The sequence below is a fragment of the Oncorhynchus gorbuscha genome, linkage group LG12 (assembly GCF_021184085.1).
Source record: "Oncorhynchus gorbuscha isolate QuinsamMale2020 ecotype Even-year linkage group LG12, OgorEven_v1.0, whole genome shotgun sequence".
NCBI classification, from domain to species: domain Eukaryota; kingdom Metazoa; phylum Chordata; class Actinopteri; order Salmoniformes; family Salmonidae; genus Oncorhynchus; species Oncorhynchus gorbuscha.
In genome coordinates this window covers 67,158,167-67,216,365 of record NC_060184.1, presented here as the reverse complement: position 1 = coordinate 67,216,365, position 58,199 = coordinate 67,158,167, and the positions used below count along the sequence as shown (strand labels likewise).

The 58,199-nt window shown below is 44.1% G+C and overlaps 1 protein-coding gene across 3 annotated transcripts; it reads left to right on the top strand.

The window, feature by feature from the left end:
* Positions 1 to 17,212: 17,212 nt before the first annotated feature.
* Positions 17,213 to 54,117, top strand: LOC123991271 (phospholipase D1-like). Of its 3 annotated transcripts, none has more exons than XM_046292701.1 (27): positions 17,213 to 17,395; positions 31,198 to 31,372; positions 31,845 to 32,008; positions 32,100 to 32,242; positions 32,777 to 32,888; positions 32,976 to 33,041; positions 33,126 to 33,184; positions 33,286 to 33,378; positions 34,324 to 34,476; positions 34,630 to 34,779; positions 35,328 to 35,411; positions 35,881 to 35,962; positions 36,095 to 36,205; positions 36,511 to 36,696; positions 36,830 to 37,049; positions 40,472 to 40,564; positions 43,609 to 43,740; positions 43,824 to 43,942; positions 44,106 to 44,219; positions 44,323 to 44,433; positions 44,520 to 44,608; positions 46,294 to 46,407; positions 46,786 to 46,835; positions 47,737 to 47,871; positions 51,834 to 51,987; positions 52,128 to 52,245; positions 52,403 to 54,117. In XM_046292701.1, the coding sequence occupies exons 2-27, from the start codon at positions 31,234 to 31,236 to the stop codon at positions 52,625 to 52,627; spliced, it is 3,216 nt and encodes a 1,071-aa protein (XP_046148657.1). In that variant the 5' UTR covers positions 17,213 to 17,395; positions 31,198 to 31,233; the 3' UTR covers positions 52,628 to 54,117. The 3 variants fall into 3 exon arrangements, with proteins under 3 accessions (XP_046148657.1, XP_046148659.1, XP_046148658.1); XM_046292702.1 differs by lacking the exon at positions 17,213 to 17,395 and adding an exon at positions 24,277 to 24,403; XM_046292703.1 differs by lacking the exon at positions 40,472 to 40,564 and having other exon boundaries at positions 17,224 to 17,395.
* Positions 54,118 to 58,199: the final 4,082 nt, after the last annotated feature.

Sequence of the window (58,199 nt, the reverse complement as noted above, 5' to 3'; positions counted from 1 at the left end):
AGATAGTTTGGTCACCTTAGCTATTCGGGTAGATAATAGAGTCCGAGAGAGAAGGAGGGAGAAGCAGTGGTGTCCATCTAATCAATCTGAGACTCGGTTACCATTTGGGTCAGGAAGTGGACCAGAACGGGTTGATCATTTTCCCTCACACGGGATTAGTGGAGGAGTCCTGCCGCCAGAACCTGAACTTATGCAAGTGGGGCGGCACGGGTTAACTAAGGACGAGCGCCAACGTAGACGTGAGACCAACAGCTGCCTCTACTGTGGTAGCTCGGGACATTACATCTCCGTTTGTCCTCAGAGCCCGTTAAACTGCTCGGCTCGTTAAGTTTGGGAGGTTTGTTAGCGAGCCAGTTTCAACCTCTCAAGAGCCCTGTCAGACCTCGTTTTCCTGCTACCCTCATAAATAAGAATCAGAGTTTAGCGATTAACGCTTTCATCGATTCAGGTGCCGATGACAGCCTCATTGATGCCGACTTAGTGGAACAGCTGGGGCTTTCCAAGGAGCAATTACCGGAAGCCATTGAAGCAACCACTCTGAACAGCAGTAGTCTGGCACGGATCACTATGAGCACTGAACCGGTTAAGATGTTGTTGTCGGGGAATCATTCAGAGGTTTTTCTTTTTTCATTTTGCCTTCCCCCCATGTTCCTCTGGTTCTTGGATACCCCTGGCTAAGAGAACACAATCCTTTGTTCGATTGGGTGACTGGTAAGGTAACTAGTTGGAGCATTGAGTGCCATGCTAACTGCCTCAGGACTGCCTGTTCTCATGCTGTCCCCAGTCGGGTCAGTGAGTCTGCTCCTCCTGATTTGTCCCTGGTTCCTGAAACATATCACGAGTTGGGTGAGGTGTTCAGTAAGCAGAAAGCTCAGTCACTTCCTCCCCACCGACCTTATGATTGTACAATTAAGCTGTTCCCTGGAGCTGCCTTTCCCAAGGGACGGTTATACAGTATTTCTCGACCTGAGCGGGAAGCCCTGGAGACCTACATAAAGGAGTCTCTTGCTGCAGGTCTCATTCATCCCTCGTCATCACCCCTGGGAGCTGGATTTTATTTAGTGAGTAAGAAGGATGGCTCTCTTCGACCGTGTATTGATTATCGGGGGTTGAATGATATTACGGTCAAGAACAAGTACCCCTTGCCCTTGATGAGCTCCGCTTTCGATTCTTTACAGGGTGCTACTGTGTTTACGAAGCTCGATCTACGCAATGCGTATCATCTGGTTCGGATCAAAGAGGGGGACGAGTGGTTGACTGGATTCAATACACCTATGGGACTTTTTGAGTACCAGGTGATGCCGTTTGGGCTTTCCAACGCTCCAGCAGTGTTCCAAAGTTTGGTGAATGAGGTGCTGAGGGATATGATCGGTCTGTTTGTGTTCGTTTACCTGGATGACATCCTGATTTTCTCCAAGGAGCTTTCCAGCCACATCCAGCATGTTAAGCAGGTCCTGCAGCGGTTATTGGAGAACCGTCTGTTTGTGAAGGCAGAGAAGTGTGATTTGGGTAACCGGGAGCTTCTCGCTGTGAAGCTTGCCTTGAAGGAGTGGCGTCACTGGTTGGAGGGAGCGGAGCAACCGTTTGTGGTCTGGACTGACCACAAGAATCTGGCTTACGTGCAATCGGCTAAACGTCTCAACTCCCGTCAGGCCAGGTGGACTTTGTTTTTTGGACGCTTCAATTTTTCCCTGACGTTCCGACCTGGGTCGAAGAACGGCAAAGCGGACGCCTTGTCCCGGATGTTCTCCATGATGGATGAGAGTGGGGCCAAGACTGAGACGATTCTTCCCCAGAACCTTGTCGTGGGAGCCGTTACATGGAGGATTGAGGAGGATGTGATGGCGGCCCTTCGGACGCAGCCCGGCCCCGGTAACGGTCCACCCAGTCGGTTGTTCATGCCTGAGTCGGTCCGTTCTGCTGTTCTTCAGTGGTCCCACGCCAACTATGGCGCTACTGTGCAGACGATTTTGGTGGCCTGCCATGGGAGAAGATACCCGGAGGTTTGTTGCCGCATGTCCTGTTTGTGCTCAGAACAAAAGTACCAATCGGCCCAGCTCTGGGCTTCTTCACCCCCTACCTATTCCTTGGCGACCTTGGTCGCATCTGGCCCTGGATTTTGTCACGGGATTGCCCCCTTCTGTTGGGAACACGGTCATTCTGACCATTGTGGACAGATTCAGCAAGTTTGCTCATTTTGTCCCTCTCTCCAAGCTTCCATCTGCCACGGAGACGTCCGAGATCCTGGTTAGGGAGGTTTTCAGGGTCCACGGATTGCCCAGTGACATTGTTTCTGACCGTGGTCCTCAGTTTACCTCTGCTGTCTGGAGATCCTTCTGTTTGGCCATTGGAGCTACAGTCAGTCTCACTTCTGGATTTCACCCACAATCTAATGGTCAGGCGGAGAGAGCCAACCAGAAGATGGAGTCCACGCTGCGTTGTCTTGTCTCCTCTGATCCCACCTCTTGGTCATCTCAATTACCCTGGGTCGAGTATGCCCATAATACCCTTCCTTCATCTGCCACTGGGATGTCCCCCTTCCAATGCCTGTACGGATACCAACCTCCCTTGTTTCCTTCTCAGGAGAGGGATCTTTCGGTTCCTTCTGTCCAGGCCCACATTCGTCGTTGCCACCGGACCTGACATCGGGCCAGGAAGGTCCTCCTTAGAGTTTCTGACCGGTATCAGATCCAGGCGAATCGTCGCCGTATTCCTGCTCCCGCTTATACCATTGGAGATAAGGTTTGGTTGGCTACACGGGATCTTCCTCTACGGACTGAGTCGAGGAAACTGTCACCAAAGTTCATTGGTCCGTTTGTGGTGGAGAGAATCATTAACCCTGTTGTGGTCCGACTCAAATTGCCGGCAACGCTTCGAGTACACCCCACCTTTCATGTCTCCTGCCTCATACCGGTTCCCCTCAGTCCTCTGTTGCCCCCTCCTCCTCGTCCTCCTCCTCCTCGGATGATCGGAGGTGGTCCTGCCTACACGGTGCGCCGCATAATGGATTCCAGACGGCGGGGTCGAGGTTTCCAATATCTCGTGGATTGGGAAGGATATGGTCCAGACGAGAGGAGTTGGATTCCTCGGTGTCAGATCCTTGATGACGACCTGCTTTGTGACTTCTACCGCCTCCACCCTGGCGCTCCAGGTAGTCCGTCCGGTGGCGTTCGTCGGAGGGGGGGTACTGTCACGAATCCCGCTTCCTGAGTCTGTTTTTGCCTGTGTTTCTGTCCTGGAGTGTGTTTCCGGTGTCCTGGAACGCACCCTGTCTGGTTGACATCAACAGCGATTACAGCATTGAGTCTTCTTGTGTATGACGCTACAACCAAATACATTTACATTTACATTTAAGTCATTTAGCAGACACTCTTATCCAGAGCGACTACAATGCTTTTATTTTTTATATTTTTGTTTATATTTAGGAATAACTTGTTCCTTGCCACACATTCTTAAACTAACTGCAGCTCTTTAAGTGTTGCAGTGATTTCACTCACTGTAGTAGGTGACGTGCATAGTGTTGAGTCATCCGCATACATAGACACACTGGCTTTACTCAAGGCCAGTGGCATGTCATTAGTAAAGATTGAAAAAAGTAAGGGGCCTAGACAGCTGTCCTGGATAATTCCTGATTCTACCTGGATTATGTTGTAGAGGCTTCCATTAAAGAACACCTTCTGTGTTCTGTTAGACAGGTAACTCCTTGTCCACAATATAGCAGGGGGTATAAAGCCATAACACATATGTTTTTCCATCAGCAGACCATTGATCGATAATGTCAAAAGCCGCACTGAATTCTAACATAGCAGTTGCCAGAATCTTTTTATCATCAATTTTTCTCAGCCAATCATCAGTCACTGGTGCATACTAAGGGTCGGTAACAGGCTGATTGGTCAGCTATTTGAGCCAGTAAAGGGGGCTATCCTATTCTTGGGTAGCGTAATTACTTTTGCTTCCCTCCAGGCCTGAGGGCACATACTTTCTAGTAGGCTTAGATTGAAGATGTGGCAAATAGGAGTGGCAATATTGTCCGCTATTATCCTCAGTAATTTTCCAGCGTTTGCTGGCATGTCATGCCTAAATTTGATAATCTTGCCATGGCAATATCAATGGGTTTTGTGATGAATGAGCCATCTGACTCAATGAATGATGGAGCTGAGTTTGCCTTTTTGCCCAAAATTTCATTTAAAGTGCTCCAAAGCTTTTTTACCATCATTCTTTATGTAATTTATCTTTGTTTCATAGTGTATGTCCATCTGCTTTTTATTGAGTTTAGTCTCATGATTTCTCCATTTGCAGTACATTTGCCAATCAGTTGTGCAGCCAGACTTATTTGCCATTTTGCCTCATCCCTCGCAACCATACAATTTTTTAATTCCTCATCAATCTACGAGGATTTAACAATTTGCAGTCATTTTCTTAATGTAACTGGTATAAGCAATTTCATAAATGTGTCAAGTGCAGCGTCTGTTTGCTCCTCATTAAACACCACAGACCAACACATATTCTTTACATCAACAACATAGGAATAGCTACAAAACTTGTTGTATGACCTCTTATAAACTATATTAGGCCCAGTTTTTGGGACTTCGGTTTTCCTAGATATGGCTACTATATTGTGGTCACTACATCCGATGGATTTGGATACTCCTTTAAAGCACATTTCTGCAGCATTAATAAAGATGTGATCAATACATGTTGATAATTTCATTCCTGTTTGCAACTACCCTGGTAGGTTGACTGATTCAGGAACTAGATACAGTTTGAAGATTTCTCTTGAATATACCTCTCTGTTGATATCACATACATTTTCAAGCATTTCACACTGTTATCCAGATACTGACTGTTAACACTTTGTAGTCTATAGCAGCTTTCCACCAGAATGACCTTTAGGTGAGGCAGATGAACCTGTAGCCATTTTACTTCAGCAGCATAAAAAATGAGATCCTCGCTAAACTTTAAAGGAATGTGGTTCTGAATATAATCGGCAACACCTCCACCTTTGGCATTTCTGTCTTTTCTGTAGATGTTATAACCATGTATTGTTCCCACTGTATCATCAAAGGTATTATCTAAGTGAGTTTCAGAGATGATCAGAATATGAATGTCATCTGTTACTTGCAAATTATTGATTTCATGAACCTTGTTTCTTAAGCTACATATGTTAACGTGAGCTATTTTAGTACTTTTCTGGGATGCTTGATTGCTTTCATTGCAAGAGAAGCTTAGCAGAAGATAAGCTTTGCAGAAGTAGACATGCTCATGTTATTTATGATAGTGCAGGTTCAGCTTCACACAGTGGACTTCCTACTTGGGCACAACACCTCAGTGCTAACAGTGTAACTTAATAGGCACATGATATCTGCATACAATAGCTGTAGGATCAGGTTACTTACATTGTGACTTCCAACACACCTGGGATAATGTACATTTGCTGAAGCATTATGACAACTCACTGACAAAATGGTAGGGATTAACCGAGCTGGCCTTGGGTCATTGATAAGTCATTGTCTCAACGCAGCCTTATAATGCTGTGAAAGGATCCAGGAACACAAATTATTTGGATGGATCCCATCCTCCTTATAAAACAAGCTTTGTTTCCAGAATGTATCAAAATTGTCAATACACGTTACACCGACAGAGCTGCAATAGTCCCGTAGCCAGTTATGGAGGGCTAAAAGCCTGCTGAACCGTTCAATGCCACGAATTAGGGAGGGCAAAGGACCCAATAAGTTGTAAAAAAAATCAATCTTCTGTCGTTCCGAGTTGCCCTTCATAATGTCATTGAATCTCACATGAACTATGATATACTAAATTTCATGATGCAGGTTTAAAATGTTTGGGAGCAGCTTATTGATGTCCTGTACTTGTGCTCCTAGATAGCACAACGTTTTTGCTCCAGAGACATTTCTCACCATTGAACTGCCCAATACAATGGCCGGACAAAGGGATGGAGATATCCGCCCATTACTACCCCTCATACAATTCGTTGAACCTTTTACAGGCCCACAAGAAGCAGGATAGCATACGCCCACTGCTCCTGGTGATAGGTCCAGACCTCCCACAGCAGGCAGTGCCCTGTCAGATCCAGAGAGAGGGAAAGGAGCCGAACTCAACAACAAAGTCTCTGCTGGAGTCAGCATAGTTGGAGTCAGCACAGCCGTTGCAGACACAAGCAATCCCGGCGATGAAGCCACAGGTAGATCAGGCACCAGAACGAGAAGCTATTCCTTATGTCAATCTGCTCCGAACCTCTCGCAGACACTCCTGTCCTCTTAGCAGCATGCCACTGCCTTCGGTTTCCACGACTTGTGACATGGGACCAACACTAATTGGAACAATCCTCTTGCTGTTCTCCATCCACTCCACTACAAGATGGAGGGACAAGAAGATGGAGACAACTTCCTCTGAAGGCAAGTTCCAGGTAGCAAAGGCCATTCGGGTAGGGACAGATGACAAGGCGGGTATACGTCCATCAGTCCGGAACGGCGTCCAGTCACAGGAGTTAAGAATGAGAAAGTTCCAATTTGCGTTTTCCCCATAAATTCATGCAGAATTTAAATGTGCTTGATAAGGATAGCTACCTCATTCCTGTAAACCTCTGCATGCAAACAATTGCTGCATTGTCAATATTGTTCCGGATAAGAATGTAATAAACACAGCTTCTACATCGCTGGAAACGTTAGTTTGCTATTCCTGTCACGACTTCTACCGAAGTCGATGCCTCTCCTTGTTCGGGTGGTGCTCGGCGATCGACGTCACCGGTCTTCTAGCCATCATTGATCTATGTTTCATTTTCCATTGGTTTTGTCTGGTCTTCTTACACACCTGGTTCCAATCCCATTCATTATATGTTGTGTATTTAACCCTCTGTTTCCCCTCATGTCCTTGTCAGAGATTGTTTATTGTTATGTTCATGTTTTATGGATTGGTGTGCAACGGGTTTCTTGTACCCACATTTTATTATGGACTTTGGTTTTGGAGTTTTTGTTTTGAGTTATTAAAATACTCCAGTTATACCAAGTTTGATTCTCCTGCGCTTGACTTCCCTGCCACCTACATACACGACGTGGCAATTCCAGGCGATGTGGGCTCCATTGCAACCTAGATAGCTAGCTGGTAGCTGGTGTTGGCATATAGCCAAAAATAAAAACAAAATAAACATCAGAAACAACAGCGCGGAACAATAGGTCGAGGTGCGTTGAATTGTGTTTGGGAAATAAAGATAGACATGGTTTTATAAAGGTACTGGTCATATTTAATTCAAGACTTAACTTACCCTGTCCTGGGACTAAACTTGTGTGCCAAGAGACCACTCTTTTTGGGAAAGCTATATTACATTTACATTTAAGTCATTTAGCAGACGCTCTTATCCAGAGCGACTTCAGAACTGCAATATGTACATGAATTCAGATTATGTCCGGGGATACACAACATCCTGAAATATACAGCACCAGTCAAAAGATTGTGTGCAAAGCTGTCACCAAGGCAAAGGGTGGCTACTTTGAAGAATCTCAAATATACAATATATTTTGATTTGTTGAACACTTTTTTGGTTACAACATGATTCCATATGTGTTATTTCATAGTTTTGATGTCTTCACTATTATTCTACAATGTAGACAATAGTACAATTATAGAAAAACCCTTGAATGAGTAGTCCAAACTTTTGACTGGTACTGTGTATATACAGTTGAAGTCGGAAGTTTACATACACCTTAGCCAAATACATTTAAACTCCGTTTTTCACAATTTCTGACATTTAATTCTAGTAAAAATCCCCTGTCTTAGGTCAGTTAGGATCATCAATATATTTTAAGAATGTGAAATGTCAGAACAATAGTATAGAAAATAATATATTTCAGCTTTCATTTCTTTCATCACATTCTCAGTGGGACAGAAGTTTACATACACTCAATTAGTATTTGGTATTATTGCCTTTAAATTGTTTAACTTGGGTCAAATGTTTTGGGTAGCCTTCCACAAGCTTCCCACAATAAGTTGGGTGAATTTTGGCCCATTCCTCCTGACAGAGCTGGTGTAACTGAGTCAGGTTTGTAGGCCTCCTTGCTCGCACATGCTTTTGGTTCTGGTTCTGCCCGCAAATTTTCTATAGGATGGAGGTCAGGGCATTTTGATGGCCACTCCAATACCTTGACTTTGTTGTCCTTAAGCCATTTTGCCACAACTTTGGAAGTAGGCTTGGGGTCATTGTCCATTTGGAAGATCCATTGGCGACCAAGTTTTAACTTCCTGTCGATGTCTTGAGATGTTGCTTCAATATATACACATAATTTTACTACCTCATGATGCCATCTATTTTGTGAAGTGCACCAGCCCCTCCTGCAGCAAAGCACCCACACAACATGATGATGCCACCCCCGTGCTTCACGGTTGGGAGGGTGTTCTTCAGCTTGCAAGCCTCCCCCTTTTCCCTCCAAACATAACAATGGTCATTATGGCCAAACAGTTATATTTTTGTTTCATCAGACCAGAGGACATCTTTGTCCCAATTTGCAGTTGCAAACCATAGTCTGACTTTCTTATGGCGGTTTTGGAGCAGTGGCTTTTTTTTGCTGAACGGCCTTTCAGGATATGTCGATATCAGACTCATTTTACTGTGGATGTAGATACTTTTGTACCTGTTTCTTCCAGCATCTTCACAAGGCCCTTTGCTGTTGTTCTGGTATTGATTTGCACTTTTCACACCAAAGTACGTTCATCTCTAGGAGACAGAACGCGTCTCCTTCCTGAGAGGTATGACGGCTGTGTGGTCCCATGGTGTTTATACTTGCGTACTATTGTTTGTACAGATGAACGTGGTACCTTCAGGCATTTGGAAATTGTTCCCAAGGATGAACCAGACTTGTGGAGGTCTACAATTTTTTTTCTGAGGTCTTGGCCGATTTCTTTTCATTTTACCATGATGTCAAACAAAGAGGCACTGAGTTTGAAGGTAGGCCTTGAAATACATCCAGAGGTACACCTCCAATTGACTCAAATGATGTCAATTAGCCTATCAGAAGCTTCTAAAGCCATGACATAATTTTCTGGAATTTTACAAGCTGTTTAAAGGCACAGTAAACTGAGTGTATGTAAACTTCTGACCCAGTGATACAGTGAATTATAAGTGAAATAATCTGTAAACAATTGTTGGAAAAATGACTTGTGTCATGCACAAAGTAGATGTCCTAACCGACTTGCCAAAACTATAGTTTGTTAACAAGGAATTTGTGGAGTGGTTGAAAAACTAGTTTTAATGACTCCAACCTAACTGTATGTAAACTTCCGACTTCAACTGTATATATGTATATACTACCATTCAAAAGTTTGGGGTCACTTAGAAGTGTCCTTGTTTAAAAAAGGAAAGCAAGAAATATCTCCATTAAAATAACATCAAATTGATCAGACATACAGTGGAGACATTGTTAATGTTGTCAATGACTGTTATAGCTGGAAACGGCAGATTTTTTTAATGGAATATCTATATAGGCGTACAGAGGCCCATTATCAGCAACCATCACTCCTATCTTCCAATGGCATGTTGTGTTAGCTAATCCAAGTTCATCGTTTTAAAAGGTTAATTAATCATTAGAAAACCCTTTTGCAATTATGTTAGCACAGCTGAAAACTGTTGTCCTGATTAAAGAAGCAATAAAACTGGCCTTCTTTAGACTAGTTGAGTATCTGGAGCATCAGCATTTGTGGGTTTGATTACAGGCTCAAATTGGCCAGAAACAAAGACCTTTATTCTGGAACTCATCAATCTATTCTTGTTCTGAGAAATGTAGGCTATTCCAATGCGAGAAATTGCCAAGAAACTGAAGATCTCCTACAACACTGTGTACTACTCCCTTCACTGAACAGCGCAAACTGGCTCTAACCAGAATAGAAAGAGGGGTGTCTAGAGTGTCTAGTTTGAGAAACAGACCCTTCAGAAGCCCTCAACTGGTAGCGTAAGGGTTTTCCTGTGGTGAAGTAGAGGAGGACCAAAACGCAGCATGGTTATATTGATTCATGTTTAATAAAAACAGATAAACATGAACACTACAAAACAATAAACGTGGAAAACCAAAAACAGCCCTATCTGGTGCAAAACACAGAGAAGGGAACAATCACCCACAAACACACAGTGAAACCCAGGCTACCTAAGTATGATTCTCAATCAGAGACAACTAATGACACCTGCCTCTGATTGAGAACCATAATAGACGAGGTGTGGTACTAAGCCAGGTAGCAGGCCTGAGCTCACTCCTTGTGCTTATTATAAGCAGAGCATTACTGGTCAGGCACCGTGTTATGCGGTTAAGCGCACGGTGTCGCCAGTACGTGCCCATAGCCCGGTGCGCTATAGGGCAGCCCCCCGAAAGTGCCATGCGAGTGTGGGCATCGAGCCAGGGCGTATGGTGCCTGCTCAGCGTGTCTGGTCGCCGGTGCGCAGTTTTGGTCCAGGGTATCCTCGTACTGTGTCTCCGGGCGCTGGGACGGTGCAGTGCGTCCTCTGCCTGCGTTTCGCTCGTGCCGGGCAAATGTGGGAGTGGAGCCTAAGGGAAAGGTGGGTGTAGTAAGCACCAGATCTCCCGTGCTTACCCACAGCCCGGTTCAACCTGTGCCTGCACTCTGGAGGGTCCGGGCTAGAGTAGTTGTCCAGCCTGGGGAAGTGGTGCCAAGGTTGCGCACCAGAGCTCCAGTGCTCCCCCACAGCCCGGTCCTTCAGGTGCCTCCTAACACCAAGCCTCCTGAAGGTCTCCCCAGCCTGGTGGTTCCTGTGGCAGCCCCACGCACCAGGCTGTCTCTCTGTCTCCTCCCTGCAGGTGGTCCCGCCTGTCCGGCGCTGCTGCCCCTCAGCCCAGAGGCGCCAGAGCCCCTGCCCCTCTGTCCAGAGCTTCCGCCCCTCTGTCCAGAGCTTCCGCCCCTCTGTCCAGAGCTTCCGCCCCTCTGTCCAGAGCTTCCGCCCCTCTGTCCAGAGCTTCCGCCCCTCTGTCCAGTGGGGTCATTGAGAAGGGTGGCCATGGTTAGAAAGCCACGGAGGCGGACAATAAAGCGGACTAAGACAATGGTGAAGTGGGGTCCGCATCCCGCGCCAGAGCCGCCACCGCGGACAGACGCCCACCCAGACCCTCCCCTATAGGTCAAGGTTTTGCGGCCGGAGTCTGCACCTTTGGGGGGGGGGGGTACTGTCACATTCTGACCTTTATTTCCTTTGTTTTGTATTTATTTAGTATGGTCAGGGCGTGAGTTGGGTGGGCAGTCTGTTTGTTTTTCTATGTTTTGGGGTATTTTTATGTTTCGGCCTAGTATGGTTCTCAATCAGAGGCAGGTGTCATTAGTTGTCTCTGATTGAGAATCATACTTAGGTAGCCTGGGTTGCACTGTTTGTTTGTGGGTGATTGTCTATGTTGATGGCTTGTTTCAGCGCAGCTCACATTAGCTTCACGGTTGTTATTTTGTGTGAGCGTACCAAGTAATTAGGCGTCACTCTAAAGCGGGAAGGTGGAATAAACGAGTCAGGAGTAGGTTTTTCTGATTGAACACGGTTCTCTATTGAGGGTATTTTGTCAACAAAAACATTCTAACATAAATCAATGAAAAATCTTCCAAGGAAAAAAACACACATCTTCTCCAGATGAAACAAGAACACAATAGGATAATCTTTAAACTACAACAAACATAAATCACAGGTTTGACACCGTCTTCGTGGCTCTTTCAGCACAGCTTCTCTTTCAGCACAGCTCTTTTCAGCACAGCTTCGCTCTTTCAGCACAGCTTCGCTCTTTCAGCACAGCTTCGCTCTTTCAGCACAGCTTCTCTCTTTCAGCACAGCTTCTCTCTTTCAGCACAGCTTCTCTCTTTCAGCACAGCCATCTTCTCTCTCTCGGTGGCCATCTTCCAGAGATCGTTTCCCCCTCCTCTGCTGGTTCCATTCTCTCTCTTATAGGGGAAGGAGAGTATCTCATTAGTACCGTCAGCTGTGCTTAATTGACTCTGGTTACCTTGTCTCCCATGCTTTGTTGGGCTACTATCCATGAGCCCAGCCTGCCCTCTAGTGGTCCTTCCACATTTTTTTACTGTTTTTATATAGTGTTTCAGTGTTCAGTTCTTTCTTTAATTAAAAATTCAACATGAACACATATCACGCTGCATATTGGTCCTCCGATCCTTCTCGCCTCTCCTCTTCAGATGAAGAGGAGGACGACCGTGACAGGTAGCTTCATTAAAAAACACCAGTCTCAACATCAACAGTGAAGAGGCGACTCCAGGATGCTGGCCAATTAGGCAGAGTTGCAAAGAAAAAGACATATCTCAGACTGGTCAATAAAAATGAAAGATTAAGATGGGCAAAAGAGCACAGACCCTGGACAGAGGAAGATTGGGGAAAAAAAAGGGTTATGGACAGACTAATCTAAGTTTGAGGTGTTCGGATCACAAAGAAGAACATTCGTGAGATGCAGAAAAATGAAAAGATGCCATCTGTCAAGCATGGTGGAGGCAATGTGATGGTCTGGGGGTGCTTTGGTGGTGGTAAAGTGGGAGATTTGTACAGGGTAAAAGAGATCTTGAAGAAGGAAGGCTAATACTCCATTTTGCAACGTCATGCCATACCCCGTGGACTGAGCTTAATTGGAGCCAATTTCCTCCTACAATAGGATAATGACAACAAACTATGCAAGAACTATTTAGGGAAGAAGCAGTCAGCTGGTATTATGTCTATAATGGAGTGGCCATCACAGTCACTGGATCTCAACCCAATTTTTTATTTAGCTAGATAAGTAATTTAAGAACAAATACTTATTTACAATGACAGCCTACCAGGGAACAGTGGGTTAACTGCCTTGTTCATGGACAGAACAACAGATTTTGACTTTGTCTGCTTTGATCTAGAAACCTTTCAGTTACTGGCCCAACACTCTAACCACTAGGCTACCTATTGAGCTGTTGTGGGAGCAGCTTGAGCATACTGTACGTAAGAAGTGCCCATCAAGCCAATCCAACTTGTGAGAGGTGCTTCAGGAAGCATGGGGTGAAATCTCTTCAGGTTACCTCAACAAATTGACAACTAGAATGCCAAAGGTCTGCATATGTGTTATTTCATTGTTTTGATGTCTTCACTATTATTCTACAATGTAGAAAATAGTAAAAAAAAAAGAAAAACCCTTGAATGAGTAGGTTTGTCCATACCTTTGACTGGTACTGTAAGAAGATATCTGTGTTAGAAAGAGTACTATATTTCCTTTTGACAGAGTGATGCAGAAGGTTAAAAAAACATACCACACTCTCACCTACTGCCTCCTATCCTTCACAAACAGACAGACTGACATAGAGAGGGAAAGGGAGTGTGGAGAGAGAGATAATTGAAAGTAACAATTAACCCATTGGAATGATTTAATTGCATTGCCTTGACAACAGTCGTACCCAATACCCATTTATGCCAATAAAGCTCATTTCAATTTATTTGAGTTGAAAGAGAGAAAGAGGGAGGCTGAATTCCCTATCAATTGTCCTCCACCTAATCTTCCCACCTAACTGTCCTGACGTGTTCGAGCAGGAGGGTCACAATAGCATGGAGCTTAGACTAGAAAGGATTGTAAAGCAGTGCTGTAGACTGCTGGAGTAATATCATAACAGCACACTAGAATCATGTCCTGACAGGCAGGAAGGTCCATTATGTCATTATCAGATTGAAATAGAGCCAAAGTCTTCTGCTAGAGAATGTTACATTGGCACTATGGCACTCAGTCTAGCTGTAGCAACCCTCAATGTGAGGGCACTACAGCCTCCACCCAGAGGTCTGGACCTCGTGAGCTTGTCCTATAGTAGCAAGGTTGTCAGTTCAAGCCCTGTGTTGGCTGTTCTTGCTCTATCACCACAACACCATGATTTCTTAGCAGTTGGTTGCATCATGCTCACACCATCTCGATTTTTTTTCAACTGCTTGTATTGTAACAGGAACAGGTAGGAGAGGAAATGTGGTCATTAGAGCAGACATTCTGTTGTGGGTGATTACTTTCTCCCTTCCTCCCACTCTCCCCCTCTCTGGGCTGCCTGCATTGACCCTTTTTTTTAAATAACTCTCTTGCTCTGACTTTATGCAGACACACTGGACTCTACCCCTACAGTCGCACATAGACTGACACCCCTACACACATATACACCCACACACACATAACATGCACACACATGCATACTGATGCCACACATACATACACACGCACGCACACACACACACGCACGCACACACACACACACACACACACACACACACACACACTTCAGACTCACCGCATATGTTGCTGCAACTGTCTTTTATCTATCCTGTAGCCTAGTCACTTTAGCCCTACCTACAGTGCCTTCGGAAAGTATTCAGACTCCTTGACTTGTTCCACATTTTATTACGTTACAGCCTTATTCTAAAATGTATTAAATAAAATAAAAATCTCAGCAATCTACACACAATACCCCATAATGACAAAACAAAAACAGGTTTTTAGACATTTTTGCAAAAAATAAATATATGAATAACATAAAAAATGTATTTACATAAGTATTCAGACTCTTTGCTATGAGGTGCATCCTGTTTCCATTGATCATCCTTGTCTATATTAGGTCCCACAGTTGACAGTGCATGTCAGAGCAAAAACCAAGCTATGAGGTCAAAGGAATTGTCCATAGAGCTCCGAGACAGGATTGTGTCGAGGCACAGATCTGAGGAAGGGTACCAAAACATTTCTGCAGCATTGAAGGTCCCCAAGAACACAGTGGTCTCCATCATTCTTAAATGGAAGAAGTTTGGAACAACCAAGACTCGTCCTAGAGCTGGCCGCCCAGCCAAGCAATCGGGGGAGAAGGGCCTTGGTCTGGGAGGTGACCAAGAACCCGATGGTCACTCTGACAGAGCTCTAGAGTGCCTCTGTGGAGATGGGAGAACCTTCCAGAAGGACAACCATCTATGCAGCACTCCACCAATCAGGCCTTTATGGTAGAGTAGCCAGACGGAAGCCACTCCTCAGTAAAAGGCACATGACAGCCCGCTTGGAGTTTGACAAAGGACACCCAGTAAGGGAAAAAAATGGTTTAATCCATTTTAGCACAAGGGGCGGCAGCGTAGCCTAGTGGTTAGAGCATTGGACTAGTAACCGGAAGGTTGCAAGTTCAAATCCCCGAGCTGACAAGGTACAAAATCTGTCATTCTGCCCTTGAACAGGCAGTTAACCCACTGTTCCTAGGCCGTCATTGAAAATAAGAATTTGTTCTTAACTGACTTGCCTAGTAAAATAAAGGTTAAATAAATAAATAAATAAATAAAAGGCTGTAACCTAACAAAATGTGAAACGTCAAGGGGTCTGAATACTTTCTGAAGGCACTGTATATGTACAGTACATAGCTATCTCAATTACCTCATACCCTGCACATCGACTTGGTACTGGCTCTATATACGGCTCCCGAGTAGCGCGGCGGTCTAAGGCACTGCATCCCAGTGCTAAAGGTGTCACTACAGACCTTTGTTCGATTCCTGGCTGTATCACAAACGGCTGTGATTGGGAGTCCCATTGGGCGGTGCAAAATTGGCCCAGCGTTGTTTGGGTTTGGCAGGGGTAGGCCGTCATTGTAAGTAAGAATTTGTTCTTAACTGACTTGCCTAGTTAAACATTTTTATGCAAGTTTAGTGAAATTAAGGTTAAATAAAAATAAATATTGCCATGTTATTTTCTACTCCTCTATATATAGCCATGTTATTTTATAATCCCTATATATAGTCATGTTATTTTATAATCCCTATATATAGCCATGTTATTTCCTACTCCTCTATATATAGCCATGTTATTTCCTACTCCTCTATATATAGCCATGTTATTTTCTACTCCTCTATATATAGCCATGTTATTTCCTACTCCTCTATATATAGCCATGTTATTTTCTACACCCTCTATATATAGCCATGTTATTTCCTACTCCTCTATATATAGCCATGTTATTTTCTACTCCCTGTATACAACCATGTTATTTTCTACTCCCTGTATACAACCATGTTATATCTACTCCCTGTATATTGCCATGTTATTTTTACTCTTTATTTTTATTCGTTTTTCACTGTGTATTTATTCATCATGTCACTATTTAATAAAATACAAAAATTGTTATCTTAACATTAACTCTGCATTGTTGGAAAGGACCCATAAGTAATCATTTCACTGTTAGTCTACACCTGTTGTCTTCCATTCATGTGGCAAATACACATTTATTTGACATTTCTCTTGCTCTCTCTCTCTCTCTTTCTCCCTCTCTCTTTCTCCCTCTCTCTCTCTCTCTCTCTCTCTCTCTCTCTCTCTCTCTCTCTCTCTCTCTCTCTCTCTCTCTCTCTCTCTCTCTTTCTCTTTCTCCCTCTCTCTCTCTCTCTCTCTCTCTCTCTTTCTCCCTCTCTCGGAATGCAAGGCTCCTCTGGACTGTATTGGTACCCACTGCGCAAAATTACTCATCTGAAAAAAAAGTGTGTGTATGTAGAGACTGGGTTGCTTTCAGAGTCCAGCTTTTGTTTATGGTTGCATAATTTCTGGTAGTATTAGTCGGCTGAACCAATGAACCACCTTGCTGCAGTGGTTTTAACAGCAGCAGGGGAATAAATAAGGGTGCGTTCCAGATACACACATTGTGCACTGCAGACCTGCAGAAATCAGTGACGTGGTTGCTGAGACGCTTCCCCAGACATCGTAAAGATTTGATATTCTGTGCAAGTCAACTTGCCTAATGTGCGTTATCTGGAACGCACCCACAACCTTCCGCTTATCTCCGCTCCCTTCCCAGAACAGACCTCACAACCATCCCCGGGTGAGACAGTGCTTTGGCAATGTAAACATGTTTCCCATGCCAAAATATTGCTCTTGAATTGAGAGGAGAGAGAGAGTGCGATAAAGGCAGTATGTGGGAGATTCAATCCGCCTCTGTGTGGAAGGTTAATGGCTGTCATTTATTGGTGAATTTTCAACACAACTGCTTTCTGATTACCAGAGGAGATAGAGAGGGGGAGGGAAGGAGAGCGAGAGAGGTTGCCGCAATCAATATTTTATTCACTGCACGTCTGGGCAGCTGAATACACACAACAGCATTGACTCCCTTTCTTTCTTCATCTCTCTCTCTCTCTGACTGGGAGACATAAACCTATTGCGATTGACAGGTTAGTTGCATAATTTATTTTCACCAGCTGAGAGGCAGAGCGAAAGAGAGAGAGAGGCAGAGCGAAAGAGAGAGAGCGGAGGGGGGCGTGGCGTGGTGTGGTTGGGCAGATGGTTCCTTCTGGCTCCCTTGCACTCGACGTTTACTCCTCAAACCGATCACCGGGAACCCCTACTTTACCAGCCTTCAACCGTGTGTAATTAATTACCCGATTCTACTTAATGAGGTAGCTATGTTTTCATTTTCACAACCTTTATGTAGGGTATTTGCCTATGTTGTGTATATTGTCATAAACTCCGGTTAAATTCTTTCCTTGATGACGAAGATTAATGTCTAGAAAAAGTTGAGGGAGTCTGTCCCACTTCATGGTTAATGTGTATTCGAAATCAAACAAGCAAACAAACTCTTATCCTCCAACCGTAGAAAAACATCTGACTGGTCGACTCCCTTGTCAGATCGAAGCAATGGGTATGGTCAGGGTTGGCTAGGTTACCTTCTAATTGTAACAATTTACAGTTACTAGTTACCTGTCCAAAATTGTAATAATTTACAGTTACTAGTTACCTGTCCAAAATTGTAATCAGTAACGTCATTTTTGGATTAACCAAACTCAGTAACATCATATAAGTACTTGATGCTACTTTTTGAGTACTTTCCGTAAAAGGCATTAGAAGAAGACACGACATCTGTAAATACCCCACCGAACTACCTCTTCCCCATGTTATTTATTTTTGCTGGTTTGCACCCCAGTATCTCCACCAGCATCTGCACATCTATCACTCCAGTGTTACTGCTGAATTGTAATTATTTCGCCTCTGGCCTATTTATTGCCCACCTTCCTACTCTTCGACATTTGCACACACTGTGCATAGATCTTTCTATTTTTATTTTATTTTGTGTTATTGACTGTACATTTGTTCATGTGTAACTCTGTTGTTTTTGTCACACTGCTTTGCTTTATCTTGGCCAGGTCCCGGTTGTAAATGAGAAATTGTTCTCAACTGGCCAACCTGGTTAAATAAAGGTTAAATAAAAAAAAGTGCATTTGGTGTGTCATCATATTGGTCTCTGGCTGCTATGACGACACACCATCATAGAGTCTGATGAAACTTAAACTTGCTCCTTTTTTCAATGCTGAATTGAAAGTAATTGAAAAACAGAAAGGTATCATGTATTTTTTTCCACAAAATTCCTTTCTGAATGTAAAAGAAATTCAAGAAGTAACATCTAATTTTTCAAAAGTATCTGTAATCTGATTACAATACTTTTGGCTGGTAACGTAACTGATTTCAGTTAGTGTTTTTGAAATCCAATGACGTATAACTGGTTGTGCAGGGGCGACCGGGATGCTGCAGTACAGTAGCCCGCTGCAGTTGGCCAGCTTCTTGGGTGTGCTGATTTGAAATCCGGGACACAGCACCAATGTAGGTGTAACGGATGTGAAATAGCTAGCTCGTTAGCGGTGGTGCGCGCTAAATAGCGTTTGAATCGGTGACATCACTTGCTCTGAGACCTTGAAGTAGTGGTTCCTCTTGCTCTGCAAGGGCTGCGGCTTTTGTGGAGCGATGGGTAACGATGCTTCGTGGGTGACTGTTATTGATGTGTGCAGAGGGTCCCTGGTTCGCGCCCGGGTATGGGCGAGGGGACGGTCTAAAGTTATACTGTTACATAGGCAACTGGGTATTGAACCTGGGTTGTCGCCCCTGTTTTATCCCACTGATCTAAGGCCAAGTAAGGCACTTGAACCAGAATCTGTAGCACACTTAGGCTTTAGCAGAAGTAGTGTTTAGCCATCACCCCACCACTCTGGGGTGGGAGAGAGGAAGTTACGAAACAGACAGTCCTGAAAAAGTCTTATTTTACAAACGACAAACCTAGCTCCTATTAAGGCACTTGTGGAGATCAGAGAGGATCTGATGAAATAATATGCAGATATTACAATACCAACCAAAGGGGGGGAAGGAAAGAGAGAGTTGATGAGATGGGGAGAAAGCGAGAGGGATGGAGAGAGTGTATTGTGGTGTTAACTTATCTCTCTCCTCTCTGGAATGGCATTCTTTATAACTTGTGTGTGTGTTTTTAAAGAAAATACCTGCTTTTTCAGCGTGGTTGAGTGTTCCCTATATGTAATTTAGGGTGAAGATAATTCACTTGGAACCACTTGTCTTTTCTCTTCAGGAAAGACACCCAGGCAAACACTGTATAGGTGTGTTTGGTTGACTTTATGGGTGTGGGCAAAAGACATCCACATACACACCTCGTGGCCCAACATTGATTGCGAATACAGTGAGCTCAAGGAGCAGTAGGTGTGGGGGACAGGTCCAACCTTAGAACAACATTCTCAGTTATATGTAATGACATGGACACACACACACACACAGTAAGGGAGTGTTGCGTGTTGGTGCACACAGTTCACTGTTTGTGTCCAATATTGGAATGTGAGCGAGTTGGTCATGAGATGGGCATCAGGGAACCTAGTCTACCAACAACCATCAGCTGATCCTATTTCAAACCCCACCTGACAGGATCTGAAATGATGGTTTTACCAATCTTCCAAGATATAAAGTGGCTGGTGATGGGCTATAGGGTCTATCTCTCTCGATCCTTCCTTCTCTCTTTCCTTCTCTCTCTCTCTCCACATTGAAAGGGGAAGTGGTGTCTGTCTGGTCAGAAGTGTCATAGGGTTGCAGGAAGTGAAGTGAGGCTTGTGATTCTGCATCACTGTATCATCAGATTGTTTTCTACTCAGATATGACCTAATCTACCAGCTGCAAAAACATAAACACTGTGTATTTAACACATACACACACACATGGCCCTGTGCAAAGATAGTGTTTGTGTGTGTGTCGTTCCTCTCTTGCAGGACAGGGGAAGTTTTTAATTCCAGGTGCATGTAGCTCAGTCTACCAGAAGATGGCAATGGTACCATAGACATGCATGTAAGCAAACACTAGTGTTGTGTGCAAAATAGTGGGTTGTGGCCAGTTCCTCGTGGATTACAGCCAAACACCGTTAAACAGAGTTGTAGTTATTTGGTGGTAAGTCTTTTTAGGGGCTGCAATGGAAAAACATTTGGGAACCTATCAACATGGCAGAAAGTAAATTCTGTATCGTCACAAACCCATGCTAGGTCTAATATGTTTAGCAGTTAGTTGGGTGTGTATCTTACGAGTGTAGGAGGATTTGGAAATAGGCAGATGAATGTGATTCTGTAGCAGGGTGATAACATGGGATATTGCTCATTTGGAAAGTAAATAACAAAACATGTTTGAGCACTTAGAAGTTTCGGAAAACTGAGGGAGGGGGAGTGCATCTGATGATTAGCCATATGCTGGGATATCATAACAAGAGCTGATCATGCAAGACCTTTAAATATTCTACAGTGTGCATGTTCCCGTGTGTGCTGTAGAGACAGAGATAAGAAAACAGCCTGCTAGCCATGTCTAAACAGATTATTACAAAGCAACTGAACTCCAGTGTTTGAAGTGGCTTCCTCTCTTCTCCTCTCCTCCTACCCTTCATCTGACCTGATATGAAAGGACTGTATAGGAGTTAGCAGATTTCCATTGTGCATCCTCCTCCTTATAGGGCCTTTTACTTATGCAGTTCTTTCACGTAAGTGCAGATGAAGGATGGAGACTGTACTATTGACATGCACTCAGGAGTAATACAACAATACTCTGGCAGGCAAATCAATGACCATCCAGATCAGGTGACTAACCTGACCAATGACCAGCCATACTCAACTGGCGGATGTTGCCCATATATAAATATTCTGTTGGGATTTTAACTTGCTACTGTTGAGAGTTGTAATAGTTGTAATAGTAGAATTGAAATTGGGTAGGGCATGGTCAGTTTTCCTCTTATGTCATTCACTGGCAGACCTTGCTTAGGGAGATATAACCTGTCAGAAATGTCCAGTTGATCCAACTACTGAACATGTTAGATAACGGGTTAGCCTAATTTACCCATCTATCTAAATCTTGTAATTATCATTGCCAGATTACTCTACCCCCCAGGGGGTCCACATTGATTTTGTTGAGTCACTCGGGTGTCATAACACACGGTCCTGGGCAAAATGTGTAGATTTGCAGGAAATTATCTTTAAAACTACAAAAGAACACAGATACTGGACAGAGGAACTCTGCTTAGAAGGCCAGCATCCCGGAGTCGCCTCTTCACTGTTAACTTTGAGACTAGAGGTCGACCGATTATGATTTTTCAACGCCGATACCAATTATTGGAGGACCAAAAAAAAGCCATTACCGATTAATCGGCCGATTTTATTTATTTATTTGTAATAATGACAATTACAACAATACTGAATGAACACTTATTTTAACTCGATATAATACATCAATAAAAATCCATTTAGCCTCAAATAAATAATGAAACATGTTCAATTTGGTTTAAATAATGCAAAAACAACGTGTTGGAGAAGTAAAAGTGCAATATGTGCCATGTAAAAAAGCTCATGTTTGAGTTCCTTGCTCAGAACATGAGAACATATGAAAGCTGGTGGTTCCTTTTAACAGGAGTCTTCAATATTCCAAGGTAAGAGGTTTTAGGTTGTAGTTAATATAGTTTTATAGGACTATTTCTCTCTATACCATTTGTATTTCATATACCTTTGACTATTGGATGTTCTTATAGGCACTATAGTATTGCCAGTGTAACAGTATAGCTTCTGTCCCTCTCCTCGCCCCTACCTGGGCTCGAACCAGGAACACATCAACAACAGCCACACTCGAAGCAGCGTTACCCATCGCTCCACAAAAGCCTTGCAGAGCAAGGGGAACAACCACTCCAAGTCTCAGAGCGAGTGACGTTTGAAACGCTATTAGCGCACACCCCGCTAACTAGCTAGCCGTTTCACATCGGGTTACACCAGCCATTAGGCTGATAGGCTTGAAGTCATAAACAGCGCTGTGCTTGCGAAGAGCTGCTGGCAAAATGCACGAAAGTGCTGTTTGAATGAATGCTTACGAGCGTGCTGCTGCCTACCATCGCTCAGTCAGACTGCTCTATCAAATCATAGACTTAATTATAACATAACACACAGAAATACGAGCCTTTGGTCATTAATATGGTCGAATCTGGAAACTATAATTTCGAAAACAAAATGTTTATTATTTCAGTGAAATACGGAACCGTTCGGTATTTTATCTAACGGGTGACATCCCTAAGTCTCAATATTTGTTACATTGCACAACCTTCAATGTTATGTCCTAATTACATAACATTCTGGCAAATTAGTTCACAATGAGCCAGGCTGCCCAAACTGTTGCATATACCCTGACTCTGCGTGCAATGAACGCAAGAGAAGTGACACAATTTCACCTGGTTAATATTGCCTGCTAACTTGGATTTCTTTTAGCTAAATATGCAGGTTTAAAAATATGTGCCTCTGTGTATTGATTTTAAGAAAGGCATTAGTGTTTATGGTTAGGTACAGTCGTACAACGATTGTGCTTTTTTCGCAAATGCGCTTTTGTTAAATCATCCTCCAGCGTTGCATCGATTATATGCAACGCAGGACACGTGAGATAAAACTAGTAATATCATCAACCACGTGTAGTTATAACTAGTGATTATGATTGATTGATTGTTTTTTATAAGATAAGTTTAATGCTAGCTAGCAACTTACCTTGGCTTCTACTGCATTCGCGTAACAGGCAGGCTCCTCATGGAGTGCAATGAGAGGCAGGCGGTTAGAGCGTTGGACTAGTTAAATGTAAGGTTGCAAGATTGGATCCCCCAAGCTGACAAGGTGAAAATCTGTCGTTCTGCCCCTGAACAAGGCAGTTAACCCACCGTTCCTAGGCCATCATTGAAAGTAAGAATGTGTTCTTAACTGACTTCCCTAGTTCAATAAAGGTATTAAAAAATATATTATTATTATTTTTCGTAATTGTTAAAATTGGCGCCCCAAAATACCATTCCGATTAATCGGCCGACCTCTAGTTGAGACTGGTGTTTTGCGGATACTATTTAATAAAGCTGCTAGTTGAGGACTTGTGAGGCATCTGTTTCTCAAACTAGACACTAATGTACTTGTCCTTTTGCTCAGTTGTGCACTGGGGCCTCCCACTCCTCTTTCTATTCTGGTTAGAGCCCGTTTGCGCTGTTCTGTGAAGGGAGTAGTACACAGCGTTGTATGGGATCTTCAGTTTCTTGGTAATTTCTCACATGGAATAGCCTTCATTTCTCAAAACAAGAATAGACTGACGAGTTCCAGAAGAAAGTTATTTGTTTCTGGCCATTTTGAGCCTGTAATTGAACCCACAAATGCTGATGCTCCAGATACTCAACTAGTCTAAAGAAGGCCAGTTTTATTGCTTCTTTAATCAGGACAACAGTTTTCAGCTGTGCCAACATAATTGCAAAAGGGTTTTCTAATGAGTAATTAGCCATTTAAAACGATAAACTTCGATTAGCTAACCCAACTTGCCATTGGAACACAGGAGTGATGGTTGCTGATAATGGGCCTATGTACACCTATGTAGATATTCTATTAAAAGTCAGCTGTTTCCAGCTACAATAGTCATTTACAACAGTATCAATGTCTACACTGATCAATTTCATGTTATTTTAATGGACAAAAAATGTGCTCTTTCAAAAACAAGGACATTTCTAAGTGACCCCAAACTTTTGAACATTAGTGTATATATATTTTTTCTTTCTGTACAAATTGATACTTGGAGTCAAATATTGATATAATATCGTCCAAAAATAATGTTGCTATAGTGACTGTATTGACCCCCCCCCCCCCCCCCCCTCATCCAAAGACGTCATCCGGACTTCTTTGGAAAGTCATCAATGAGTCACATGATCTTGTGAGCTAAGGCTAGGATGGATTCCATTGTCAATACCACAAAGGCACATACACACACTTACACATGGGTGGTGTGTAGACAGACAGTTCCCAGGGATAGGAGATCCCAGACATGAATCGCTCCCCATTGGCCGTCTGTCAGTGATTGACATGTCTTTGTCCAATAGTTCTACCCTAGGCCCCACCTCATCCTCCCTCCCTCTATTCCTTCTCACATTCAGTCCAACTCGCAGCTAGAGTACATTTTGATCTTCCGACAGAGAGAGAGAGAGAGAGAGAGAGAGAGAGAGAGAGAGAGAGAGAGAGAGAGAGAGAGAGAGAGAGAGAGTGTGTTATCTGACGTGAGAGAATAGGACAGGCTTGGAAATCATGGGGTTCCCACGCCGTGAGTGGGTACAGGTCAGTGAAACACTGTCACTGTGTGGGTCTCACTCTGTCTCTTTCTATTCATCTTTCTCTCTCTCTGTCTGTCTTTTCATAGCTCAGGAAAAGGTGTGTTTTGTTACTGTTGGCTTTCTTTTATAATTGAAGTTGCTGTGGGTGGGTGTGTGTGTGTGTGTCTTGCATGACTTTGTCTGAGCGTGTGTGTGAGAGAACTCTGCATGCTGCCACCTGGCTGGTGAGAGATCCAGAGTGGTCAGCCTTGGCCCCCTCAATTAGAGTGAGTGCTGGCTGTACATCTAGTGTTGTCCCGTGGACTCAAGCATGCAACACAATTTCATAAGAAACTGTATCGGTCAAGTCCTATTGACCCACAGTAGACTACTAGCCCTTGTTTCTTTGTCAGAAATATAAACTCATATATGATTTTTAAATGTTTTAAAATTTATTTTTTAATCTTTCATTTGCCACCCTCCTTTCTCTCCTCCTAATCTTCCTCCTTTCTCAGTGGCTACTCCCTGCAGCACCGGTCTAACCGGACCCATTGTTAAATGTTTGTCACAGTGAATATCGCAGCTGCACACACCTCACACTTCTCTCTCAATAGAGAAAGAAATACTTTTTATTTTTAAATGAAGAGTTGGGGGAATTTCTCTTCTACTTTCTAAAACAATTCTGCAAGTTCATAAAGACACACAGACATATGTCCAGAGGTGTGTGTGTGTTTAGGAGGTATGGTATTAGTTGTAGGTGGCTTTCCTGCTGTCGTGTCCTTATTTACAGAAAACAACATTTATAGAGCACAGTGTGTGTATGTTTGTAATACCTACATGAAAGTGTGTGTGTGTAGGGTAATATAATACGGTACATGCAGGTAACGGAAGCATGAGTATTTGCATGAAGTGAGTGTTATTTCCATACGGAGTGAATGAGTGAAAGCAGAGGGAGTGAATGGAAGTGTGTGTAGACTCTCTCTGTTTCTCCAGGAACCATTTTAGGAAATTAATGCCATGATAAAGGGGAGACCTTGCCAGGAAGGCGCACCCACACTCACATACATGCTTGCACATGCAAGCATACACACACACACACACACACACACACACACACACACACACACACACACACACACACACACACACACACACACACACACACACACACACACACACACACACACACACACACACACACACACACACACACACACACACACACACACACACACACACATTGCAGCTCTGTTGGTAGGACACCAGGTTGCTGATCTTGCCATGCTCTTTTTCTGGGCCAGTCTGTTTGGCGCCATCTCTCTAATCTCTCACTTGTTTCACCATGTCTGAGCAGCTCACCTGCCTCAATGTTTCTGTCAATACACACTTACTCTCAGATAGTCATAAACTTGTTCAGGAGCGCATGTCTGACCTGTTTTAGATGATTTGAATCTGCTGTTTAGGTTTTAAAGAACACGCACAAATACACACACACAAATAATGCTGGATTAAACATCACACTGCTGTGTCATACCTCCACCATTGTCCTGTTTCTCTCTGATAATCCTATTGTTTAGTGCCTCCTCTGTGACCAGAGAGGGAGAAAGGGATGTAGAGAGATGAGATATAATTAACTTTATCTTTAAATAAAGCTGGAATCCGTAGCTGTGAAACTCCCAAGTCCATTTGCAATATTAAAACGAAGACGTTACTTCAAACCAAGAACATCGTTTTTTTCCATTAGACATCAGTGCACACGCAAATAGAACAGCAGAGTATTTTTTGACAACGATGCTCCATTTCCTAAACTAAATAAAAACAAATGCGCCTGGGGTGACTTTCATCTCATGCAGATCTCAAATCAAATTGTGTTTGTCAGATGCTTCATAAACAACAGGTGTAGATGTAACCGGTGTGAAATGGCTAGCGGGATGCGCCCTTCGTACATCAGCTGATATCTCAAAGTGCTGTACAGAAACCCAGCCTAAAACCCCAAACAGCAAGCAATGCAGGTGTAGAAGCACGGTGGCTAGGAAAAACTCCCTAGAAAGGCCAAAACTTAGGAAGAAACCTAGAGAGGAACCAGGCTATGTGGGGTGGCCAGTCCTCTTCTGGCTGTGCCGGGTGGAGATTATAACAGAACATGGCCAAGATGTTAAAATGTTCATAAATGACCAGCATGGTTGAATAATAATAATAAGGCAGAACAGTTGAACCTGGAGCTGCAGCACGACCAGGTGGACTGGGGACAGCAAGTAGTCATCATGTCAGGTAGTCCTGGGGCATGGTCCTAGGGCTCAGGTCCTCTGAGAGAGAGAAAGAAAGAGAGAAGGAGAGAATTAGAGAACGCACACTTAGATTCACACAGGACACCGAATAGGACAGGAGAAGTACTCCAGATATAACAAACTGACCCTAGCCCCCCGACACATAAACTACTGCAGCATAAATACTGGAGGCTGAGACAGGAGGGGTCAGGAGACACTGGCCCCATTCGAGGACACCCCCGGACAGGGCCAAACAGGAAGGATATAACCCCACCCACTTTGCCAAAGCACAGCCCCCACACCACTAGAGGGATATCTTCAACCACCAACTTACCATCCTGAGACAAGGCTGAGTATAGCCCACAAAGATCTCCGCCATGGCACAACCCAAGGGGAGGCGCCAACCCAGACAGGATGACCACATCAGTGAATCAACCCACTCAGGTGATGCACCCCTCCCAGGGACAGCATGAGAGAACCCCAGTAAGCCAGTGACTCAGCCCCTGTAATAGGGTTAGAGGCAGAGAATCCCAGTGGAAAGAGGGGAACCGGCCAGGCAGAGACAGCAAGGGCGGTTCGTTGCTCCAGAGCCTTTCCGTTCACCTTCCCACTCCTGGGCCAGACTACACTCAATCATATGACCCACTGAAGAGATGAGTCTTCAGTAAAGACTTAAAGTTTGAGACCGAGTTTGCGTCTCTGACATGGGTAGGCAGACCGTTCCATAAAAATGGAGCTCTATAGGAGAAAGCCCTGCCTCCTGCTGTTTGCTTAGAAATTCTAGGGACAATTAGGAGGCCTGCGTCTTGTGACCGTAGCGTACGTGTAGGTATGTACGGCAGGACCAAATCAGAGAGATGGGTAGGAGCAAGCCCATGTAATGCTTTGTAGGTTAGCAGTAAAACCTTGAAATCAGCCCTTGCTTTGACAGGAAGCCAGTGTAGAGAGGCTAGCACTGGAGTAATATGATCACATTTTTTGGTTCTAGTCAGGATTCTAGCAGCCGTATTTAGCACCAACTGAAGTTTATTTAGTGTTTTATCCAGGTAGCCGGAAAGTAGAGCATTGCAGTAGTCTATCCTAGAAGTGACAAAAGCATGGATTAATTTTTCTTCATAATTTTTGGACAGAAAGTTTCTGATTTTTGCAATGTTACGTAGATGGAAAAAAGCTGTCCTTGAAATGGTCTTGATATGTTCTTCAAAAGAGAGATCAGGGTCCAGAGTAACGCCGAGGTCCTTCACAGTTTTATTTGAGACGACTGTACAACCATTAAGATTAATTGTCAGATTCAACAGAAGATCTCTTTGTTTCTTGGGACCTAGAACAAGCATCTCTGTTTTGTCAGAGTTTAAAAGTAGAAATTTTGCAGCCATCCACTTCCTTATGTCTGAAACACATGCTTCTAGCAAAGGCAATTTTGGGGCTTCACCATGTTTCATTGAAATGTACAGCTGTGTGTCATCCGCATCGCAGTGAAAGTTAACATCATGTTTTCGAATAACATCCCCAAGAGGTAAAATATATAGTGAAAACAATAGTGGTCCTAAAATGGAACCTTGAGGAACACCGAAATTTACAGTTGATTTGTCAGAGGACAAACCATTCACAGAGACAAACTGATATCTTTCCGACAGATAAGATCTAAACCAGGCCAGAACTTGTCCGTGTAGACCAATTTGGGTTTCCAGTCTCTCCAAAAGAATGTGGTGATCGATGGTATCAAAAGCCGCACTAAGGTCTAGGAGCACGAGGACAGATGCAGAGCCTCGGTCCGATGCCATTAAAATGTAATTTACCACCTTCACAAGTGCCGTCTCAGTGTTATTATGGGGTTTAAAACCAGACTGAAGCATTTCGTATACATTGTTTGTCTTCAGGAAGGCAGTACGTTGCTGCGCAACAGCCTTTTCTAAAATTTTTGAGAGGAATGGAAGATTCGATATAGGCCGATTTAGTTTTTTAAATATTTTCTGGGTCAAGGTTTGGCTTTTTCAAGAGAGGCTTTATTACTGCCACTTTTAGTGAGTTTGGTACACATCCGGTAGATAGAGCTGTTTATTATGTTCAACATAGGAGGGCCAAGCACAGGAAGCAGCTCTTTCAGTAGTTTAGTTGGAATAGGGTCCAGTATGCAGCTTGAAGGTTGAGGCCATGATTATTTTCATCATTGTGTCGAGATATAGTACTAAAACACTTGAGTGTCTCCCTTGAGCCTAGGTCCTGGCAGAGTTGTGCAGACTCAGGACAACTGAGCTTTGAAGGAATACGCAGATTGAAATAGGAGTCCGTAATTTGCTTTCTAATAATCATCATCTTTTCCTCAAAGAAGTTCATGAATTTTTCACTGCTAAAGTGAAAGTCATCCTCTCTTGGGGAATGCTGCTTTTTAGTTAGCTTTGCGACAGTATCAAAAAGGAATTTCGGATTGTTATTATTTTCCTCAATTAAGTTAGAAAAATAGGATGATCGAGCAGCAGTAAGGGCTCTTCGGTACTGTCCTTCCAAGCTAGTCGGAAGACTTCCAGTTTGGTGTGGCGCCATTTCCGTTCCAATTTTCTGGAAGCTTGCTTCAGAGCTCGGGTATTTTCTGTGTACCAGGGAGCTAGTTTCTTATGAGAAATGTTTTTAGGTTTTAGGGGTGCAACTGCATCTAGGGTATTGCGCAAGGTTAAATTGAGTTCCTCAGTTAGGTGGTTAACTGATTTTTGTCCTCTGGCGTCCTTGGGTAGACAGAGGGAATCTGGAAGGACATCAAGGAATCTTTGTGTTGTCTGTGAATTTATAGCACGACTTTTGATGTTCCTTGGTTGGGGTCTGAGCAGATTATTTGTTGCAATTGCAAACGTAATAAAATAGTGGTCCGATAGTCCAGGATTATGAGGAAAAACATTAAGATCCACAACATTTATTCCATGGGACAAAACTAGGTCCGGCGTATGACTGTGACAGTGAGTGGGTCCAGAGATATGTTGGACAAAACCCACTGAGCCGATGATGGCTCCGAAAGCCTTTTGGAGTGGGTCTGTGGACTTTTCCATGTGAATATTAAAGTCACCAAAGATTAGAATATTATCTGCTATGACTACAAGGTCCAATAGGAATTCAGGGAACTCAGTGAGGAACGCTGTATATGGCCCAGGAGACCTGTAAACAGTAGCTATAAAAAGTGATTGAGTAGACTGCATAGATTTCATGACTAGAAGCTCAAAAGACGAAAACGTCTTTTTTTTTTGTAAATTGAAATTTGCTATCGTAAATGTTAGCAACACCTCCGCCTTTGCGGGATGCACGAGGGATATGGTCACTAGTGTAGCCAGGAGGTGAGGCCTCATTTAACACAGTAAATTCATCAGGCTTAAGCCATGTTTCAGTCAGGCCAATCACATCAAGATTATGATCAGTGATTAGTTCATTTACTATAATCGCCTTTGAAGTAAGGGATCTAACATTAAGTAGCCCTATTTTGAGATGTGAGGTATCATGATCTCTTTCAATAATGACAGGAATGGAGGTGGTCTTTATCCTAGTGAGATTGCTAAGGCGAACACCGCCATGTTTAGTTTTGCCCAACCTAGGTCGAGGCACAGACACGGTCTCAATGGTGATAGCTGAGCTGACTACACTGACTGTGCTAGTGGCAGACTCCACTATGCTGGCAGGCTGGCTAACAGCCTGCTGCCTGGCCTGCACCCTATTTCATTGTGGAGCTAGAGGAGTTAGAGCCCTGTCTATGTTGGTAGATAAGATGAGAGCACCCCTCCAGCTAGGATGGAGTCCGTCACTCCTCAGCAGGTCAGGCTTGGTCCTGTTTGTGGGTGAGTCCCAGAAAGAGGGCCAATTATCTACAAATTCTATCTTTTGGGAGGGGCAGAAAACAGTTTTCAACCAGCGATTGAGTTGTGAGACTCTGCTGTAGAGCTCATTACTCCCCCTAACTGGGAGGGGGCCAGAGACAATTACTCGATGCCGACACATCTTTCTAGCTGATTTACACGCAGAAGCTATGTTGCGCTTGGTGATCTCTGACTGTTTCATCCTAACATCGTTGGTGCCGACGTGGATAACAAAATGATCCTATTTATTCAAAATGATCCTATTTACACTTTAGTCAATTTTGACACTATAATATTTTTGTTGATGCCACATAAGCAATTTTCAAAAGGAGAAGTTTATTTTTTGTTTGAGTTGGACTTTAAGGAGAGTGGAAGCAGCCTTGTTATATTTTAGCACTAAGCCGTGGCTTACGGAGAAGACAGCCTATGGCAACAGTGTGTGAATTCCATTGTGTTTCCTCCTCTCCTCGTTGTCTTTAGCCTGCTACTACAGGCCATCCCTGATGTGTTGCTATTCACCAGTTCCCATTCAAACACTCTTACCAGCCTTTATCTGCATATTTACACACACATACAACCTACTGCCATGGGGGTAACAGTAACACGAATGTTGCAGTCAGACTCCATAAACTTGGCATTGACGTCATGTTGTCTACCTGGTCTCTCTGTCTGTCCCTGTCTCTCCCTACCTCCCTCCCCCTCTGCCTGTCCACCAGGTGAGCCCTGGGCACCGAGCGTGCTAGCCAATAACCATGCTGCGCCAATCTGAGCCTACCAATAGCACGTTGCACCTTGTTGCTACGGATATGAGTGAAATTATGGAGAATTTGGACACTCGTGAGCTGTACCTAGGAGACGGGGAATATAACACTACGGACTTTAAACTCCCAGGTAGGGTGTGTGTGTGCGCAAATGTTTTATTCATTGATTGATGGATTAGTTTATAAGAAGACAGTTTTACCCATCTAACTATTTATAACCTATTCATGAGCAACAAAGTGTGTGTAGTGTGGGCAGGTAAGTTTTGCTCAAGATGTTGTGTGGGGAATGTTATGTCTTGCAGATGTGTGTGTAGTGTAGTTTCTGATGTGTGTGTGTGTGTGTAGTGTAGTTTCTGATGTGTGTGTGTGTGTAGTGTAGTTTCTGATGTGTGTGTGTGTGTAGTGTAGTTTCTGATGTGTGTGTGTGTGTAGTGTAGTTTCTGATGTGTGTGTGTGTAGTGTAGTTTCTGATGTGTGTGTGTGTAGTGTAGTTTCTGATGTGTGTGTGTGTGTAGTGTAGTTTCTGATGTGTGTGTGTGTGTAGTGTAGTTTCTGATGTGTGTGTGTGTGTAGTGTAGTTTCTGATGTGTGTGTTCCCCCAGAGGAGCGTCGGGGCTTTGCGTCTGTCTACAATACTGTGGGGTTTAAGGAGGCAGAGGTCAAGGTGTTTCTCTCCTCTCCCATCACCGCTAAGATACTAGAAGTGGAGAGATTCACCTCTGCACAGGACCGCTTCAATATCACATCACAGCGCAGTGTCAACAAGGTACACACGCACATACCTTAGCAAAGCACCACAACACACACACACACTCACTCACTCAGCCATACCTTTTATATTTTTCCTGTCTGTGTAGAGTCTGCCTGCGGTATTTAAGATTGAAATGAGACATGGAGAGTTCAGCTGGGTGGTCAAGAGGAAGGAGAAACACTTCCTGGACCTCCATAGAGAACTGCTCCGATACAAGACTTTCATGAGAATACCACTACCCTCCCGCAGGTACACACACACACCTGTTTGTTTTACTACCCATGTGGGGACCAAAAAATGGATTCCTATTTAATATCACATTTTTACTAACCCCTAACCCTTAACCCCTCACCCTAATCCTAACTCTAATTGGAACTCTAAACCTAACCCCTAAGCCTAAAATAGCCTTTTTCCTTCTGGGGACTGGCAAAATATCCCCACTTGTCCAAGTGTTCCTTATTTGTACTACTAGGATAGTAAAACCACACACACACACACACACACACACACACACACACACACACACACACACACACACACACACACACACACACACACACACACACACACACACACACACACACACACACACACACACACACACACACACACACACACACACACACACACACACACACACACACACACACACACACACACACACACACACACACACACACACAGGTAGTATCAAAGATGTTGAAACTGAAAAGACACTAACAATTTCCTATTGACTCCCTCTTTCTCTCCATCCTCTCTCTCTCCCCCCTCTCTCTCTTCCAGCCACACAGTGAGAAGGCATAGTGTTCGGAGGTCAGAGGTCAGGGCCATGCCCACTCTGCCACGGGGGAGCGGGGATGAGCTGGCCCGGGAGGAACAGGTGTCCAGCAGGAGGGTACGCCATTCGGCAAACACATTTGTCATTCACCTGTTAATCACCTGCTTTACTCTTCCTAACACGGTATGTCTTTATTGATTACAGAAAGCATTGGAGGACTACCTGAACAAGCTGCTGAAGATGTCTATGTACAGAAACTACCATGCTACGGTGAGACACACACACACACACACTGCTGGAGATGTCCACGCTACGAGGATATGTCCAACTTTCAAATGTTCTTGTTTCTCTTAGATGGAGTTTATAGACGTCAGCCAGCTATCCTTCATCCATGATCTGGGACCTAAAGGCTTGTGAGTAACTCTACACTATCTACTGTAACTAACTACTCATTACCACCATGATACTTCAGTCAGGAAGAGAAGTATTCTACTTGTTCTCTTCATTTCCCCAGAGAAGGGATGGTGTACAAGCGGTCAGGTGGTCATCGTATCCCAGGACTTAACTGCTGTGGTCATAGCAAGATGTGCTACCGCTGGTCCAAACGGTCAGTATCCTGAATAATAGATGAAATATCAAGATGTGCTACCGCTGATCCAAACGGTCAGTATCCTGAATAATAGATGAAATATCAAGATGTGCTACCGCTGATCCAAACGGTCAGTACCCTGAATAATAGATGAAATATCAAGATGTGCTACCGCTGATCCAAACGGTCAGTATCCTGAATAATAGATGAAATATCAAGATGTGCTACCGCTGATCCAAACGGTCAGTACCCTGAATAATAGATGAAATATCAAGATGTGCTACCGCTGATCCAAACGGTCAGTATCCTGAATAATAGATGAAATATCAAGATGTGCTACCGCTGATCCAAACGGTCAGTATCCTGAATAATAGATGAAATATCAAGATGTGCTACCGCTGATCCAAACGGTCAGTATCCTGAATAATAGATGAAATATCAAGATGTGCTACCGCTGATCCAAACGGTCAGTACCCTGAATAATAGATGAAATATCAAGATGTGCTACCGCTGATCCAAACGGTCAGTATCCTGAATAATAGATGAAATATCAAGATGTGCTACCGCTGATCCAAACGGTCAGTATCCTGAATAATAGATGAAATATCAAGATGTGCTACCGCTGATCCAAACGGTCAGTACCCTGAATAATAGATGAAATATCAAGATGTGCTACCGCTGGTCCAAATGGTCAGTACCCTGAATTATAGATGAAATATCAAGATGTGCTACCGCTGGTCCAAATGGTCAGTACCCTGAATAATAGATGAAATATCAAGATGTGCTACCGCTGATCCAAACGGTCAGTATACTGAATAATAGGTGAAATATCAAAGTCTGAGAATGATTATATCCTCCTCTGGAGTCCAGATGTTGTCTCATATCTCCTCTTACTGCTCCAGCTGATACTGCTGAGCTGTGCTGTAATAATAAACTCTAGTGTCTGTCTGTCTGTCTGTCTAGCTGGTTGGTGGTGAAGGATTCGTTCCTCCTCTACATGAAGCCAGACTCGGGAGCCATTGCCTTTGTTCTCCTGGTGGATAAAGAGTTCTGCATCAAAATGGACTCCAAAGACACAGAGACCAGACACGGAGTACGGATTGATAGCCTTTCCAGGTGGGTTGGTTGTAAAAATAAATACAAAAGTAGGTTGCTACCTCACCAAGGAGTATTGAAAAACACAGAATCTACAGAAATGATTCAGACAAATCATTGAGTAAAAAGAAGTTTCAACAATCATTGTTTTTGTGTTGTGTGTATATTCTGCAGGGCCCTGGTGTTGAAATGCAGCAGCTACAGACATGCCAGGTGGTGGGGTCAGGCCATCGAGGGCTTCGTCCAGAAGCATGGCTCTGCCTTCCTGACCGACCACCGCTTCGGTTCCTTCGCCCGACAGGAGCACAACATCCCAGCCAAATGGTATCCACAGCTACACCACAATCATTAAACCACGACACGTTTAATACAGTCAGAGTTAAATAACACCCCAGTCTGAACATTAAGTGAGAACAATGCAGAATATATATTTAAAATGGGAAATTACTCTGGGAATGTATTTTTTCAAGGCACATTTACTGTACACACCAAAGTCCCAGTAGAGCATAAAGGCCAGCTAGTGTGGCAGGTGGGTTATCCCAGGTAATCCCAGGTACACTTTGGCCCAGTTACAGCCCTTAAAGATATCTGTCTCACTGGAGTAACTTGACACAAAGAGAGGGAAAATGACACTGGGCTTCTCATCACCTGTCACCTGCTGGGGCAACACTATACTGTCTGTGTGAGACATAGGGGGGTGTGTGCAACAGTGAAAGTCTGTGGGTGGTTGTATGCTGGCGTGCGTGGGAAGGTTTGTGTGTCTGTTTACCAGAGAGAGAGAGAGAGAGAGAGGGAGAGAGAGAGAGAGAGTGTATGAAAGAGAGACCGCACTGTGTTTTAAGTGTGTGACTATAATATAACTCTGTTTATAGGTATGTGAATGGGAAGACCTACATGGCCGACGTGGCAGACGCTCTGGAGGAGGCTGAAGAAGAGATCTTCATCACTGACTGGTGGTGTGTGTGTGTGTGTGTGTGTGTGTGTGTGTGTGTGTGTGTGTGTGTGTGTGTGTGTGTGTGTGTGTGTGTGTGTGTGTGTGTGTGTGTGTGTGTGTGTGTGTGTGTGTGTGTGTGTGTGTGTGTGTGTGTGTGTGTGTGTGTGTGTGGAGAGCACAGAGCGGTCACACCTCCAAGGCAGACTGTGGTCAAACAGATGGGTTACAATCAGAGACCTGGAATACTGTTACACCCACCCCACACAGCTGTCAGCCGCCAGAGCCTGGTTTACCCTCAGAGCCTGGTTCCTCTCTAGGTTCCTTCCTAGATTCCTGCCATTCTAGGGAGTTTTTCCTAGCCACCGTGCTTCTACATCTGCAATGCTTGCTGTTTGGGGTTTTAGGCAGGGTTTCTGTACAGCACTTTGTGACATCGGCTGATGGAAAAAGGGCTTTAAAAAATACATTTGATTGTATGTGTGTGTTTTTAGGCTGAGCCCTGAGATCTTTATGAAGAGGCCGGTTGTCGAGGGAAACCGCTGGCGCCTTGACTGCATCCTGAGACGCAAAGCGGTGAGCAACAAAATGCTGTCTCATTGGTCCATTTGCACCCCTCAAACTGCCTTAGTGTGGATCTTATCATTGATTAAATTATTTGATTATGTGGCGATTAGTAACGGTGACTCTGTCTTTCTGTCCCTATAGCAACAGGGAGTGCGTATCTTTGTGATGCTGTATAAGGAGGTGGAGCTAGCTCTGGGCATCAACAGTGAATACAGCAAGAGAACACTAATGCACCTCCACCCCAATGTCAAGGTAGGTGTGTGTGTGTGTGTGAAATGTGTTTACAGTGTGTTTATAGTTGTTTATAGAGCATAGGAGGTTGGTGGCACCTTAATTGGGGAGGACGGGCTTGTGGTAATGTCTGGAGCAGAATCGATGGAATGGTATCAGATGCATGAAACGCATGGGTTCCATGTGTGTTTGATGCCATTCCATTCACTCCATTCCAACCATTATTATGAGCCATCCTCCCCTCAGTAGCCTCCACTGGTATAGAGGTATCCTTTTATGTAGTAAAAGTGTGTGTGTGTGTGTGTGTGTGTGTGTTTCTTCTGTAGGTGATGCGTCATCCGGACCATGTCTCCTCCTCTGTATACCTGTGGGCGCATCACGAGAAGATCATCATCATCGACCAATCAGTGGCCTTCGTGGGTGGGATCGACCTGGCTTACGGTCGCTGGGATGACAGAGAGCACCGTCTGACGGACGTGGGGAGTGTGACGCGCTCTGTAGCCCTGGAGCAGGTCAGACACACAACCACATACACAGGCTGAGTGTCACATGATCACTAGCCAACATAGAGCATGTGAGGACCAGACATCCACACCAACTTTCCTCTCGCTCTGTCTTTCTGTCTCCTGCCTCCTGTCTCCACAGGCTGAGGGATCCTCCTTCAAGATGGCCACCGCACCGACCAGTAGTTCTGCCCCTAGCAATGGGAAGGGTGCTACTGCCCTGGTAGTGGACTCAGGGGACCAGCCCAAGTTGAAGGGTCTGGGGAGAATTAGGAGGACAGGGTTCAGTATGAAGAGACACCTGCAGAAACATGGACTGGCCCACGCCGACTCTGTTAGCAGTGTGGATAGCTCAGAAGAGAGTGAGTCCGTACATTTTGTTTTATTTATTTATTTATTTATTATTTCACCTTTATTTAACCAGGTAGGCAAGTTGAGAACAAGTTCTCATTTACAATTGCGACCTGGCCAAGATAAAGCAAAGCAGTTCGACAGATACAACGACACAGAGTTACACATGGAGTAAAACAAACATACAGTCAATAATACAGTATAAACACGTCTATATACAATGTGAGCAAATCAGGTGAGAAGGGAGGTAAAGGCAAAAAAGGCCATGGTGGCAAAGTAAATACAATATAGCAAGTAAAACACTGGAATGGTAGTTTTGCAATGGAAGAATGTGCAAAGTAGAAATAAAAATAATGGGGTGCAAAGGAGCAAAATAAATAAATAAATTAAATACAGTTGGGAAAGAGGTAGTTGTTTGGGCTAAATTATAGGTGGGCTATGTACAGGTGCAGTAATCTGTAAGATGCTCTGACAGTTGGTGCTTAAAGCTAGTGAGGGAGATAAGTGTTTCCAGTTTCAGAGATTTTTGTAGTTCGTTCCAGTCATTGGCAGCAGAGAACTGGAAGGAGAGGCGGCCAAAGAAAGAATTGGTTTTGGGGGTGACTAGAGAGATATACCTGCCGGAGCGTGTGCTACAGGTGGGAGATGCTATGGTGACCAGCGAGCTGAGATAAGGGGGGACTTTACCTAGCAGGGTCTTGTAGATGACATGGAGCCAGTGGGTTTGGCGACGAGTATGAAGCGAGAGCCAGCCAACGAGAGCGTACAGGTCGCAATGGTGGGTAGTATATGGGGCTTTGGTGACAAAACGGATTGCACTGTGATAGACTGCATCCAATTTGTTGAGTAGGGTATTGGAGGCTATTTTGTAAATGACATCGCCAAAGTCGAGGATTGGTAGGATGGTCAGTTTTACAAGGGTATGTTTGGCAGCATGAGTGAAGGATGCTTTGTTGCGAAATAGGAAGCCAATTCTAGATTTAACTTTGGATTGGAGATGTTTGATATGGGTCTGGAAGGAGAGTTTACAGTCTAACCAGACACCTAAGTGTTTGTAGTTGTCCACGTATTCTAAGTCAGAGCCATCCAGAGTAGTGATGTTGGACAGGCGGGTAGGTGCAGGTAGCGATCGGTTGAAGAGCATGCATTTAGTTTTACTTGTATTTAAGAGCAATTGGAGGCCACGGAAGGAAAGTTGTATGGCATTGAAGCTTGCCTGGAGGGTTGTTAACACAGTGTCCAAAGAAGAGCCGGAAGTATACAGAATGGTGTCGTCTGCGTAGAGGTGGATCAGGGACTCACCAGCAGCAAGAGCGACCTCATTGATGTATACAGAGAAGAGAGTCGGTCCAAGAATTGAACCCTGTGGCACCCCCATAGAGACTGCCAGAGGTCCGGACAGCAGACCCTCCGATTTGACACACTGAACTCTATCAGAGAAGTAGTTGGTGAACCAGGCGAGGCAATCATTTGAGAAACCAAGGCTGTCGAGTCTGCCGATGAGGATGTGGTGGTTGACAGAATCGAAAGCCTTGGCCAGATCAATGAATACGGCTGCACAGTAATGTTTCTTATCGATGGCGGTTAAGATATCGTTTAGGACCTTGAGCGTGGCTGAGGTGCACCAATGACCAGCTCTGAAACCAGATTGCATAGCAGAGAAGGTATGGTGAGATTCAAAATGGTCGGTAATCTGTTTGTTGACTTGGCTTTCAAAGACCTTAGAAAGGCATGGTAGGATAGATATAGGTCTGTAGCAGTTTGGGTCAAGAGTGTCCCCCCCTTTGAAGAGGGGGATGACCGGAGCTGCTTTCCAATCTTTGGGAATCTCAGACGACACGAAAGAGAGTTTGAACAGGCTAGTAATAGGGGTGGCAACAATTTCGGCAGATAATTTTAGAAAGAAAGGGTCCAGATTGTCTAGCCCGGCTGATTTGTAGGGGTCCAGATTTTTCAGCTCTTTCAGAACATCAGCTGAATGGATTTGGGAGAAGGAGAAATGGGGAAGGCTTGGGCGAGTTGCTGTTGGGGGTGCAGTGCTGTTGACCGGGGTAGGAGTAGCCAGGTGGAAAGCATGGCCAGCCGTAGAAAAATGCTTATTGAAATTCTCAATTATGGTGGATTTATCAGTGGTGACAGTGTTTCCTATCTTCAGTGCAGTGGGCAGCTGGGAGGAGGTGTTCTTATTCTCCATGGACTTTACAGTGTCCCAGAACTTTTTTGAGTTAGTGTTGCAGGAAGCAAATTTCTGCTTGAAAAAGCTAGCCTTGGCTTTTCTAACTGCCTGTGTATAACGGTTTCTAGCTTCCCTGAATAGCTGCATATCACGGGGGCTGTTCGATGCTAATGCAGAACGCCATAGGATGTTTTTGTGTTGGTTAAGGGCAGTCAGGTCTGGGGAGAACCAAGGGCTATATCTGTTCCTGGTTCTAAATTTCTTGAATGGGGCATGTTTATTTAAGATGGTTAGGAAGGCATTTAAAAAAAATATCCAGGCATCCTCTACTGACGGGATGAGATCAATATCCTTCCAGGATACCCCGGCCAGGTCGATTAGAAAGGCCTGCGTGCACATGTCATAAACGCATGAAGAAGCTAAACGTTGCCCAAATTGTTGCATTTTACGGAGTCATTTGCTGCTTTGTGTATCTAACCGTCATGCCTAACTGTTTTGAATGTTTAACAGCACTAACTCTTCTCTACTAACTACTCAACACAACGCTACATTGATGCTGGTGCTCTGCTTATCACTTGGTAAACAATACCAATGTTAGCATAGCAAACTACTCAGTTCACGCTAGCATTATGTAGATAGAAGAATCAGATCTGAAGCGTCCGTTTGGAACTTCCACTCACCACCAAATATGGTGATGAGAGGAAGTCCAGCGGGCTGTGGGAGAAGATTGAGAATGGAGAAGATGGAGCGAGATGAAACTTGGCGGACATTCTGCTAACTTTCAGATTGATAAATCTCGATGCAGTTATCTAGAATTTGTTATGAACAGATTGCACTAACATTTGTAGACTTGACCATTTGCCAAAGTAAAAAGAAAATGCGTTGTTTAGAAGGAGTGAAAGGGCAAATTGAGTTATTGCACACACGGAATTCACAGAGTAGGAAAATATGCAACTCCATGCTAAAACGCGCCAATAGGATCTCGCTAGCTCGTGCTTGGCCCTGCCCACCTCCTTGCTTGTTCTGCCCACTGTGCTTCATTTGCTCCCATTGGAAACAACGCCGATGAGATATCTTTGGTTAGTTACCAGTATCTTTGGTACTATAATACTAGCTTGCTATCCCCATTTTGGTCTGGAGTCTCCCAGAATTAGAAATTCACGCACCAGCACGCATTTAGAGACCACAGTGCTTCAGGTGCAGAGAGAGGGACAGGACCATAGTCTGCAGAGGTTAAATGGCAGTCTCTCTGTCCAGGTTGGACGAACAGCGTCAACAGCCAACACAATCTGATCCTTACTAGAGGGGTGGAGCTGAGACTGGCCCCTCCCATTGGGTTGGCACAGGCTGGTGAGTGCGTCTCTGATTGGAGGATGTGCTGTGGGATCGGGGCTTCAACTGTCCCGCTGCTAAACTCATCACCCAGTGTGCTTTGCAGTGTTCATCACGTGTGTCTCTCTGAAAGAGTGCAAATATCTCAGGGGCCTCATTTATAACCGTTGTGTAAATTGGATATGAAATATCTGTAGACTGAGCATGCACCAAAATATTGAGATTGATCAACTTGGCACATGCCTGCCATAAATAGGCAAGTTTCCCATTATAAGTCAGACCTGCAGAAACTGCGTGTATAAACAAGCATAATAACTCCGCCTGAAAACCCTCATCATTCATCTATTATGGTGACAACGTCCTTATTTGCTGTATATTTTGTAATTAGGCCAAGACAGTATCTAAAGGAAATATAGGAGAACTTGGCGAACTTGATCAATCTCTTTGGAGATTTTGGCAGAATGTTTTCTTTCGCAGTGACATTTGCTGTATCTGACCGTGTCTGAAAGACAAACTATTGAACATTGTTGTGGACCTGTAAACAGATCGGTTTAATTCACTAATGTTTTGCATTTGACCTTTTCCTGAACCTAAATATGCTGCACTGCCGGCGAATTCTGAAACATTGTCTACTCAGGGGAAAAAAAGTAAACTACAGTGGGCCTACCTACAGTGGTAGTTAACACACTTCAACGCTAAATATCAACTGTCTGTTCACCTGTTAAGCTCTATGTTATACAACGTGCTCCCATTCGGATGCAGAGAGCAATAACCTGGAAGTACAATAGCCTATCTATTAGGCATAATGAGAGATGCGCATGTTAAATTATTGCATGGCTACTTCAGGAATATGAACTCATGCCAGAAAATGTGAGGAATTTATTCTGCAATGGCTATGGTATGTATATATCTATGTATTATGTAGGCTATTATGTTTATCATTTAAATATTATTTACTCAAGAAATGTTACATTAGGCTACAATATTCAGACGTAGTCTACAAACATCACTGGAAAAGTGGACCATCGGTCCGCATAGAGCAAAATACTTCAAAAGCATATCTGTTTATTTACTACTGTGAAGTGGGTCCAATTAAGAGAGATGGGAAGAATGGTAGCCTATCCTACCCTGTTGTAGGCCTATAGGCTATTTTCAGATGTAGCGAGTATAAAAACATCCCAGTCAGACAAGGTTTTAGTCTGCAATGATTGTGGAAATTAAATAAACAATAGGAAATAGATGATTATTTCAAATGATTTTAGAATGCAAAGATAAAATAAATAGATTTTTGCTCTTCTAACTAATGGCAAATTAGTGCATCTTATTATATTTAGCTATTTGTTTTAAATAAGACTGTCATATATTGTCAATGATGTGCGTACTGGGAGCGGAGTCAGGTGCAGGAGAGCAGAGAGGTGTACACAGGCGCACACTTTATTTAGGCAGGAGAAACCAACAGACGGACGCCACTGCGTCCAAACCTCCAGCCAATTGGCAAAAGTGCAAACGCGCAAACAGTCACAATAATATGTACAAACAAATAAACATATCTCGTGAAATAAAACACGGAATAAAAGCATACCAGTATAGCGCATCAAAATAGACACGTAACACAAAACAATCTCACACAAGAACATGAGGGGGAACAGAGTAATAAATACATGCAGTGTGATTGGGGAATGAATACCAGGTGTGCAGGGAACAAGACAAAACAAATGGATACATGGAAAATGGAGCGGCGATGGCTAGAAAGCCGGTGACGTCGACCGCTGAACGCCGCCCGAACAAGGAGAGGAGCCGACTTCGGCGGAAGTCGTGACATATATTCCTGCACAAGGCTAGTCTACTGTTGCCTATTTGCAATGCAATACTTGTACCATTAGAAACTGTTGTACACATGGTCTGAGATTTACGGGAGGATAATAAGCACATTGTAACATACATTTCCGTTTTTATAAAGGCCGACTTTTGCGTGAAAACTGGTGCACGCATGTTTTGGGGCATATTTTGTGTGGCAATGTTTATAAATGAGGCCCCAGGTCTTTCTGCACCGTGTGGCGTGGCCTGGCATGGCATGAGTGTCTGTGCTCATGTCAAGACTTTGTTTGTACAAGGTCAATAAGCATCCCCCATGTTGCAGACTAGGCCCTCTGCAGTGTGTTTTTATGGCGGAAGAATTTCAAGGAATGTGGAGGAGGCAAAGACCCACCCAGACATATTATCCCTTCAAATGGCAGCTTACTGCAGCTTGCACGCACACAACTTCTGGTTGTGGTTATGCCTGGGAATGTTCAGATGTTTTCCTCAGATCACTATGTTTTTACTACTGTGAATGTTATTAATCTATGTAGCTAGACTCAGACAAGACCGCTGCTGCGGGTAAATGAGCTGACATATCTGTCTGAAACAGGATGGACTGTGACTCTGTGTCATGGCTGTGTGGGGTGTGCTCTCTCTCTCTCTCTCTGTGTGTGTGTGTGTGTGTGTGTGGGGTGTGTTCTCTCTCTCTCTCTGTGTGCGTCCGTCTGTCCGGGGACTATTTTGTCTCTCAACTGTCTTTCTGTCCACTGTTTGTTTAATGCATTGAGGAAACAAATCCTTATAAAACTCATTTAAACCTTGAAACTAACTACTTATAGTAAACAACCTCTCTCTCTTGGAGTCTCTTCTGATTTCAACTGAAATGTGTCTTCCGCATTTAACCCAATCCCTCTGAATCAGAGAGGTGCTAGGGGACGCCTTACGTCTTTGTCGCCCCTGGAAAAGTGGGTTAACTGCCTTGCTCAGGGGCAGAACAACAGATGTTTGTTTACCTTGTCAGGTATTCAATCCACGAACCTTTCGGTTACTGGCCCAACGCTCTAACCACTAGGGTACCTGTTGAAGGCATTCATTTGAACAACTGACTAGGTATCCCCTTTCCCCTTCTGATTTCCACTGCCCCCTGCTGCTGGTTTTGGGAGGTGCAGGGAAATGTTTTCCTGGTCAGATCAGAGTCAGGAAAACCTCCTGGCCCTATACGCTTAATGTTTAACTTCTATGTGTCTGTCTGGCCTTTATAGAGACGGTGCGTAGCATGCAAACAGGAATAGGAGGAGTAGGAGAGTTGGTTGGAGATACAAGATTCTGGCATGGGAAAGACTACTGCAACTTTGTATACAAAGACTGGATCCAACTGGACAAGCCCTTTGACGGTAAGCGACATCACCTGAACACACACTTGAACCTGGTCATAAACACACACCTACCTGTACATCACTGTATCCCGTCTCGCCAGACTTCATTGACAGGCACACCCACCCCAGGATGCCGTGGCATGACATCGCCTCCGTGGTTCATGGGAAGGCTGCCAGGGATGTGGCCAGACACTTCATCCAGCGCTGGAACTTCTGCAAGGTCAGACACAGGTCACAGTGATGTCAATAAGATTCAGAGGTAACATGTCTGACGCCTTCACAATTTCTGTACAAGAACAGCATTTTGGTAAATGATCATTTCTCTCTCTGTCTTGCTTCCCCCCTTTCACTTCCTCTTTGTCTGTCTCTCTATCTGGCTCTAGATAATGAAGCCAAAGTATCGTTCTCTCTCCTACCCGTACCTCCTGCCCAAGTCTCACACTACCGCAGGAGAGATCAGATACCAGGTCCCCAACTGCATCCCTGCAAAAGTACAGGTAAACACACACTAACACACGCACCATCCTACACCCACAAGTTTTATGGCTTGAATATCCAACTGCACATTTCCACTCTCTTCCTGTCTGTGTCCAATGTCAGATCCTGCGCTCAGCATCTGACTGGTCAGCTGGTATAAAGTACCATGAAGAATCCATCCACAACGCCTACGTCCACGCTATCAAGAACAGCCAACACTACATCTACATAGAGGTACTGTTGTACATATACAGTACATTACATAACACTACATAGGCATTATGTAGTGTAACATGCTTCTATATCCTGCTGTTTCTCAGAACCAGTTCTTCATCAGCTGTACTGATAACAGACATGTCTTCAACAAGATAGGAGACGCCATCGCTGAACGCATCATCCAAGCATACAAGTAACCTGCCCCTCTCCACACACACAAACATGCACACATGTGCAGTACCAGTCAAAAGTTTGGACACACCTACTCAACATTTCTACATTGTAGAATAATAGTGAAGACCTCAAATCTATGACAAAACACATATGGAATTATGTAGTAACCAAAAAACTGTTAAACCAATCAAAATATATTTGAGATTCTTCAAAGTAGCCACCCTTTGCCTTGATGACAGCTTTGCACACTCTTGGCTCTCTAGCTTCACCTGGAATGCTTTTTTTAAGGAGTTCCCACATATGCTGAGCTCTTGTTGGCTGCTTTTCCTTCACTCTGCGGTCCAACATCCCAAACCATCTCAATTGTGTTGAGGTCGGTTGATTGTGGCACTCCATCGCTCTCCTCCTTTGTCAAATACCCCTACACAGCCTGGATGTGTGTTGGGTCATTGTCCTGTTAAAAAAAAACAAATGATAGTCCCACTAAGTGCAAACCACATGAGATGGCCTACCCCTGCATAAATGCCGTGGTAGCCATGCTGGTTAAGTGTGCCTTGAATTCTAAGCAAAGCACCATCACACCACCTCCTCCTTGCTTCACGGTGGGAACCACACATCATCCGTTCACCTACTCTGCGTCTCACAAAGATACGGTGGTTGGAACCAAAAAGCTCAGATTTGGACCCATCAGACCAAAGGACAGATATCCACCAGTCTAATGTCCGTTTCTTGTGTTTCTTGGCCCAAGCAAGTCTCTTCTTATTATTTGTGTCCTTTACGAGTGGTTTCTGTGCAGCAAATCGACCATGAAGGCCTGATTCACGCAGTCTCCTCTGAACAGTTGATTGTTGAGATGTGTTTGTTACGTGAACTCTGTGAAGCATTTATTTGGGCTGCAATTTCTGAGGCTGGTAACTCTAATGAACTTATCCTCTGCAGCAGAGGTAACTCTGGGTCTTCCATTCCTGTGGCAGTCTTCATGAGAGCCAGTTTCATCATAGTGCTTGATGGTTTTTGTGACTGGACTTGAAGAAACTTTCAAAGTTCTTTAAATGTTGGGTATTGACTGACCTTCATGCCTTAAAGTAATGATAGACTGTCGTTTCTCTTTGCTTATTTCGAGCTGTTCTTTCCATAATATGGACTTGGTATTTTACCAAATAGGGTTATATTCTGTATACCACCACTACCTTGTCACAACACAACTGATTGGCTCAAACGCATTAAGAAATAAAGAAATTCCACAAATTAACTTAAGAAGGCACACCTGTTAATTGAAATGCATTCCAGGTGACTACCTCATGAATCTGGTTGAGAGAATGCCAAGTGTGTGCAAAGCTGTCATCAGTGAAAAGGGTGGCTACTTTGAAGAATATCAAATATATTTTGATTTATTGTTTTTTCTGGTTACTACACATGTTATTTCATAGTTTTGATGTCTTCACTATTATGTAGAAAATAGTCAAAATAGAGAAAAACCCTTGAATGAGTTGGTGTGTCCAAACTTTTGACTGGTACTGTACACACACATATGTACACACACACACGATATGACACGTACAGTAGAAACACACTCATTGAGAATAACCAGCTCCACATGGCAACTGTTAGGTTTGGCAACAGCAGCTTTCATGAGGATGTTCCCACTGTTTAAGGTCACATCTTTCTCCGGGGGGGGAATAAACTGTGTGTGTGTCCTTTTAGGGAGGGTAAGAAGTTCAGAGTGTACGTAGTGACCCCCTTGTTGCCCGGCTTCGAAGGAGACATCAACACCGGAGGAGGCAGTGCCATTCAGGCTGTCATGCACTACAACTACAGGTGTGTGAGCGGCATGCCATCAAATTAGACATGGCTGTTTGTGTAATGTATCTCTGCTGTAATATAAGGGGATTCAGAAGGCTGTGGCCAGAGGAGGCTTGGGATGGCACTTGGGAGGCCAGTTAAAGGGTTTATATCTACCTCTGTTTACACAGAGTAGACACTGAGAAGACCTGCCTTCACTTTACAACCACAGCAGTAAAGTGTCTGTGTGTGTGTACTCCACCCATGGAGATGGACTTTCTGGTCAAATTAGTATCCTTGTGGAAACACTACATCACACACTGGCTAGGCTGTCTACACATCCCTCCCTGTTCCTGTGACTCATCAATCTAGAAGTGGCAGGTACTGGAGTTAACATTCTCTCACTCTCTGTAGAACCATGAACAGAGGAGATTGTTCCATCATATCTCAGCTGAAGAGAGAAAGTAAGTTGTGTGTGTGTGTGTGTGTGTGTGTGTGTGTGTGTGTGTGTGTGTGTGTGTGTGTGTGTGTGTGTGTGTGTGCGCAAGGGTGACGGGAAGTTCATGCCAGTTTCCACATTACACAGTTAGGCTACCCTCTTCACCAGAGTGGCGTCATACTGACCAGTACAAACAGCCAATCATAGTTTAACACACACCATCTCAGTGCAAGAGGCGTCACTACAGTCCCTGGTTCGAATCCAGGCTTTATCACACCTGGCCGTGATTGGGAGTCCCATAGGGCAGTGCATAATTAGCCCAGCGTCGTTCGGGTTTGGCCGGGGTAGGCCGTCATTGTAAATAAGAATTTGTTCTTAACTGACTTGCCTAGTTAAATAAAGGTTACATTTTTAAAATAATAATAATAGCACACACACCTAGCAGAACACAGACCTACTCTTTGATTAACATTAGACTGTCTCCTTATGGTTCCTGATTCTGCTTTTATTTATGGTTCTGTGTGTGTTTCAGTGGACTGGTTCTGTGTGTGTGTTTCAGTGGACTGGTTCTGTGTGTGTGTTTCAGTGGACTGGTTCTGTGTGTGTGTTTCAGTGGACTGGTTCTGTGTGTGTGTTTCAGTGGACTGGTTCTGTGTGTGTCTTTCAGTGGACTGGTTCTGTGTGTGTCTTTCAGTGGACTGGTTCTGTGTGTGTCTTTCAGTGGACTGGTTCTGTGTGTGTCTTTCAGTGGACTGGTTCTGTGTGTGTGTGTGTCTTTCAGTGGACTGGTTCTGTGTGTGTGTGTGTCTTTCAGTGGACTGGTTCTGTGTGTGTGTGTGTCTTTCAGTGGACTGGTTCTGTGTGTGTCTTTCAGTGGACTGGTTCTGTGTGTGTGTTTCAGTGGACTGGTTCTGTGTGTGTTTCAGTGGACGAGCAGTGGATGAACTACATCTCGTTCTGTGGTCTGAGGACCCATGCTGAACTGGAGGGACGCCTGGTCACAGAGCTCGTCTACGTCCACAGCAAGATGCTCATCGCAGACGACAACACCGTCATCATAGGTGAGTAGGTTTGGATTTGTGTGTATTGTTAGGTATTATTGCACTGTTGGAGCTAGAAACATAAGCATTTCGCTACACTTGGGATAATATCTGCAAAATACAGTTGAAGTCGGAAGTTTACAAACACTTATCTTGGAGTCATTAAAACTCGTTTTTCAACCACTTCACAAATTTCTTGTTAACAAACTATATAGTATTGGCAAGTCGGTTAAGGCATCTACTTTGTGCATGACACAAGTCATTTTTCCAACAATTGTTTACAGACACAGTGAATTCTAAGTGAAATAATCTATCACAATTCTAGTGGGTCAGACGTTTACATGCACTAAGTTGACTGTGCCTTTAAACAGCTTGGAAAATTCCAGAAAATTATGTCATGGCTTTAGAAACTTCTGATAGGCTAATTGACATCATTTGAGTCAATTGGAGATGTACCTGTGGATGTATTTCAAGGCCTACCTTCAAACTCAGTGCCTCTTTGCTTGACATCATGGGATTTTTTTTTTTTTATCAGCCAAGTCCTCATAAAAAAATTGTAGACCTCCACAAGTCTGGTTCATCCTTGGGAGCAATTTCCAAACACCTGAAGGTACCAGGTTCATCTGTACAAACAATAGTACGGAAGAATAAACACCATGGGACCATGCAGCCGTCATACCGCTCGGGAAGGAGACGCGTTCTGTCTCCTAGAGATGAACATACTTTGGTGTGAAAAGTGCAAATAAATCCCAGAACAACAGCAGAGGGCCCCGTGAAGATGCTGGAGGAAACAGGTACAAAAGTATATCCACAGTAAAATGAGCCTGATATCGACATAACCTGAAAGGCCGCTCAGCAAGGAAGAAGCCACTGCTCCAAAACCGCCATTAAAAAAGCCAGAATACGGTTTGCAACTGCACATGGGACAAAGATTGTTATTTTTGGAGAAATATCCTCTGGTCTGATGAAACAAAAATAGAACTGTTTGGCCATAATGACCATCGTTATGTTTGGATGAAAAGGGGGGATACTTGCAAGCCGAAAAACACCATCACAACCGTGAAGCACGGGGGTGGCAGCATCATGTTGTGTGGGTGCTTTGCTGCAGGAGGGACTGGTGCACTTCACAAAATAGATGGCATCATGAGAAAGTATGTGGATATATTGAAGCAACATCTCAGGACATCAGTCAAGAAGTTAAAGCTTAGTCGCAAATGGGTCTTCCAAATGGACAATGACCCCAAGCATACTTCCAAAGTTGTGGCAAAATTGCTTAATGACAAGGTATTGGAGTGGCCATCACAAAGCCCTGACCTCCATCCAATAGAACATTGTCGTGACGTTGTATTGGTTAATGTGGCGACTAACTGAATCAAGCAATTGTTAACTCATTAACCTGGGGCACCATGGGAAAACTAGTTTTTATTGAGTTTCTATTTCCCAAATTAACGCAAAGAATATTAGAATATCGATTTTACAACAACCGCTAATTAATCAGTTGCCTCTATTAGTCTCATAATCTGAAGGTCGTATAGCCCTTGAATCTTCACGGACCCTGGTCCCACTAATGAATTCGTGCCACACCAATTTTAATTGAATATTTATTTACTAAAAAGCTAAAATGATGATAAAAGCTACACATAGACAAAACACATTATAGGCTATTGATTAGAACTTAGTATAACAGGCCAACACACTATGGCGCTTGTTACCCACAATGGGAATTTCAAAAGAGAGAGAAAGTACACAAGAGAAATATACATTTGTGTCACGACTTCCGCCGAGGTTGGCTCTCCTGCCCGTTCGGGCTGTGCTCGGCGGTCGTCGTCACCGTCCTATTAGCCACTACCGATCCCTCTTCGGTTATCTGTTGGTTTTGTCTGATTGTTTTCACCTGTGTGTTAGTTCATTAGTATCTGTATATAATGTAGGTTGTCCCGCCCTTGTTTTGTGCGGGATTGTTTGTTTTTGACATTTCGTTTCGGCTGTCGGTGTTTTTGTGTTTTATTTCTCCGGTTTGTCTGTTTATTCCTGTTTTGGATATTTTCACCCTGTTTTGTATTTTTGGGTTGTCCGTGTTTATTTGTTGTTCACCGGAGAATAAACCTTTATTCATTATTTGCTCTCTGCGCCTGATTCCACCCACCTTGACTAGTCGTGACAGAATCCCGCACCTCCCATGGAATCAGGCGCAGAAAAAAATACAAACAGGGTGAAAATATCCTAAACAGACAAACCGGAGAAATAAAACACAAAAACACCGACAGCCGAAACGAAATGTCAAAAACAAACAATCCCGCACAAAACAAGGGCGGGACAACCTACATTATATACAGATACTAATTAACTAACACACAGGTGAAAACAATCAAACAAAACCAACAGATAACCGAAAAGGGATCGGTAGTGGCTAATAGGACGGTGACGACGACCGCCGAGCACAGCCTGAACGGGCAGGAGAGCCAACCTCGGCGGAAGTCGTGACAATTTGGGTGAATTTGTCAGCTATGCTATTCTAACCCTAGCCTTGCCTCAAACCGCCGCCCTCATGGGTCAGAATATATAATGATGTAATTACTGTGGTGATGATCTCCGGGGATTCTCTGCGTGGACCGTTCCGTTGTTCGATGACTCACTGCTCCTGCGCGCCTCGTTGCTCGTCCTCCCGGTATTCGTGTCCTTTGTGGCTTAGGAGTCTGTTACCTCACCCCTTTCTCTGGAAGGGATCTTCTGAGGACAGACAGCTCTGTAGCTCAGAGCTCACAGCATAGGAATGAAACCCTTTAGATACCACGATGGGAGATGGAGGCTAGGTGGTGCGACTTGAATTCACCCTCTTAGACACAGCCACTCATCCGTAGCTTGGGTAGAAAAGGATTTCTTTGTCCTCAAACTTGCGTTGCGTTCTGTGTTGGTTTGACTTTTCAGACCCTGCTGCAGCTGGGGTCACATAGTCTTATCGTAAATTCTATACTCAAGTTTTATACCCTTGGGTCAGAAGTGGGCATAACCGCCTTTAGGGCAATTCTCTGGGCGTACCAAGTTAATGAGGCACGGGTTAGGTTTTCTCAAATCCCATTTTAGACAACTAACTTCACATTTCATCTTCCATTGTGGCTGACGGAAACCTTTGTTCCAATGTCTCTTTATTTCATGTTTAATGTTCTGAGGTTGGTTCTCCATAGTGACAGGACAAAGGCATTTGTCTATGGCCTGAGATTTACAAGGGGCGTGGGGCCATAAACCCCCCCCCCCATGTCTTCAGACCCACAGCTTTCTCCTCTTGTGGTTGAGAGATAATCTGTAGGGTTGGGGTCTCCTGTAACCTGACCTGATCAAGAGAGTCATGACAACATTTATGGGCAGAACTGAAAAAGTGTGTGTGAGCAAGGAGGCCTACAAACCTGACTCAGTTACACCAGCTCTGTCAGGAGGAAAGGGCCAAAATTCACTCAACTGATTGTGGGAAGCTTGTGGAAGGCTATCCAAAACTTTTGACCCAAGTTAAACCATTTAAAGGCAATGCTAACAAATACTAATTGAGTGTATGTAAACTTCTGACCCACTAGGAATGTGATGAAAGAAATCAAATTTGAAATAAATAATTCTCTCTAATATTATTCTGACATTTCATATTCTCAAAATTAAGTGGTGATCCTAACTGACCTAAGACAGGGAATTTTTACTCTGATTAAATGTCAGGAATTGTGAAAAACTGAGTTTAATGTATTTGGCTAAGGTATATGTAAACTTCCGACTTTAACTGTATGTGACCAATAAAATTGTATTTGATTTCTGTGTGCAAGTTTGGATTAATGTACGTCTGTAACCTAAGCTTTACATTACCATCTGCTGGTCAGTGTTATTACTGCATCCATCCATCCATCCACCAACTCATCGCCAAAGAAAAGCTTGAGAAAGTCCTAATGACAGACACAAAGGACCCACACACACACCTAACACTTCCTCTGTGTGTGTTGTAGGTTCGGCCAATATCAACGACCGCAGCATGTTGGGGAAGCGTGACAGCGAGGTGGCGGTGATCGTCGAAGACTCGGAGACCGTTACCGCGGTGATGGATGGACAGGAGTACCAGGCTGGTCGCTATGCACTGGCACTACGTCTAGAGTGCTTCAGGTGTGTGTCTGTGTGTGAGCCTTCAAGTGGCTTTGACTTACGACCTCACTGAGGAATCAACTCTTCTCTTTAATACTGAGACTTTTCCCCTTTTCTCTCCCCCATCACGCCCTCTATCCCTCTCTCCCGCCTTCCATCAGGACTATCCTAGGGGCCCATACTGATCTGTCTATAGACGTGTCTGACCCTCTCAGTGATCACTTCTACAAGGAGATTTGGATGACCACCTGTGCTCGCAACGCCACTATCTATCAGAAGGTAGCTAACAGACACACTAAAACACTCCATCTACCAGAAGGTACACAAACGCTAACATGCAACATTAGAACCAACCCCGTCAGTATTATGTCATAATGCTACTATGCTTTGCTATCACAGAGAGTACAGAGTTGAACTTCTCCCTCTTTCCCCCCAGGTGTTCCGGTGCCTTCCCTCCAGTGATGTCAGGAACATCCTGGAACTGGAAGGCTATCTGGCCAAGCCGGGGTTGGAGAGGGAGGATTCTGCACGCGCTCATGAGGAGCTGAAGAAGATCCGTGGCTTCCTGGTCCAATTTCCGCTCGACTTCCTATCTGAGCAGAATCTACTTCCTCCCATCGGCTCCAAGGAGTCCATGGTCCCCATGGAGGTTTGGACCTGAGACCGAGACCAGAGACTTTACACACACACACACACTCCACATTCTACACCAGAGAACTCTACCAGTGTCTGGAGTGATGAGGTCATTCCACTCTGGAGTGTTTGTCTGAAAAGCAGACAGCACCTTCACGTTTACATTAAAAAGAAGATGACAAAGGAGGAGGAGAGGACAATGGAGTGATTAACTGTGTGACCTTACACATACCTGTCTGTGTAGTTTAAGGGAATGTAACTGACTCCTCTGTAACTGTTCTGTACTGTTTACTAACACTATGGATCGCCGTGAGGGCTGGAGAACGCAGCTCAGACTCCTCTGCGTGATGTTTCTATGAAAACATACTAAGGCCTTAGAATAATGTAAGACAAAAAAAGACAAGAGGGAGAAAAAAAAGGAGAGTGTGATATCGGAGACTGTTAGAAAGGGAGGGGGGGGGGGGGGGGGAGTTGAGAGAGAGCTCTGTGCCCTTGCAGTCACAATGTGCAGGTGAAATCTTAAAGCCCTGCCCTTAACACCAAAATGAAATCACATGAACTCAACACAAGTGCCAATTATTGATACGGTAATGTTAATGCAGTATACCTTCTCTTACTTTCCTCATATTCATTCTGTGGATTTCAGACTATGACCTTAAGGATCTCTGTTTCTAATAGCGTGCCTTTAGGTCTCTAGAGGGCTAGACACCCTGTACAATAGCAAAACACAAAGGGACATTGTATTCCATCTTGGAATGTTGTATGATGCTGCACGTAGCTGTTAGCATGCTAGCTAGTCACTGCACGTATCCATTAGCATGAAAACAAGTCAGTCTGCTGTGTGTTGCTGGTAACTTGTCATGTTAGCTACCAGTCCATGCAATCATTAGCATGCTAGCTAGATTCAGTTCATTTTTAGCTACACCCGGCATGTAGCTACAGTAGCAAGGTTGGTCTTAATTCTAATTGAAGACAGTCAGTTCAGGAAGTGATTTTGTATTAAAATAAAATTGAAATAAATAGCTGCTTCTTTTCAGTTTGAGAAGTCCTTGAAAATAAATGCTATTTTTTTCCGATAATTTATTTGTAGTTTACTTTGAATTGAGCCCAACCCTGGTAGCTAACTGATTTGCTTACTGTTTGCTTGCTAGTAAATGGCTGGACTGTGGTCATTATACCAAAGTTAAGTTATCTTCTTACTTTATTGAGTGTAACAGTTCTGTCAGAGATAAGAGGTCTCCATGGGAGGAGGTCCCAACTCATAACGGTCTCATATCAGAATGTATCAACAATGCTCTGTCCCCCTTTCTCTCTGTTCATTTATTTTCTCTGTTCTGTTGTTGTTCCTCTTTAGGACATTTCTCTTTCACTCTACCTTTCATTAGCCTGTTTCTAGAAATTGCACTTTTTGCACAGACTGATTGTGTCTTGTAGGAAAACCCAAATACTGATAATTCACGTATTTAATTATTTGTGCGTTGATGAAATGAATATTAACTATTAAACATTTCTGTTTTTTATCAGTGTCCTGGTGTCTTTAATACAACCAAATTAGTCTGTTGAGACAATTTTCATTTACAAAGATTTATTTATGTAACCTCTATTTAACTAGGCAAGTCAGTTAAGAACAAATTCTTATTTTACAATGACAGCCTGCCCCTGGACAAACCTTCTCTTAACCCAGACAACGACTGCCTGCCCCGGACAAACCTTCTCTTAACCCGGACAACGACTGCCTGCCCCGGCCAAACCTTCTCTTAACCCGGACAACGACTGCCTGCCCCAGCCAAACCTTCTCTTAACCCGGACAACGCTCAGCCAATTGTGGGACTTCCGATCACAGCTGGGTGTGATACAGCATGGGATCGAACCAAGGTCTGTAGTGGCGCTTCCAGCACTGAGATGCAGTGCCTTAGACCGCTGGGCCACTCGGGAGCCCAATGATGATTACCTGGCCAGAGGCAAAACATTGCAATGAGGAGCCCTGTCTGTTTTGACAGGGGCTAACAATTCAAATTAAACTGATAAAGCCTTTATTATCAGCCCTCCTCTCTTAGAGAATTTCCACTGCCGGTGGCCCTGTCCCTCTGTTATCCTATCTCACACCTCACTCTACCCATAGAGGATGCTTGGTTATTCTTTAAAAGTGCCTTCCTCACCATCTTAAATAGCATGCCCCATTCAAAAAAATGTAGAACCAGGAATGGATATAGCCCTGACTGCTCTTGACCAGCACAAAAACATCCTGTGGCGTACTGCATTAGCATCGAATAGCCCCTGTGATATGCAACTTTTCAGGGAAGTTAGGAACCAATATAAACAGGCAGTTAGGAAAGTAAAGGCTAGCTTTTTCAAACAGAAATTTGCATCTTGAAACACAAACTCAAAACGTTCTGGGACACTGTAAAGTCCATGGAGAATAAGATCACCTCCTCCCAGCTGCCCACTGCACTGAGGCTAGGAAACATTGTCACCACCGATAAATCCACTATAACTGAGAATTTCAATAAGCACTTTTCTACAGCTGGCCATGCTTTCCACCTGGCTACCCCTACCCCTACCCCGGTCAACTGCCCTGCACCCCCACAGCAACTTGCCCACGCCTCCCCATTTCTCCTTCACCCAAATCCAGATAGCTGATGTTCTGAAAGAGCTGCAAAATCTGGAACCCTACAAATTAGTCAGGCTAGACAATCTGGACCCTCTCTTTCTAAAATGATCTGCCGAAATTGTTGCCACTCCTATTACTAGCCTGTTCAACCTCTCTTTCGTGTCGTCTGAGATTCCCAAAAAATTGGAAAGCTGCCGCGATCATCCCCGTCTTCAAGGGGGAGACACTCCAGACCCAAACTGCTACATACCTATATCTATCCTACCCTGCCTTTCTGAGGTCTTCGAATGCCAAGGCAACAAACAGATTACCGACCATTTCGAATCCCACCGTACCTTAACCCAGTGGCATTCTTTTGGGGGGGGGGGGGCAGTGGCCCCGTGACCAAAATTTTGGACCCTATCGTGGCCCCCCTAAATGTGGAGTATGAAACTAATTTTTCCTATCGTTCTTTTTTTACATCCGTTATTAGACAGTGGCAACGATGATTATTATGAACATGGTATTTTGCCTGCTAATGCCTGCAATGCAATGCAGTGAAGAACACAATGACGACAATAACGTCTAATGTAACTGGCCCCTCTAACAGTACAACTGGCCCCAGCTTGGCCCCCCCCCCCCCCAGTTGAAATGGTCTAGAACCGCCACTGCCTTCTCCGCAATGCAATCTGGTTTTAGAGCTGGTTATGGGTGCACCTCAGCCACGCTCAAGGTCCTAAATGATATCACAACCACCATCGATAAGAGACATTACTGTGCAGCCATATTCATCGACCTGGCCAAGGCTTTCGACTCTGTCAGTCACCATATTCTTATCGGCAGACTCAACAGCCTTGGTTTCTCAAATGACTGCCTCGCCTGGTTCACCAACTACTTCTCTGATAGAGTTCAGTGTGTCAAATCGGAGGGCCTCTGGCAGTCTCTATGGGGGTGCCACAGGGTTCAATTCTCGGGCCGACTTTCTTCTCTGTAAACATCACTGATGTAGCTCTTGCTGCTGGTGATTCTCTGATCCACCTCTACGCAGATGACACCATTCTGTATACTTCTGGCCCTTCTTTGGACACTGTGTTGATTAACATCCAGATGAGCTTCAATGCCATACAACTCTCCTTCCGTGGTCTCCAACTCCATCTTCAACTACTCTTCACTACTCTAGACGGTTCTGACTTAGAATATGTGGACAACTACAAATACCTAGATGTCTGGCTAGACTGTAAACTCTCCTTCCAGACTCACATTAAGCATCTCCAATCCAAAATTAAATCTAGAATTGGCTTCCTATTTTGCAACAAAGCATCCTTCACTCATGCTGCCAAATATACCCTCCTAAAACTGACCATCCTACCGATCCTCGACTTCGGCAATGTCATCTACAAAATAGCCTCCAACACTCTACTCAACAAATTGGATGCAGTCTATCACAGTGCCATCCGTTTTGTCACCAAAGCCCCATATACTACCCACCACTGCGACCTGTACGCTCTCATTGGCTGGCCCTCGCTTCATACTCGTCGCCAAACCCACTGGCTCCAGGTCATATACAAGTCTTTTCTAGGTAAAGCCCCTCGTCTCAGCTCACTGGTCACCATAGCAACACCCACACGAAGCACGCACTCGAGCAGGTATATCTCACTGGTCACCCCCAAAGCCAATTCCTGATTTGGCCACCTTTCCTTCCAGTTCTCTGCTGCCAATGACTGGAACGAACTGCAAAAATCACTGAAGCTGGAGACATACAGTGCCTTGCGAAAGTATTCGGCCCCCTTGAACTTTGCGACCTTTTGCCACATTTCAGGCTTCAAACATAAAGATATAAAACTGTATTTTTTTGTGAAGAATCAACAACAATTGGGACACAATCATGAAGTGGAACGACATTTATTGGATATTTCAAACTTTTTTAACAAATCAAAAACTGAAAAATTGGGCGTGCAAAATTATTCAGCCCCTTTACTTTCAGTGCAGCAAACTCTATCCAGAAGTTCAGTGAGGATCTCTGAATGATCCAATGTTGACCTAAATGACTAATGATGATAAATACAATCCACCTGTGTGTAATCAAGTCTCTGTATAAATGCACCTGCACTGTGATAGTCTCAGAGGTCCGTTAAAAGCGCAGAGAGCATCATGAAGAACAAGGAACACACCAGGCAGGTCCGAGATACTGTTGTGAAGAAGTTTATAGCCGGATTTGGATACAAAAATATTTCCCAAGCTTTAAACATCCCAAGGAGCACTGTGCAAGCGATAATATTGAAATGGAAGGAGTATCAGACCACTGCAAATCTACCAAGACCTGGCCGTCCCTCTAAACTTTCAGCTCATACAAGGAGAAGACTGATCAGAGATGCAGCCAAGAGGCCCATGATCACTCTGGATGAACTGCAGAGATCTACAGCTGAGGTTGGACACTTTGTCCATAGGACAACAATCAGTCGTATATTGCACAAATCTGGCCTTTATGGAAGTGTGGCAAGAAGAAAGCCATTTCTTAAAGATATCCATAAAAAGTGTCATTTAAAGTTTGCCACAAGCCACCTGGGAGACACACCAAACATGTGGAAGAAGGTGCTCTGGTCAGATGAAACCAAAATTGAACTTTTTGGCAACAATGCAAAACGTTATGTTTGGCGTAAAAGCAACACAGCTCATCACCCTGAACACACCATCCCCACTGTCAAACATGGTGGTGGCAGCATCATGGTTTGGGCCTGCTTTTCTTCAGCAGAGACAGGGAAGATGGTTGAAATTGATGGGAAGATGAATGGAGCCAAATACAGGACCATTCTGGAAGAAAACCTGATGGAGTCTGCAAAAGACCTGAGACTGGGACGGGGATTTGTCTTCCAACAAGACAATGATCCAATAAATGTCGTTCCACTTCATGATTGTGTCCCCCTTGTTGGTGATTCTTCACAAAAAAATACAGTTTTATATCTTTATGTTTGAAGCCTGAAATGTGGCAAAAGGTCGCAAAGTTCAAGGG

Excerpts from the sequence above, each read along its gene's own strand:
- LOC123991271 (XM_046292701.1), top strand. The coding sequence starts at position 31,234 with ATGCTGCGCCAATCTGAGCCTACCAATAGCACGTTGCACCTTGTTGCT. Across the intron at positions 43,741-43,823 it reads ACTGGACAAGCCCTTTGACG|ACTTCATTGACAGGCACACC; the intron begins GTAAGCGACATC and ends CCGTCTCGCCAG. Across the intron at positions 46,836-47,736 it reads ATCTCAGCTGAAGAGAGAAA|TGGACGAGCAGTGGATGAAC; the intron begins GTAAGTTGTGTG and ends TGTGTGTTTCAG.